Source organism: Dreissena polymorpha, chromosome 8 (genome assembly GCF_020536995.1).
Source record: "Dreissena polymorpha isolate Duluth1 chromosome 8, UMN_Dpol_1.0, whole genome shotgun sequence".
NCBI lineage: Eukaryota > Metazoa > Mollusca > Bivalvia > Myida > Dreissenidae > Dreissena > Dreissena polymorpha.
In genome coordinates this window covers 13,288,871-13,360,959 of record NC_068362.1, presented here as the reverse complement: position 1 = coordinate 13,360,959, position 72,089 = coordinate 13,288,871, and the positions used below count along the sequence as shown (strand labels likewise).

Genomic DNA, 72,089 nt, shown 5'->3' with positions numbered 1-72,089 from the left:
AGTTCAAACAAAACTTTTCGAGTGGAATATAAAGGCCGTTGGCCATTATGGCCGATTGACCGTTATTCTCAAGTGTAATTTAGAGTGATTTTCATTGGGGGGAATCCAGACTGACCGTTGTCTGCAGTTGACCATTATTCTCAAGTGGCCGTTAGGTCAGTTTCAACTGTATGTGTTAATCGCAAAAGTATCATGGATATGCCCCTTTAATAATGTGTTAAATCGGTGCAGTGATGTCATCTCACAATATTTTTTCTGCGCCCCCATCATCAATGATAAAATAGTGGACCAGGAAAAAGATGTAACAGTTAAACATTTTACAATGTTCAAAAACCTAAACCTAAAGAAACAAGAGCACTGCATATCGGGTGCCAGAACTCGGCTGTGGGTGCATTTTTGAAAAGATGAAAGCTTGTCACATAGGAACAAAATGAAATGACGTGCATAATGTCCATATTGCCGTCTATCCATGTTTCAAGTTTCATGAAAAAATATTCAAAACTTTTAAAAATATTGCAAGATCCAGAAAAAAACACCATTTTCAGCAGTATTTCTAGTCCTTTTGTTGCCATAGCAACCACAATTTTTGACGTAGGAACAAAATGAAATGACGTGCATAATGTCCATATTGCCATCTATCCATATTCCAAGTTTCATGAAAAAATATTAAGAACTTTTAGAGTTATCGCAGGATCCAGAAAAGAACACCATTTTCAGCACTATTTCTAGTCTATTTGTTGCCATAGCAACCACAATTTTTGATGTATGAACAAAATGAAATGACATGCATAATGTCCATATTGCCATCTATCCATGTTCCAAGTTTCATGAACAAATATTAAATACTTTTAGAGTTATCGCAGGATCCAGAAAAAAAAAAAATTCAGCAGTATTTCTAGTCTATTTGTTGCCATAGCAACCACAATTTTTGATAAGGAAAAAATGAAATGACGTGCATAATGTCCATATTGCCATCTATCCATATTCAAAGTTTCATGAAAAAATATTAAGAACTTTTAGAGTTATCGCAGGATCCAGAAAAGTGTGAAGGACTGACGGACGGACAGATACAAAACCATAAGTCCCCTCCGGTGAAACCGGTAGGGGACTAACAAGCGCAAACACAAACAATTTTAGAATGCCCAAATGCCATGGTAAAGGAAATGTTACCTTTTAATACAGTGCAATTAGTGATTGGAATGCTTTGCCAGATACAACAAGACTATTGCCAAGCAAGAAAAGTCCCCTATCAGCTCCACCATTGTCAGAAATTTCACCATTGTCAAAATATTTTTTTTATTTGTTGCCATAGCAACTACAATTTTTGACGTAGGAACAAAATGAAATGACGTGCATAATGTCCATATTGCCATCTATCCATGTTCCAAGTTTCATGAAAAAATATTAAGAACTTTTAAAGTTATCGCAGGATCCAGAAAAACACACCATTTTCAGCACTATTTTTAGTCTATTTGTTGCCAAAGCAACCACAATTTTTGACGTAGGAACAAAATGAAATGACGTGCAAAATGTCCATATTGCCATCTATCCATGTTCCAAGTTTCATGAAAAAATATTAAGGACTTTTAAAGTTATCGCAGGATCCAGAAAAAAACACCATTTCCAGTACTATTTCTAGTCTATTTGTTGCCATAGCAACCACAATTTTTGACGTAGGAACAAAATGAAATGACGTGCATAATGTCCATATTGCCATCTATCCATGTTCCAAGTTTCATGAAAAAATATTAAGAACTTTTAAAGTTATCGCAGGATCCAGAAAAAAACACCATTTTCAGCACTATTTGTAGTCTATTTGTTGTCATAGCAACCACAATTTTTGACGTAGGAACAAAATGAAATGACGTGCATAATGTCCACATTGCCATCTATCCATATTCCAAGTTTCATGAAAAAATATTAAGAACTTTTAAAGATATCGCAGGATGCAGAAAAGTGTGACGGACAGAGACAAAACCATAAGTCCCCTCCGGTGAAACCGGTAGGTGACTAATAAAGACAAGAAACCGTGGGAGACGGGTGATGCTCCCCAAAGTTTTTTTTTTGTCACAATATTGCACTATATATTCAAATAAAAGGAAACGTCTTGAGGGCACAGTAGTTGGGGGGACAAGAATTTTTTTATAGATTTTTTTTTTCAAAGGGCCATAACTCTGTGAAAAATCGTCCGACCAGAACCCTCTGATAATATGCACATCTCCTTTTGGTAGTGAAGCTTCCCATAAAGTTTCATTGAATTCAGGTCATTAGTTGCTGAGAAATAGCCCGGACAAAAAGTGCACGGACGGACACACGGACGGACAGACGAAGCGGCGACTATATGCTCCTTTCAAAATAAATTTTGGGGGAGCATAAAAAATGATAATAAACATAAGTACAAATTAGCTGTTAAGAACCATCTATTGTGCTTAGCTAAAATACTATAATTGTATTTTTTAGATTATTTATGCTCTATAGGTCATCATGGCAAATATATTATAGAAACATGATTGTAACAACTTACATGTGTACTCAAATTATCAGGGACTTCATTGTGTATAACTTTCACACAGTATTATATTATAGTAAGTATAACCTAAACTGGACCCCATTGGAAATAAGCTTTCGAGCTTTCATGGGCAATCCTAGGTTTTTAAACTATAATGTATAAGTTATTTCATTTTGCATACTAAGTGCCCCTAAAGCTGTGAATTTGTTTCTATAATATATCAAATTACTAGTCTGTGCTGAAAATCTGTGATAACAACATATGTGACATGTTTAACTGTGATAATCAAGCAATATTTTATATACCATAAGAGTATCATTAAATCATATTTTAAGTGTGAGGCAGTTGCTCATCTGTTCCCTTCAAATCTAATTTGAGGTGAAGACTTTTTTTATTTAATCGCACTTTTGCGTTCCTTTTCATTGAACAATCTTATTTCATTTTATTTTAGGACAGCTTTTATACCATAGGTTTAAATCAGCAGCAATCTCACAAATACTTTTAATTTTGCAAATACTTTTAGTTAAAATTGTTATGTAAATTTGAATGATAACTTGTATATTGTGTGTTTTAAACCTGAATAAAAAACAATCAATCAATCAACCCTTGTGTCAGAAAATATAGAGTCATGAAAAATAATTATTTTGGCTAAAAAAGGGGGTGTCGGAAAACTTTAAGTGTCCGTAAACTTAGAGTGATTACGGTAGTCGTTTGTTAATGTTCTTATACTTTTTATATGTAAATATCTAAAATCAGAAAGTAGAGATCAATATCCAACCCATTTATGGCTGACAAAAATACTACAACTAGAGCTTTGCCAAAGACGTGACAAATGCCCCCTCATGACGCATTGACACAGAATATTGTGCATGTTGTCTTCACAAAAAACAGTGGACACCATGCTCAATGTTTAAAACGCACTAAGTGACCCCTCGTCCTAGTTTTTGACCCAGCATGGCCCATGTTCGAACTTGACCTACACATCATCTAGATACAACTTCCAACAAACTCAGTGGTGAAGATCGGATGAAAACTACTTGAATTGGAGAGCAGACACCATGCTGAATGTGTAAAACATACAAAGTGACCCTGTGACCTAGTTTTTGATCTGGTATGGCCCATGTTCGAACTTGGTCTTAAGATCATCTAGATAAAACTTCTGACCAAGTTTGGTGAAGAAGATCATATGAAAACTACTTGAATTAGAGAGTTGACACCATGCTCAATGTTTAAAACGCACTAAGTGACCCCGTGACCTAGTTTTTGACCCGGTGTAGCGGTCAATTTTTTCCCCCGGCCAGTTTTTCCCCGGGGAAAGATTGGCTTAGGCTGTTTTTTCCCCCAGGGAAAAAATGGCCCAGGCCAATCTTTCCCCCGGGCCCCGTCTGTAGATCTGCCATAGTCATTAGCACTTTTCTATGGAATTCCATAGAAAATATTATGGAATTCTACGGAAATCGATGGAAATCCATGGAATTTGATGGAATTCCATCCACTTGCCAATTTTCCATCTGAAGGTGTTATGGAATTCCACGGAATCTCGACTAAAATTCCATGCATTTCCACGGAATGTATGGAAAACACCATGGAAAGTTGGACTTAGCCATTTTTTTCAACGGAAATCGTTATGGAAAATAACTTATACATTTTCTTGGGATGGAAATCAATGGAAAATAACTTAGAAAATTTTCGCTGGTTGTCTGAAATGTATTTGTAGTTTAATACATGTATGAATTTATTTGCATCATGTATTTTGTATTTAAAAGAAAATGCAATACAGATAATTATAAATTTGATCTAGAAATTGGAACAGTTCTGGAACTGTTCCATATTTGTGTTCTAAAATGTATGTTCTGGAATTGTTCCAAAACAGTTTTTTTAGAATAAATCCAGAACATTTGTGGAAAACCGCTTAGGACTGAAACTGTTCCAATAATTTCAAGAACCTTTTTAGAACATTTCATGGACAAAATATGGTCAAGAAATTTCTAAAAAGTTTTAAAATGTAGTTCTAGAACACATCTAGAACGCTTTAAGAACCAGTAAGTTCTACAAAAGTTCTAATGAGGAATAAGAACACATATAGAACACCTTACACTTACAAATAGCCAAATAGACTTCATAGTAGCGACAGCAGCAGCAGCAGTAGTAGTAGTAGTTGTAGATGTAGTAGCTGTATTAGTAGTAGTAGTTGTTGTTGTTGTAGTAGGTGTCGTTGTTGTAGCAATTGATTTAGTAGCAATAGTGTTTTTTTATATCAGTGGAGGTTGTGGTGGTAGTAGTAGTAGAAGTAGTAGCATTAACAGTTTCTGTAGCAATAGTAGTAGCAATAGAAGTAGCAGTAGTAGCAGTTGTTGCAGTAGTAGCAGTTGTTGCTGCTGTTGCTGCTGCTGTTGTTGCTGCTGTTGTTGTTGCTGCTGTTGCTGTTGTTGTTGCTGCTGTTATTGTTGCTGTTGTTGGTGATGGTGTTGTTGATGCTGTAGTAATTAAAGTAGTAGTTCTGCAGAAGTAGGAGTAGTTGTTACTTTCAAAGCAATTTCTACAAGTTTAAATTCCTTAACCCTGTCCAAGTGGTATACACACTGTTTTTTCTCAATATCAAACTCAGCCAGTCCAGGTTGTCAAATAACAATCTATCTGATAAGGTCAGCAAGTGTTGTGCATCAGATGTTGGGTATGTTTGCTGCAAATCTATTGGTTATAAGATATAACAGCCTTTTCTAATTGGCTGAATTCAAATACAGAAAGTTTACCTGTTAGATTGAAACATGAAACATGGTGGACAATGTACTGGTTTAACTTGTTAAAATAAAGTTAAAGAAATTTAACAAACAGAAGAGTTCATTAGTTTTTCCATTAAAAACACTTTCTTAAAATACTTATGTATTTATATCATTTGGAAAGTGACATGAAATATTGCTAAAGAGTGATGCATACAGTGTTTGAGCAGTCTGTCTAGGAATAGAACAACAACTGAAGGTTTGTGATTTTTATTATTTCCAAATATTCCTTTAAATTTAATCTTCTTATGACATTATTGTAGACCTTTTTATGTGATATTTGAGGTTTTAGTATGGCAAATATTAGTTTAAAAGCAGCTGTCACCCAAATTTTCACTTAGTGAAGTTTGCAGGTTGAAAAAAGAAATTAATAAGACCTATGTGGAGAAATTAATAACGTTGAATGTAGTATCGGAATTTTATCATGCAAGGTTATGGAACTGAGGCTAAGGAAGTTTTGTACTGTGCATGTTGCGCACTCAATGCTCATTAATGGTGTTTATGTTTATTATTTTCCCCCGTCATAGGCGGAGCGATGTTGTTTTGGCGTTGTCTGTCCGTCCTTCCATCCTTCCGTCTGTCCGTCTTTCCATCCGTCCGTAGCCATATCTTGGAAGTGCTTTGGCAGATTTCACTGAAACTTGGTATGAGTATGTATATGGATAAGAGGATGATGCATGCCAAATGGCATTGTACACCATTAGTTAATAACAGAGTTATGGCCCTTTGTATCTTGAAAAAATACTTTTTTATGTGTCCAAGGCCTTATTCTGGAAGTGCTTTGGCGGATTTCATTGAAACCTGGTTCAAGTATATATATGGATAAGAGGATGATGCACGCCAAATGGAATTGTACACCATCTGTTAAAAACGGGGTTATGGCCCTTTGTATCTTTAAAAAATGCTTGTTTGAGTGTCAAATATAATAGTTATGTGTCCAGAAGCATATTGGCGGGGGATATCAATTCAACGTATTTGCTTGTAAATAAAAAATTAAACCAATGGAATTGGTTTTTAGGTATCTGAGTGTGCATTTTCATACCAATAGAATTACACATCATTCTAATTATAGCAATAATAAATTTGTACTAGTCATAACCAACAAATTAGGTTATGCTTATTGCTTGGCGATGTATTCACTTCGTATTTAGTTCTCTTTCTAAAGACCATTTAACAACTTAAAATTTAAAACAATTCATGAATTACGTTCCCTATACATTTTCATTATGTGCTTTAATTACCATTGACCAGTTGATGGAAGATACTGCAGAGTTTGGCAGGGAAAGAATCCAACAGCAAAGCGGCTCTTTAAGCGCATTTACCTAGAGGACTTACAGGGCCACAAATTCATGGTAAATATTGTCATGCCCTGGGCTAGATAAGTTATTTAATGTTAACCACCTGAAAGTATTTTGTCTTTTTGGAATTCAATATATTGGTCTAAGTCAGTTACACTTTTCTGGATCCTGGGATAACTTTAAAAGTTCTAAGTATTTTTTCATGAAACTTGAAACATGAACAGATGACAATAAGGACATTTTGCACGTTATTTCATGTTGTTTATAATGCAAGAATTCTGGTTGCTATGGCAACAAATATATTTAACAAACTTAGAATAGTGAAGTTTAACAGGTAGGGGACCATATTGCTTTGCAATCTCTTGTTATAGTTAGAATGTAAATAACTCTTTGCTTAAGCTTAGACATTTTTATGATTTTTAACCAGGTTTTCCGAAAGAAAAAACTGGTTATTAGATTGGCGAATGTGGGCGGGCTGGCTGACGGGCTGGCGGGCGGGCGGAACAAGCTTGTCCGGGCCATAACTATGTCGTTTATTGTCAGATTTTAAAATCATTTGGCACATTTGTTCACCATCATTGGACGGTGTGTCGCGCGAAATAATTACGTTGATATCTCCAAGGTCAAGGTCACACTTTGAGTTCAAAGGTCAAAAATGGCCATAAATGAGCTTGTCCTGGCCATAACTATGTCATTCATTGTGAGATTTTAAAATAATTTGGCACATTTGTTCACCATCATGGGACGGTGTGTCGCATGAAAGAATCACGTCAATATCTCCAATGTCAAGGTCGCCACGACTAAAAATAGATTTTTTTTAAAAACAAACTTACAAAGGGGGTTAATTTTGTTTGTTCATTTCAAAAGTTCAGTTTGAGTTTTCTCCCTTTATCAGATTTTTTTTTCACAATGAAAACCTGGTTTTGTGACAATTTTGTCCCTTGTTTATTCTGTAGAGCACATGTGAGCAGTATACAATGTACCTCATACCAAAAAGGACCCGGAGGCAGTGACTGGTGTTCAATATTCTCAGAAGAAAAGGAAAATGGCAGTGGAAGACTTGGACAAACATTTTTAAAAACTAGCCTCTGTGTTAAGCCTGGCAGTCTGTGGCTGGTGACATGTTTTATTTTGGTTACTTCTTGTATAAAAAAGACCAGTTATTTATTTTGTGAATTGTATTTTGTGTTTGTTTTTTGTTTTAATTTATTTGTTTGTTTTTTTAATTTAGGAATTTGAAACTTGGATAATTGAATAAAGTATGTGTTCAACAGTACTGAGCATAGTATAATAAATAACAAATTTACAACAGTTGTTAATTTGTTATGTATTATTATTAACTATGCTCAGTACTTGAATACTGGCTGTCTGCATGGGAATTTGTTTTCTAGAAAGTTGGTTTCAGACTTAAATATTTGAAGTTAACCTTCGGAACTTTTCTAGAATTGTACTGGAACACATCAACTAGAACTGAACTTCTGTTATCATACTGAAAGTGTTCTAGAATTAAAAAGGAACAGTTGTTGAACGTTAAAATTTATGAGAAAAAACTCTAGAACAATTGTGCGTGATGTGTGACAGTGCATGTAATTGTGTGTGTTTATGAACATATGTGAGAAAGGAAGTATACTTGTCATAAGAGAAATGTAAAATTCTACTTCTATGTTTTATATTGTGCCTTTTATAAGTTTTTCTTTTCTCACCTGTATATGCGTGCATGTTTATGGATGTGTTTTTGAATGTGTGCATGCATGCCTGTGGTTAAGAGAGTTGGTACTTTATGAAAATGTAAAACCACTCATTTTTGAATATGTACTGTGACTGCATGTGTGTGGTTAATGATTGATGCCAGATCTTGTTCTTGTTTAACTTCTATGATGAAACCTTTAGTTACATTCACATTTGTTTTTCAAAATCAATGAAATGCCTTTGATCTTTAATCTGTTTTTTTTCTACTTTATTCCAGCTTTTTATTAAATTCCATAGCTTTTCACGGAATTCCATATAATTCTATGGAATTCCACGGCATTCTATGGAATTCCACGGCATTCTATGGAATTCCATGGCATTCTATGGAATTCCACGGCGTTCTATGGAATTCCACGGCATTCTATGGAATTCCACGACATTCTATGGAATTCCACGGCATTCTATGGAATTCCACGGCATTATATGGAATGCCACGAAATTCTATGGAATTCCACGGCATTTTATGGAATTCCATCCCATATCAAGTCCCTCCCTTGTTTTTTTTCACTTTTCCATTGATTGCATGGAATCGGATGGAAAGTTAGTGCCAATACTCCACGGAATTCCATCTAACGATTTCCATAGAATTCCATATGATTCCACGGCAGATCTACAGACGGGGCCCCTTGGCCAAATTTTCCACCTACTTAAAGAATTAATTGCAACATGACTCTTGGCACTTTTTTCGCCCCTCGGCCAATCTTTCCCCCCTCCCTTCCTAAGAATTAATAGCAACATGACTCTTAATTTTTTTTTCTTCCCTTCGCCAATTTCCCCCTCCCCCTACTTAAAGAATTAATAGCAACATGACTCTTGGCCATTTTTCTCCCCTCGGCCAATTCCCCCCTCGCCCCCCAAAGTAATTGTCAAAAGATAAAATTAAGTGTAAAAGTGGTCTTTGGAACGAAACCAAATGGTAGGGGGGAAAAACTGGCCAAGGGGGAAAAATGGCCTAAAAGTGAATGAACAAGAGGGTCCTGAAACTCCTTCTAGATTGCAAACAAACATTTTGTATGATTTGACTTAGTTGTAACCTAGCTTTTGCCTGCACATGACCAACTTCCAAACTCAGGTAATGATTTGATAGAGATGGACATTGTGACCCATTTTCATGAAGATCAGGAAGAAAATATGACATCTAGAGAGTTAACGAAAGTTTTCTATAATTTGACCTAATGACCTAGTTTTTAACTACCTATCACCTACTTTCAAACTCAACCTATATTTCATTGAGATGAAGGTTCTGACCAATTTTCATGAAGATTGGTATGAAAAGTGACCTCTGGAGTGTTAACTAACCGTTTCTGTGATTTGGTCTGGTGACCTAGTTTTGGAACACACATGACCCACTTTCCCTAACTTAACCTAGATTTCATTGAGATGAACATTCTTACCAATTTTCAGGGGGGGGGGGGGGAATTTGCAGAAAGGTGAAGAAAAAATGTAAAATAGAAGTAAAATAAAAGATAAGGGGGTTGAGGCAGTTTAAGCAACTCTCAATCAAATTCTGTTGTTAAAACTACTTTTACATGTTAAGGGGGAAAAACTTGCCATGGGGGGAAAAACTGTCCGAAAAGTGAAGAATAAATGTAAAAGATAAGTAAGATAAAAGATAAGGGGGTGGAGGCAGTTTTAGCAACTCTGGATCAAATTCTGTTGTTAAAACTACTTGTACATGGTAGGGGGGAAAAACTGGCCAGGGGAGAAAAACTGGAAGAAAAGTGAAATATAAATGTAAAAGATAAGTAAAATAAAAGATAAGGGTGTGGAGGCAGTTTTAGCAACTCTCAATCAACCTCTGATATTAAAACTACTTTTACATGTTAGGGGGGAAAAACTGGCCAGGGGGGAAAAACTGGACGAAAGGTGTAGACAGAAAGATATATTAAATGAAAAATCAGGGGGGGAAGAATTGGACTAGGGGGGGGAAGAATTGGCCTAGGCCACTTTTTCCCCGGGGAAAAAATGGACTAGTCCCTTTTTTCCCCGGGGAAAAAGTGGCCAGGGAAGGAAAAATGGCCTGTTACACCGGCATGACCCATATTCGAACTTGACCTAGACATCATCTAGATACAACATCTGACCAAGTTTGGTGAAGATCGGATAAAAACAACTTGAATTAGAAAGCGGACACTTAATACGGACCGACCTACCGACAGACAGACCGACAGACAGACATACAGACAGACAAGTTCACTCCTATATACCCCCCTAATTTTCGTTTGTGGGGGTATAACAAGTCAATACTGCATTTAAATACAGCCCAACATAATGCCACTATGACATAACAAAATATAATGAAAGAATTTGTGATTTATGATCCTAGACACAGTTTAAGGAGACACCAATCAATATCTTTTCTAAACCTTCAATTTGGACAATAGTCAATTTTATGGGGCTTTTGCTTAAGTTGTTTTGGCATTGTTTTCAGTCGAAAGAGTCAATGCTTCATTGATTTCATTTTTTACAAACAATGCATTCATGAACCTGACTTCAAGCTTTAGTGAGTTTTTAACAGCTTTCTTGTTAAATGTGAAATGTCAGAGTTTATTGGATCTAGTTTTAGTGTCTTCCATTACCAACCATTAAAATCAGTTTAAAATAATATTAAAAATAAGCATTATTTTTAAAAAGTACATATAAGAAAAACATACAAATATAATACACTATATCTTAGACCATCAATATAACATTCGGTTAAGTATTGATTATTTCTCATTAATAACTTTTTTTCCCAATAAAGAATAATAAAACTTATAATATTTTGTTAGATTTGTACTGTCTTATGTCAGCAGTGAACATAATGTTCCTTTTCATATTCTCCTTGCCTAAAATTGAATATGTAAGAGTTAAAACAAACAAGGTCAGCTACACCACTGAGGCAGTGATAATTATGGAAATTAATGTCAATTTATGTGGGCCAGACCAAATCTCCACATTGAAAATGCTCCATAACACCAGTCCTCTCAGCCATGTCTTATAACAGGTTGAAGTAGGTACAGGTCAAATGGCTGACCCTAGTCCAGTCCTCTCAACCATGTCTTATAACAGGTTGAAGTAGGTACAGGTCAAATGGCTTACCCTAGTCCAGTCCTCTCAACCATGTCTTATAACAGGTTGAAGTAGGTACAGGTCAAATGGCTTACCCTAGTCCAGTCCTCTCAACCATGTCTTATAACAGGTTGAAGTAGGTACAGGTCAAATGGCTTACCCTAGTCCAGTCCTCTCAACCATGTCTTATAACAGGTTGAAGTAGGTACAGGTCAAATGGCTTACCCTAGTCCAGTCCTCTCAACCATGTCTTATAACAGGTTGAAGTAGGTACAGGTCAAATGGCTTACCCTAGTCCAGTCCTCTCAACCATGTCTTATAACAGGTTGAAGTAGGTACAGGTCAAATGGCTTACCCTAGTCCAGTCCTCTCAACCATGTCTTATAACAGGTTGAAGTAGGTACAGGTCCAATGGCTGACCCTAGTCCAGTCCTCTCAACCATGTCTTATAATGGATTGAAATGTATTTATTCTATTTTAAGAACCAAGGATTTGAAAGGCCCAAAATTGTTATAGAAATTTCTCCATTCTAACAAGATTTAAGACTCTAAATCTAATTTGAGCAAACAATGACCTTGATCCAACTGGCCCATATGACGGGTTTTCAAGCAGGCTAGTCATATTAAAAGTTCCATCAAAATTGGTTGATGGAAACTTAAGTTATTCTTAGTAAACACAAACCTTCATATGAATTGTGCACGTACAAACGAGGAATTATTATATTAAATTACAAATAAGTGTTTTGGCGCTAGATCAGTGACCACATATAATGACAAACAAAAGAATATCTGTAGTAAATACAGAAATAAAGAGTTGTTGAAAACAAATGTTAAACCGAATTTTTACATATAAAATGGGGCATAATTCTGCAAAATTGCAGTTCATAATTTTGCGTGAGCTGTTCTTTATGGGCCTTGGCCAATGACCTAAGATGAATAAACTAAAGACAGGAGTGAAGTTTCAATTGAAAATTTGTCACAGAGATATGTACTTATTCTACACAAATTTGAACCTAAACTTCATCTTGCACACACAATTGTATACATACAAAAGGAGGAATTATTCCGCTGAAAATCTTGTTGCCGTTGTATGTATTTGTCTTTGAATGAACATAGAGACCCTGGACACTTACGAACGCTTTATTACAATACCTTAAGTAGTGATAGAGATATATAGTAATGACGGGCACAGGTTAAAGGGGCCTAAGATTTTGGCATGTTTTGAAGTTTGTCATTAAATGCTTTATATTGATAAATGTAAACATTGGATCTAAAAAGCTCCAGTAAAACATATAGAATAAAATTTAAAAAAGGAAAAGACAAGATGTGTTTATGAAACACAATGTCCCCCTATATGACGTTTGACCTTGAAGGATGGCATTGACCTTGACCCTTCACCACTCAAAATGTGCAGCTCCTTGAGATACACACGCATTTTAAATATAAAATTGATAGCTTCAATATTGCAGAAGTGACATTACATGAGCATTTTTGTCCCATATATTTGACCTTGAAGGATGACCTTGACCTTTCACCACTCAAAATGTGCAGCTCCATGAGATACACATGCCATCCAAATATCAAGTTGCTATCTTCAATATTGCAAAAGTATTCATAAAATAAGCGATTTGAGCCACATACATTTGACCTCTGACCTTGAAGGATGACCTTGACATTTCACCACTCAAAATGTGCAGCTCCATGAGATACACATGCATGCCAAATATCAATTCGCTATCTTCAATATTGCAAAAGTATTAATAAAATAAGCGATTTGGGCCACATATATTTGACCTCTGACCTTGAAGGATGACCTTGACCTTTCACCACTCAAAATGTGCATCTCCATGAGATACACATGCATGCCAAATATGAATTTGCTATCTTCAATCTAGCAAAAGTTATTGCAAAATGTTAAAGTTGGCGCAAACCAACCAACAGACCAACCAACCAACCAACAGACCAACCAACCAACAGACAGGGCAAAAACAATATGTCCCCCACTACTATAGTGGGGGACATAAAAAGTAGCCGCAGCAGGGCTCAAACCAGTGACCCCGGAGTCCTGAAGTAAAAACCAATTAGACCAATCGGCCATCCTGCCAAGTATGTATGAGAGACGTATTTTATAGCTTATATAAGCAATCTTGCAACGCTTTATAATTTTCAGGTTTTTAAATCGTCAAAAGATGCATATAATGTCTATATTCGACCATGGTAAATGTTCAGTATTACTGTTTCCTCACAAATATCATAACTAAAACGAAAACTTTCTAATCTAAAACAACTTTTTTTCAATTTTGTCAATTTACCAAAAGGTGAAAAGATCCCTTTAAGTCTGCTGAATTGCAGGTCAGTGTTATGGAACTTGCAAAGTAACCTTACAAATGATCTTGAACACATGTGTACAGTTTCAATTGAATACCGGTACCTGAAGCATAAACAGTGAAACAGAGTTGATGCACATTTAGTATTACCAGACATCGAGGTGAACATTTGGGTTGGAAGTTTAGCTTGGGCTATTTAGGAAAAGCGAGCGTACACTTAATTGAACATAAACCACAACAAAACCCTGTCTTCAATTATATTCATCAAGGAAGGAAGAATTTCTCCCTCTATCCTCTTGCCAGGGCACAACAAACTGGTGTATCAGACTTAAATGAACATGAAGAATTATACATACATCTGACCAACTTTCACATGCTTAATAGTTGTGACATGACATGCAATGTTGTAAAATATCTGAAAGATAAATAACAAGAGGGTCATTGGACCTGAGGCATTCACCTGCGACCCAAAGGAACTAGACTATTCTGAACAAGAGCTGTCACCATAGGATGCGTTATGCCCCCTATAAAGGCTTTGATAGAAGTTATAAGCATTTTTCAAAACCTAAACGCAGATTTCGAAACCTAAACGCGGACCCTTAGTTCAAGGTAAAGGTCACAGGGGTCAAAATTTGTGTGCGTGTAGAAAGGCCTTGTCCATATACACCTGCATACCAAATATGAAGGTTATTTCTCAAGGGACATAGAAGTTATTTGCATTTTTCGAAACATAAATACAGATTTTTAAACCTAAACGCGGACCCTAAGTTCAAGGTCAAGGTCACAGGGATCAAAATTTGTGTGCCTATGGAAAGGCCTTGTCCATATACACATGCATGCCAAATATGAAGGCTATATCTCAAGGGACATAGAAGTTATGAGCATTATTTGAAACCTAAACGCAGATTTGGAAACCTAAACGCGGACCCTAAGTTCAAGGTCAAGGTCTCAGGGGTCAAAAATTGTGTGCGTATGGAAAGGCCTTGTCCATATACACATGCATACCAAATATGAAGGTTATATCTCAAGGGACATAGAAGTTATGAGCATTTTTAGAAACCTAAACGCAGATTTGAAACCTAAAAGCGGACCCTTAGTTCAAGGTCAAGGTCACAGGGGTAAAATTTTTGAGCGTATGGAAAGGCCTTGTTTATATACACATGCATACCAAATATGAAGGTTATATCTCAAGGGACATAGAAGTTATGAGCATTTTTCGAAACCTAAACGCAGATTTCAAAACCTAAACGCGGACCCTAAGTTCAAGGTCAAGGTCACAGGGGTCGAAATTTGTGTGCGTATGGAAAGGCCTTGTCCATATACACTTGCATACCAAATATGAAGGATATATCTTAAGGCACATAGAAGTTATGAGCATTTTTCGAAACCTAAATGCAGATTTTGAAACCTAAACGCGGACCCTAAGTTCAAGGTCAAGGTCACAGGGGTAAAATTTTTTGTGGGTATGGAGAGGCCTTGTTTATATACACATGCATACGAAATATGAAGTTTATATCTCAAGGGACATAGAAGATATGAGCATTTTTCAAAACCTAAACACAAAGTGTGACGGAAAGACGGACGGACAAACGGACAGTCCGATCACTATATGCCCCCTTTTCTTCGAAAGGGGGCATAAAAAGTGCAAGTTTTTTTTCCCACTTTTTGGGAAGATAGCCCATGGCTTTGGAATTGGGAATTTTGTCGGCATTTTCATGAAATTCATTAGCCTTTTTATTCCAAATGAAAAGTCCACTGATTAGGGAAATACTAAATTTGCTATAACTCTTTATAATCATTCAAATTAAAAGAACAAAATCATGTAATACTTTGTTAGATGTAATTGAATTAAAATTGAGATAAAAAACGCATTAGACACTTTCTAAAAAAAAAAAAAAATTTTTTTTTTTTGGAAATTGGGAATTTTTTGCCACATTTTGGGAAAAAAGTATACTTTTTGGGATTGGGAACATAGCCGAATTTCGGCTTTAAAATCGGGCCAAAAAAAACCCTGAAGTGTAAGCTGATTCATGAGGATTGGACCAAAAGTGACTACAAGAGCATTAACATGCTTTTTTATTTCACCTAGTGACCTAATTTTTGAGCTCAGATGACCCAGTTTTAATCTCAGCCAAGATTTCATTGGGACAAATGTTCAGACAAAGTGTCATGAGGATTGGCCATTACATGTTGCTAATATAGCGTCTACAAGTTTTCACTTTCGCCATATAATAAAATGCCCTGGCCCCCCCCCCCCCCCCCCTCATTGAGCGGTAATGTTTTTCAACAAACCCACAGAATTTTAGAACTCGACTGAGAAGTCTTTTCTAACCAAGTTTCATTTAGATTGCACTAAACATGTGACTTCTAGTGTTAACAAGGTTTCACTATACCCATATAAGGAAAAATGCCGCCCCCCCCCCCCCCCCCCTTGGTGACCATGTTTTTCTACAAACCTGAACCATTTTCGAACTCAGCCAAGCTATCATAAGAAAAATGTTCTGACCAAGATTCACAAGATTCATAAAGATTGGGCCATACATGTGACTTTAAGGTAAATGTTGACAAGGCAGGAAGGACGATGCACTACTGACAAAAGTCGATCACAAAAACTCACCAAGAGGATGTTGTGCTCAGGTGAGCTAAAACGCCTAAACAAGCCAGGATATACAGACACATCATGCAGTACACTGAATGCCTTTGTGAAAACTGAATGACATTGTGAAAACTAGGTCAAGCTGACCCAGTGAGCGTGTTTGACACCAATAAAACCCAATATTAATATAATAAGCATGCAATAGTTTAGGTCCTAAATGCCTCATTAAGTAAAACTGACATTACAAGAAATGTAATGTGTCATATTTTCAAAAACATGACTTGGCCACTTTACAAGTCAACATACTTTCTTTACAATTTGATAGGCTTATCTGACAGTCAGCATATTTCAAAACAGTAATTGAAATGCTTCATGTAATTGATTAAACGTTTTTCTGTTACTTATACAGAGGATTTCCTGGTTTACTTCTTCTTTATCAAACTAATACACGTATCCCGGAAAAAGCTACTTTTTGGAAAAACCCACTAATCTGCTGGTACAAATAAACATGACACATTTATCACGGTGCCTATACCACGTGACTTTTTCTGTGTTGTGAGAATAAAGCGCGACCCAGTTAACATTTTTAAGGCTCTCTTTTTAAATATTTCACCATTTTTAATGAGATAAAGTGGAGAGCCTGCTCATTGGTAAGAGTTTTCTATAGGTATCATGATCTTTTTAAACAAATAAGTATTTTTTCAGTAAAGTGCAACCGCACGTTTGAATGGTTAGAAAAATGTCGGATCAGTGTGGGGACTTCATATTACAAGCCCCGGTTGCACTTTACTGAAAAAATACTTATTTGTTTAAAAAGATCATGATACCTATAGAAAACTCTCACGATTGAGCGGGCTGTCCACTTTATCCCATTAAAAATGGTGACTTATTTAAAAAGACATCATTAAAAATGTTAACTGGGTCGCGCTTTATTCTCCCAACTCAGATCTTAAAAAGTCATGTGGTATAGGCACCATCCCGTCTGTAGATCTGCCATAGTCATTAGCACTTTTCTACGGAATTCTATAGAAAATATTATGGAATTCTACGGAAATCGATGGAAATCCATGGAATTTGATGGAATTCCATCCACTTGCCAATTTTCCATCTGAAGCTGTTATGGAATTCCACGGAATCTCGACTAAAATTCCATGCATTTCCACGGAATGTATGGAAAACACATGGAAAGTTGGACTTAGCCATTTTAATCAACGGAAATCGTTATGGAAAATAACTTATACATTTTTTTGGATGGAAATCAATGGAAAATAACTTAGAAAATTTTTCGCTGGTTGTCTGAAATGTATTTGTAGTTTAATACATGTATGAATTTATTTGCATCATGTATTTTGTATTTAAAAGAAAATGCAATAAAGATAATTATAAATTTGTTCTAGAAATTGGAACAGTTCTGGAACTGTTCCATATTTGTGTTCTAAAACGTATGTTCTGGAATTGTTCCAAAACAGTTTTTTAGAATAAATCCAGAACATTTGTGGAAAATGACTTAGGACTTAAACTGTACCAATAATTTCAAGAACCTTTTTAGAACATTTCAAGGACAAAATATGGTCAAGAAATTTCTAAAAATGTTTTAAAATTTAGTTCTAGAACACATCTAGAATGCTTTAAGAACCAGTAAGTTCTACAAAAGTTCTAATGGGGAATAAGAACACATATAGAACACCTTACACTTACAAATAGCCAAATAGACTTCATAGTAGCGATAGCAGCAGCAGCAGTAGTAGTAGTAGTTGTAGATGTAGTAGCTATATTAGTAGTAGTAGTTGTTGTTGTTGTAGTAGGTGTTGTTGTTGTAGTAATTGATATAGTAGCAGTAAGTAGTAGTAGTAGAAGTAGTAGCATTAACAGTTTCTGTAGCAATAGTAGTAGCAATAGAAGTAGCAGTAGTAGCAGTTGTTGCAGTAGTAGCAGTTGTTGCTGCTGCTGTTGTTGTTGCTGCTGTTGTTGTTGTTTCTGCTGTTGTTGTTGCTGCTGTTATTGTTGCTGTTGTTGTTGGTGGTGTTGTTGTTGATGCTGTAGTAATTAAAGTAGTAGTTCTGCAGAAGTAGGAGTAGTTGTTACTTTCAAAGCAATTTCTACAAGTTTAAATTCCTTAACCCTGTCCATGTGGTATACACACTGTTTTTTCTCAATATCAAACTCAGCCAGTCCAGGTTGTCAAATAACAATCTATCTGATAAGCCCAGCTTGTGCAGTGAGTCAGATGTTGGGTATGTTTGCTGCAAATCTATTGGTTATAAGATATAACAGCCTTTTCTAATTGGCTGAATTCAAATACAGAAAGTTTACCTGTTAGATTGAAACATGAAACATGGTGGAAAATGTACTGGTTTAACTTGTTAAAATAAAGTTAAAGAAATTTAACAAACAGAAGAGTTCATTAGTTTTTCCATTAAAAACACTTTTTTAAAATACTTATGTATTTATATCATTTGGAAAGTGACATGAAATATTGTTAAAGAGTGATGCATACAGTGTTTGAGCAGTCTGTCTAGGAATAGAACAACAACTGAAGGTTTGTGATTTTTATTATTTATAAATATTCCTTTAAATTTAATCTTCTTATGACATTATTGTAGACCTTTTTATGTGATATTTGAGGTTTTAGTATGGCAAATATTAGTTAAGCAGCTGTCACCCAAATTTTCATTTAGTGGAGTTTGCAGGTTGAAAAAGGAAGTAATAAGACCTATGTGGAGAAATTAATAACGTTGAATGTAGTATCGGAATTTTATCATGCAAGGTTATAGAACTGAGGCTAAGGAAGTTTTGTACTGTGCATGTTGAGCACTCTATGCTCATTAATGGTGTTAATGTTTATTATTATCCCCCGTCCATAGCCATATCTTGGAAGTGCTTTGGCAGATTTCACTGAAACTTGGTGTGAGTATGTATATGGATAAGAGGATGATGCATGCCAAATGACATTGTACACCATTAGTTAATAACAGAGTTATGGCCCTTTGTATCTTGAAAAAATGCTTTTTTGTGTGTCCAAGGCCATATCCTGGAAGTGCTTTGGCGGATTTCATTGAAACCTGGTTCGAGTATATATATGGATAAGAGGATAATGCACGCCAAATGACATTGTACACCATCTGTTAAAAACGGGGTTATGGCCCTTTGTATCTTTAAAAAATGCTTGTTTGAGTGTCAAATATAATTCTTATGTGTCCAGAAGCATATTGGCGGGGGATATCAATTCAACGAATTTGCTTGTAAATAAAAAATTAAACCAATGGAATTGGTTTTTAGGTATCTGAGTGTGCATTTTCATACCAATAGAATTACACATCATTCTAATTATAGCAATAATAAATTTGTACTAATCATACCAACAAATTAAGTTATGCTTAGTGCTTTGCGATGTATTCACTTCGTTTTTAGTTCTCTTTCTATAGACCATTTAACAACTTAATATTTAAAACAATTCATGAATTACGTTCCATATACATTTTCATTATGTGCTTTAATTACCATTGACCAGTTGATGGAAGATACTGCAGAGTTTGGCAGGGAAATAATCCAACAGCAAAGCCGCTCTTTAAGCGCATTCACCTAGAGGACTTACAGGGCCACACATTCATGGTAAATATTGTCATGCCCTGGGCTAGATAAGTTATTTAATGTTAACCACCTGAAAGTATTTTGTCTTACACTTTTCTGGATCCTGTGATAACTTTAAAAGTTCTAAGTATTTTTTCATGAAACTTGGAACATGAACAGATGACAATAAGGACATTTTGCACGTCATTTCATGTTGTTTATAATACAAGAATTCTGGTTGCTATGGCAACAAATATATTTAACAAACTTAAAATAGTGAAGTTTAACAGGTAGGGGACCATATTGCTTTGCAATCTCTTGTTATAGTTTGAATGTAAATAACTCTTTGCTTTAGACATTTTTATGATTTTTTATTCTGTAGAGCACATGTGAGCAGTATACAATGTACCTCATACCAAAAAGAACCCGGAGGCAGTGACTGGTGTTCAATATTCTCAGAAGAAAAGGAAAATGGCAGTGGAAGACTTGGACAAACATTTTTTAAAACTAGCCTCTGTGTTAAGCCTGGCAGTCTGTGGCTGGTGACATGTTTTATTTGGGTTACTTCTTGTATAAAAAAGACCAGTTATTTATTTTGTGAATTATATTTTGTGTTTGTTTTTTGTCTTAATTTATTATATTTTTTTTAATTTAGGAATTTGAAACTTGGATAATTGAATAAAGTCCGTGTTCAACAGTACTGAGCATAGTATAATAAATAACAAATTTACAACAGTTGTTAATTTGTTATGTATTATTATTAACTATGCTCAGTACTTGAATACTGGCTGTCTGCATGGGAATTTGTTTTCTAGAAAGTTGGTTTCAGACTTAAATATTTGAAGTTAACCTTCGGAACTTTTCTAGAATTGTACTGGAACACATCAACTAAAACTGAACTTCTGTTATCATACTAAAAGTGTTCTAGAATTAATAAGGAACAGTTGTTGAACGTTAAAATTTATGAGAAAAAACTCTAGAACAATTCTGCGTGATGTGTGTGTGTGCATGTAATTGTGTGTGTTTATGAACATATGTGAGAAAGGATGTATACTTGTCACAAGATAAATGTAAAATTCTACTTCTATGTTTTATATTGTGCCTTTTATAAGTTTTTCTTTTCTCACCTGTATATGCGTGCATGTTTATGGATGTGTTTTTGAATGTGTGTGTGCATGCCTGTGGTTAAGAGAGTAGGTACTTTATGAAAATGTAAAACCACTCATTTTTGAATATGTACTGTGACTGCACGTGTGTGGTTAATGATTGATGCTATATCTTGTTCTTGTTTAACTTCTATGATGAAACCTTTAGTTACATTCACATTTGTTTTTCAAAATCAACGAAATGCCTTTAATCTATAATCTGTTTTTTTCTATTTTATTCCAGCTTTTTATTAAATTCCATAGCTTTTCACGGAATTCCACGGCATTCTATGGAATTCCACGGCATTCTATGGAATTCCACGGCGTTCTATGGAATTCCACGGCGTTCTATGGAATTCCATGGCATTCTATGGAATTCCACGGCATTCTATGGAATTCCACGGCATTCTATGGAATTCCACGGCATTCTATGGAATGCCACGGAATTCTATGGAATTCCACGGCATTTTATGGAATTCCATCCCATATCAAGTCCCTCTTCTGTTTTTTTTTCACTTTTCCATTGATTGCATGGAATCGGATGGAAAGTTAGTGCCAATACTCCACGGAATTCCATCTAACGATTTCCATAGAATTCCATATGATTCCGCGGCAGATCTACAGACGGGATGTTTATAATCCTTTCAAAATCACACATCGTATCAACCGTTATAATTTAAAGTAAGCTATCATTGGTTGATTTAATGGACGAGCGTTGTTTGTACCGGGGTGATTAGTGGGTTTTTCTAAACTCGTGCTTTTCCGGGATAGATTTATTCAAGGATTTCAATTGAGTTGAAAACAATTTTTAAATGTATTATCTAGGGATGGCAACGAATACCGATTTTGGTATTCGAATATTCGGTCATCCTTCCGAACGAATATTCGGATATTCGGTCAACATCTGTTGGAAAAAAAGTCAACTTTGTTTACCGTACCATTACTCCATGAATTTTACTTTTGTTTTTACTGGAAGTGCACCGGAAGTGACTAAATATTGACACAGAGTTGCCGTCGATAATTTGAAGCTGATTTTGTTGATTACTTTTTATTGTTAAAATTGAATGACAAAAACTGTTTTTAAACTATTAACATTGTACATCAATAATAGAACGAGAAACATAATATTGCATGACGACAAAATAATTACATGACAAATCAGAACTTAAACGAATTATGTACATAGCCACAACACACTTTGAACCTGTTTAACAGACTAAACAGTCAGTCTTTTAAAGTTGCCACATTAATTAGTCACTTGGATCGGCGACTTCTTATCGGATGATGTCTTGAAATACTTCCAAGCAGCGGAAGGCGTAGGTGGCATTTTGCTTGGACAGAGATTTACTTTATGCGTGTAGCAATTATAATATTTTCAATTAAATGAGGGCGAACTACCAAAAACATTTCTTTACGTATAATACCTGATTGAATATTGAGTAATTAATTAAAGTTTGGACCATACGATACGCAAATACTCATTAGAGGTTGAGTAAATTTTTTCTAAAAGCTTTTTTGATTGGAAAACGTGATTATAACCGTACGATCTTTTTTGTTTTTCACACAAAGCTGGCTCTTCCTTAACTCATTTAATCTTTGATCATTTTAAATGTAATTCGAGTTATTAGATCAAGACGAGTCGGTGGTTAAATGTCCATACGGTCTTATTTGTTTTTTACACCAAGTTGGCTTTTCCTTTACTCATTTAATCTGTGATAATTTTAAATGTAATTCGAGTCATTGGATCAAGTGCAGGTTGGTGTTTTGATTGCCGACGCGATTTGCACCTATCATAATTTTAACGAAAAGAGTCTGTCTTTGTTGGGAGGCGGAAAACTACAACGGGCGAGGCATGGTCAGGGGTGATAACCCAAAAAAAGGGTTAGGGTAAGGGTTAGGATTAGGGGTCGGGTTAGGGTTAGGGTTGGGTTTAGGCTAACCCAAACCCTAACCCGACCCCTAACACTAACCCAAACCCTAACCCTAACCCTCTAACCCCCCATTGCGCAATACCATACCATGCCTCGCCCGTTGTAGTTTTCCGCCTCCCGTCTTTGTTAGGCAATTAGCGGGATTTATGACCGGTATACTGTCATCACCATAGCGACGCATTATCGCGCTTAGCAGGAATAAACATTATGACACGAGGAACAACTTATTTTACAATGTTTGAAGCAAATTTCACGTATACAAAGTCTTTGAAATTACTCGATTTTTTATATTTTTTGTCTTCCGAATATTCGGTTCGGAAAACTGTATCCGAATATTCGGTCCGGGACCGAATATTCGGATATTCGGATATTCGTTGACATCCCTAGTATTATCAAATCAAGAAATATGGCAAATCCACACAACTAGGTTTTCAATGTTTTATGTATTAAATTTATACTTGCAACCCCACGCAAGGTTTTCATGTAAAACACCTCACACAAATTTTTAGAGCAATAGCTCTTCCCAACCCATATTATTAAGCTGAAACTGTTTTTAGTAATAGAGACCTTAACCTTGACCAGCCAGACCCCAAATGCAATCCCAAGTTATGCTTGCATATAAGCATTGGAGTAAAAAAATTATATGTACATTGTTTTACATAATTTCTATATTTATTTATATTAAAACTTTGACATTTTCAAAAAATATTAATGAAATATTGATTTAAGAACATGCATGCTTTAAGTATTAAGTTATTAGAGATTTCCCAAAGAAATTATGACTTTAAATTCAAGGCATTTTGAAGAAAGGCTTAACATTCAAACCAATAATGTCCATGTTTTGTATTTATTTAAGTCAATATAAACCATGTGACCCCAGGCCTTTCAGGGGTTCAGGGGGGGGGAGGGGAGTCAATTAAACAAAATCTTTATAGAGCCACTATGGGATGCTACACACCAAGAAAGAAACCTCTTGAACTTGTAATGTAATAAATCCTTTTTCAAGTCATTTTGCTTTTTTACAGTCATTTCATATGTAAGTCTATTATAATGTACACCAATTATTGTGCAAGATCAGTTTAGATGTGTATTCGTGTAATTATGGAATCTTTGTTGAGAATCACAACAGGATATAACAAAACAAATATGAGCTTTCGGGTCCTTAAAGTTACACTTTGAATGAAATAGTAATCGTAAGGTTGAAAGACTTTAATAGGCGATCAGGAAGTATTTTGAGTACAATAAATCAAAATTTTGCAAATAAAGAAATAAAATTACAATTGTCTTTGGTAAGTTTTAGTACTTTCAACTTTATGTGAGTCAAGATAGTTTTGCAGGGACAGACGCGGAATATTTCTATGCAAAAGGATGTGCTTAAGATTTAATAACAAGCAATATAGACCCCAATAGATAATTAAAACTTAAAACGTTCAGTAAATGATATTTCAGGAATTTACTAGAATGAATTACAAATCTGGACCACTGGAACAAAGACATTCACCTTTGAGGGGATTTCACTTGTCAAGCTATGGTATAGTGTTACTGGCTTGTTTTCAAAATTCATTATTGTCAAGTGGACCACAGAATGAGTTTAAAGGATATCATTACCACTTAATTTGTTTACATTGTTTTAAGACTATAAGGGTCAAAGTTAACCTGGTTTCTTTATGAAAAGTACATGTATATGTAAGATTATATGTTAAAGCGGCTTTAAAGCTAATTTAAACAAGAGCACCGCATAGCGAGAGCCAACGCTCGGCAGCGGGTGCAGTTTTGAATAAATAAAAGCTTGTCATAAGTTTTATATTAGAGGTCACAGTGACCTTGACCTTTGACTTAGTGACCCAAACATGGGTGTGGCGTGTAGAACTCATCAAGTTGCAGCTACATATGAAGTTTCAAAGTTGTAGGTGGAAGCACTTTGATTTTAGAGCAAATGTTAAGGTTTTAGTAGTAGTAGTAGTAGTAGTAGTAGTAGTAGTAGTAGTTGTAATAGTAGTAGTAGTAGAAGTAGTAGTAGTAGTAGTAGTAGTAGTAGTAGTAGTAGAAGTAGTAGTAGTAGTAGTAGTAGTAGTAGTAGTAGTAGTAGTAGTAGTAGTAGTAGAAGTAGTAGTAGTAGTAGTAGAAAGAGTAGTAGTAGTAGCAGTAGTAGTAGTAAAAATAGTAGTAGTAGTGGCAGTAGTAGAAGAAGTAGTAATAGTAGACATGGTGGTGGTGGTGGTGGTGGTGGTGGTGGTGGTGGTGGTGGTGGTAGTGGTGGTGGTGGTGGTGGTGGTGGTGGTGGTGGTGGTGGTGGTGGTGGTGGTGGTGGTGGTGGTGGTGGTGGTGGTGGAGGAGTAGTAGTAGTAGTAGTAGTAGTAGTAGTAGTAGTAGTAGTAGTAGTAGTAGTAGTAGTAGTTGTTGTAGTAGTAGTAGTAGTAGTAGTAGTAGAAGTAGTAGTAGTAGTAGAAGTAGTAGTTGAAGTAGTAGTAGTAGTAGTAGTAGTAGTAGTAGTAGTAGTAGTAGTAGTAGTAGTAGTAGTAGTAGTAGTAGTAGTAGTAGTAGTAGTAGCAGTAGCAGCAGCAGTAGCAGCATTACAATACCAATACTTAAGAATGATCAAATGGGAAAAGGTAACCTAGCACTGGCAGTAAATATGGGGCTCATTTACAGGTCAGATTTGGAATCTCTGCTGTAAAATGAGATTTTGAATGAATTAAAGGGAGGTAAATCTGTAATAAAAAGAACATGCATAAACCGTAGTTGTTTCCCTTGTTTAAACCATGCTAAATACTTATACATTTATAATGCCTATTTCCAGTAACTGTGACCTTCACCTGTGACCTTGACCTTTGACCTAGTAACCTCAAAATTAATAGGGATCATCTGCGAGTCATGATCAATGTACCTATATAGTTTTATGATTCTAGCCCCAAGCATTCTTGACTTATCATCCGAAAACCACATGGTGCACGGACCGACCGACCGACCGACCAACATGAGCAAAGCAATATACCCCCTCTTCTTCGAAGGGGGGCATAATTATCAGATGTGCCTAAGAAGTTAAATTCAAAAGTGTGGCAGTATTTTGGGTTTCAGGATGGTAGCCCTCCCAATAAAGCTACGTGTAAACTGTGCTTCACAGATGCTGCGTACCCTAAGTCCGACTCAACCACTAATCTAATTCAACATGTCAAACGCAAACATCAGATTGATTTAGCAGGAGGTAGCACCAGTGCAACTACTCAAGTCCCCAGCTAAGTTTATCAGAGAATGTGATTTGTCCTACAGGTATTTAAACAGGTGATGCTGTCATGGCACAATGGTAGACATGTTTGTAAGGGTTTTAGATTTAAGTCTTATAGTGATAGTACTATCACTCCACTGATTCCAGATGTTCTTATTGTTATTGATTTATTTTTTATATTATTGTGTAGTCAACACAATCTTATCTAGTCAGAAGTTTATTGATACTAAAATTGAGTATTTGCTAGTTTGTTCTGTGTTTTATTGAAATATTGTCAAAAATGACATAGTTTATCAGAAAATTGGCAGTTTCTTCCTAAATATTTCTTACAAATGTTAATTTAACCCACTTTCAACAGTTTTTAAAACATGGTTGAACCAACCAAACTATATCAAACAAACTCACAAAAGCCCATGATATCTAGGTTTGTAACACATTTGAACAGAAATGTTTGTTTTGAGGCAGAAGAGTGAATATATGGTAAAACTAGGTTGAAAGATAAAACAAATCGAAACAATCGGTATCGGACTGTCTGAATTCGAAATCGATTAGAATCGAGCTGTTGGTGAATCTTTGCAGCTCTAGTGTCATATGAATATATATTGTTGCAGGAATTTAAAATTAACCGTTTAACTAAATTGAGATTCACATCGTACATGCATGATTTACATGCTGGCGAATTCGACTGTACAGACATTTAAATATCTAGCTTATTTTGCATTTTTCAACACATGTTCTTCTTAACATGTTCTTCACAACCCGCATCTGTAAAGCACAAGCAGCCTTCCATCAGCTGAAGAACATCTGATGATCCAGCACAATCAGCATCACAACCAAGAGGCCAATACTCCTCTATGGAGCAGAGACCTGGTGAATCACGGTCACCACCATAAAGAAAATACAGTTCTTCATCAACACGTGCCACAGGAAGGTCCTCAAGATCCGCTGCCCAGACAATATTTCCAAGGAAGAGTTCTGGGGGAGAACAAAGCAGCAGCCCGTTGATCTGTTAAGATCTTGGCGATGGAAAGGCCACACCTTTTGCAAGGCTGCATCCAATACGACAAGGTAATCGCACACATGGACCCCCAAGGGAAAAGCAAGAAAGGGTGGCCTAGAAACACCTGGCTCCATGACGTGATTGCAGATGCTAAGCAGATGGGTCAAACATGGGGGCATCTGGAGAGACTCGCTCAGAATCGAGACGTCTGGAGGAACCATAGGTTCTTTGGGACGACAGGCGAAGATGATGAGATAAATGAAAGCATTTTGTATAATACATGTACATTGTATGGGCATGTTTTTTTGCATTTCATTATTAACTTAACACTTAAAGTGCTGTATTGATTTCAACTGCATTATTTGCCAGTGCAGAGTTGCTTTATGATGAACAGAAGTAATACTACAAGTTAACTGTAACTGATGTAAAATGTATTAATAAATGCATTATCCACATGAAAATTGAACTATATCATGTGTATATGACCACCTATAAATGCACTGAAAAAACGTCAATTTTTAAAAATATGTTTGACCTTTAATTATCTCATGTTTATAGTATAAACAAGAAACACCAAACATGATCACTATACCACAGAAAACCTATACCACAAGTAGCCACATTTTACTTACAGAATACATATATATAATTGTTTATAATTCAAGTTCCCCTGAGGTTCAATGTTTAGTTTGCCTGGCTCTGACTTTGTTAATGAAACTAACCATTAAATGGAAGTTCTTCTCAGGATCAGATACTGTCCAGACGAATACTTAATAACAACATGGTGTCATAAACCACAGGTGGCAGATGTATAACAGAATAGTGTCATAAACCACAGGTGGCAGATGTATCACAACATGGTGTCATAAACCACAGGTGGCAGATGTATAACATGGTGTCATAAACCACAGGTGGCAGATGTATCAAAACATGGTGTCATAAACCACAGGTGGCAGATGTATAACAGCATAGTGTCAAAAACCACAGGTTGCAGATGTATCACAACATGGTGTCTCAAACCACAGGTGGCAGATGTATAACAACATGGTGTCATAAACCACAGGTGGCAGATGTATGAAAACATAGTGTCATAAACCACAGGTGGCAGATGTATGAAAACATGGTGTTATAAACCACAGGTGGCAGATGTATAACAACATGGTGTCATAAACCACAGGTGGCATATGTATTAAAAGATTGTGTCATAAACCACAGGTGGCAGATGTATAACAACATGGTGTCATAAACCACAGGTGGCAGATGTATAACAGCATGGTGTCATAAGCCACATGTGGCAGATGTATAACAACATGGTGTCATAAACCACAGGTGGCAGATGTATAACAACATGGTGTCATAAACCACAGGTGGCAGATGTCTAACAACATGGTGTCATAAACCACAGGTGGCAGATGTCTAACAACATGGTGTCATAAACCACAGGTGGCAGATGTCTAACAACATGGTGTCATAAACCACGGGTGGCAGATGTATAACAACATGGTGTCATAAACCACAGGTGGCAGATGTATAACAACATGGTGTCATAAACCACAGGTGGCAGATGTATAACAACATGGTGTCATAAACCACTGGTGGCAGATTATAACAACATGGTGTCATAAACCACAGGTGGCAGATGTCTGGTCATTGAACACAATTAATGATATCTCCAAGTTTTCTCAAGGTGGAAGTACTGAGTAATTATTTCAAGGAGTAATTTAACTCCAAAATAGAAACTGTTGCTTTAATTAGATATAAAACATTGTACAAAATAAAAGTCATTTTTCCAAATGGATTGTCAGAAACTATATACTGTATAGATATCAGCCAATTAAATTATAATAATAAAGTGCTAAATACCTTTTTATCCTATAACCAGATGAAAATCAATAGTATAACAATGATCGTATAAACTTGAGCTTTATTCTTTCACTATTTTTAGATCAGATTTGGAGTTTTCCAAAAATTGGAGAATATGTTCTTTTTCACAGAACGAATTCCACTCTTTTCTGATATATTTTGCCTAAATAGGCTTTTTCAAAGTTTGTTTTAACAAATTAACTACATTTTCTTTCTATTTCTCAACAAAAACAATTATATAATGACGTAAAAAAAACAAATAAACAGGAAATGACGTCATGACGTTAAAAAGGCAGTGACGCTTATTAGCGCCAGAAACACATGCATGTAAAATTCACTGTAACAGTAATAATGATAATGCAAATAAAAATATTCCTATAATGAGATAATTAATCATAAACTAGTTATGAAAAACTAGATAATAATAATAATAATAATAAAAATAATAATAATGACCAACAATAATAATAATACAAATAATAAATATAAATAATAATAATGAGATCAATAATTGCATTTAAAATGTCATTAATATAGCATATAGCATAATGAAAAGTATCATTATTATAAAAAACACATGTATTTTACTTCTTGCAAAAAATACAAGAAATGATTAAAGTAATTAAATTAATAAAAACTGAATTTATTTTAATAATAAATAAATTATCAAAATGATTACTATACTACTGCTTACAATGATAATACATGTCTATGTAATAATACTAATACTAATAACTATTTTATTAAGCACAGTTCTGCTGTGACTTCACTAATTGCTAAGCTGACCGATACATAGGTCACGTGGTTTAACCACAGACAAAGGATTCACTCATGTGGATTCACTCATGTTAATTGGCACTACCCCTGGTAATTGTCATAATGCTTATTCTATCCGGCGAAACCATTGATTCAAACCGGTTTACAAGGTTATTTACACAATAACGCAAATGTAATCTAATGGTCCGTTGCCCTCAAGCATGCACCTGTCATGTTTTATGATGTTAATCTAGTTGTAAAACCCCATGATCGAAGTGTCATTAGATATCGAAAACAGGACCGACATTTGGTAAAATAGCGCTGTAAAATATACTGTCCGAAAACTTAGAGACATTAATTATGGACGAAAACTCGTATGACCGAAAATTAACAGTCACGAAAAGCAATTATTTTTGCTAAAAAACGTGGTGTCCGAAAACTTAGAGTGTCCGAAAACATAGAGTAATTACGGTATGCTATATTTATGACATTTTTTATGCAATTATTGATCTCATTATTATTATTTATATTTATTATTGTTGGTCATTATTATTATTTTTATTATTATTATTATCTACTTTTTCATAACTAGTTTATGATTAATTATCTCATTATAGGAATATTTATATTTTCATTATCATTATTACTGTAACAGTGAATTTTACATTCATGTGTTTCTGGCGCTAATAAGCGTCACTGCCGTTTTAACATCATGACGTCATTTCCTGTTTATTTGTTTTTTGACGTCATTATATAATTGTTTTTGTTGAGAAATAGAAAGAAAATGTAGTTAATTTGTTAAAACAAACTTTGAAAAAGCCTATTTAGGCGAAATATATCAGAAAAGAGTGGAATTTGTTCTGTGTAAATTTATATTTATCCCTACTGGATACAAAACTGAGGAATATGTTCTTGTCAACTACGGAAAACCTAAATCATCAAAATATGGGATATTTGATAATTATAATTGTTAAATAGGGAGGAGATAATAATGGTTCTAAGCCACGCATGATAAACATGATCTTTATCCAAAACTCACATAATATTATCTATTTATTTGGCAACCACATGGTTATAAATTGTTTACCAAACATACAAACAACATAGATTTTTGATATAAAATGGCAGATAGTTATCACTCATAAACACTAATACAAGAGATTTCAACATACATGCATAGACAGTTGAATTTGCATCATGTGCATTTCTTTTTTCAATTGCATATTAAAAATCTTCAATAGTGTCTTTCAATGCAAAACAAAAAGTATTCTATGTAAAGAAAATAAACATAACATTTAAACTGTGTCATGTACTTCACTTTTTACAGTGCTTTGTCTTATGGTTGATTCATGCACCTCGTAAACATTTGTTTGTTAATAAAAAATAACATAAACTAGCAAACACATACCTTTTATAATTATAACTATATATTACTTTGTATTAGTGTGTTTCTTTTTAAATTTAGTTTCTTTTAAGTCCTTATACTGCAAATGTGAAGTGTCTATTCTAGAAACCAAAAGTAAGGGGGTGGGGGGGAATTTCCCCCTCACTTTAAAAAATAAGGGAGATTTTTCAGAAACAGGGGCAATTATCAAATACCATATTTATACATTTTAGTTTTAATGTTTAATTGTTTTACCTTAACATTTATTACATACTGTAAAGTCAGTGAAATACTGTTAAATAAAACAGCACTATCCATAGTAATGGACTGAATTGACTGAAGAACAGACACATGTTTCCACATGATATTTCTGTGTCCTTTTAAATAATAAAAATAAACATTTACTGATTTGCATGACTTTCATTATATCCAGGCTCTGCTCAGCATTACAAAGCTTTGATGCAACATTCGATACACCCACGCTTTCCATGCGGATGACGTTATACATGTAGCATGATTTTCATGCGTTTTTTATTAAGACAAAGGATAAACGCATACATGTTAACACAATATTACTCATGAATATACAAAATTTCCATGAGGATTACACCTGGCAGGGTTCGCCAAAACCGTCGGTCCGCCGGTCCTGACCGGCAAATTTTTTTCAGGACCGACAAGTGATTTAAGATAATCAGTCCGACTGACCGACACAATCGGATGAAAAATGGTTTCAAAAAGATCACTCAAATTGTATAATGTGCTATTGGATTAATAGAAGGTAAATGCTTTTTGTTCAACTTCTGTCAAAATCCTTTTTTTCTTACCTTTATTTTGATGTTTAAAGTTGGATTAGAATTGACTATCACATCCGAATTCAAAATCAATGGTCTTTGTTAAAAAATGCAACCGAGTGCGTCCGCCATTTTATTTGTTCCATTTAATTTCTCCACAACAAAAAACGCACGAACACTTGTTTCAACAGGCATTTGTGAGCATTTCTGTTAAATAGTTTCATTATTATATTTATATATATATTAATTTACATACCAACAATTTCTGAAATCAAAATTAGATTTTTCACCCGATGTACTATATTTCGGATATTTTAAAATTCGGACATAGGGATATTTATGTGTTGATTTGTTGTTGATAGTTTGTAGCAATATGTTTTGTGTTATTTCAGACAACAAGAATGAATGGTGGTAATTATCTTGGCCCTTTCTATCAAGAAATAGGTGTGAAATGCATTCATTTAATTGAACCTGGAAATCAACCACCTCAGCTAAGAGAAAATATTTTAACAATAGGTGTTGTTTTAGACCTTGTGAATTGGCTAATAAACAGAAATTGAAGTCATCCAAAGTAGTGTGAATGGGGGTGTGCATTTAAGTCTAACTTGATTGGATGTCACCCTAACATTTCAAGAACACGGATTTGTAGAGCTGTGGAGGCTAAAAAACAGTTTGACAAAAAGAAGTCTAAAAAGTATGCCTTTGGTTTATATGTTGTTTATTATTAATATAATAATTGTTTAATTATATAGACATTGGACATGGTTTTATTGTATTATAATGTGATCAAAACCAATAAACATCTTAAAGGTACTTCTTTTGTTGTGATTTGCTGTTATAGTTTAGTCAGACAGTGGGACTGACAGAAACTGTTTCGGACTGACAAAAATTTCAAGTCTGTCAGTCCGAATGACTGACAGATTTTTCAAGTTTTGGCGAACCCTGACCTGGTTGCAATCATCACTTTTCTACGTAACTGGCCACGATTTCATCATAAAGGTGTACAAAGTAAGGTACAATTAGTGTGGTAGGTATAAGCAAGCCCACAAACTGGAACAAACCCACGCAATTACAGCAATTACGTCACCCGTCATCTGCATTTACTGCAGGCATTGACTGCATACAAGTGCTGTTGCTCATTCAAAGCATGCCCTCTCATTGGAAAATATCGATTTTCCAACACAACACCGCTCCGCCTTTAGGTGCGCTTTAGTTTGGTTAAAGCGAAACATGTAATTGACAATCGTTAATCGGCTCTAAAAAATTTCGCCAAAATCAATATTGCTTTTATCTTAACAAGAGATGTGTTTGTCAGAAACACAATGCACCCTACTGCGCCGCTTTGAATTAACAAAATTTATATTTATTATATTCCTTTAAAAAATATAACTTGCCTTGTGAAAATGATGTGTACCTGCCAAATGATATAAAATAGAAATTATCTCCCTTTAAAGCTTGTTACCTCCCTTGGATTTTGTTTTTTGACCTTTGACCTGGAAGGATGACCTTGACCTTTCACCACTAAAACTGTGCAGCTCCATGATAAACACATGCATGCCAAATATTAAGTTGCTATCTTCAATATTGCAAAAGTTATGGCCAATGTTAAAGTTTTCGGACGGACACATGGACTGACAGACAGACAGACAGACAGACAGATGGACTGACAGATCAACTGCTATATGCCACCCAACCGGGGCATAAAAAGTGTGCCTAAATATTGAGCGCACAAATATTCTCGCACACATGCTGAAAATGTGCGTGATCTTCAGAAAAATAGCGTGAATCGCGCAATCAGGCGGTCCAGAAGTAGAATGGACACTGTGTATATATTAGTTTTGTAAAATTGTAGGTGTATAGTCTTCAGACAACATTTACTCTGATGTTAATGACTAACTTGTATTATTTTAATGATGAAATAAATTTATAAATTATGCATTATTGATACAAAATAGGATGTCTTGAAATAATTGTTAAGGTGTAATAATGTTTATTTCAGAATTTCATATAAATTTATTGACTAAGCACATGCCTGTATGCATATGGTTCACGTTACTGTTATCAGTCAATTTGTCAGCCAGTTGTGGCAAATGCGCGGACAATCCTGAATGTAAACAATGTCAACTGGTGTATAAGGTCAACTCCAACTTAGAAAATCTACTTGCCCTGAACGTGAAGTCACTTGCCCAAACATGAAATATCACATTAACTGTAAACCTTATATTTTTTAATAAAGATCCAAATGATACATTACAAAACCTTTTTTTGCACATTTAACAAAATGATTACAGCAATTAAAGTCTAATTTAAGTCTAAATTTAACGCTCTTTGTTCTTTTTTGCACTTGCCTATGCGGACAACTAGATCATAAAATAACTTGCCCGGACCCAACTTTAACTTGCCAGGGGCAATAGGACAACTGTTAATGTTGAGCCCTGGACCCTGCTTTAATCCACTATGGAAGCTCACCTTATAAACATGCTTGTCAACAAAAATATAATTCTCTTTTTGACATTTAAGTCCACTGAAGGGTGTCGCCACCTTTGCAACGATGGTGAAAAAACATTGGTGTCTATCAGTGAGGTGTTTTCTGCACACATCTTTAGTCAGTAATATGATACAAAAAGTTTCTCTAGATAGAGGAAGATAGAGGAATTGAACTAAAACTGATTACAAAAACCATCAGTTGTATTTGAAATTCTGAGCTAGGGATCAATAAACTATAAAACCTGTTAACAGTAGTTGTGTTGCTTTGGCTATAGATGCAAACAGAATCGAACCAGTCATGGGACGAATCGTCAAATTATCAAGCTGTGGTAAAAGTTAATGAATTATACGGGCAAAAGCCCGCGAAGCGGGCGTTGGCCGTTCATACATATGGGAATTTAGACATAAAATTACATAGGAATACCACATATGGATACGTCTCAAAAAAATTTGCCACGCGACATATATTTTCGCGATGCTATTTATGAACTTTAACAAATCAAAAACACTTTGACATATGCTAAATCACATGTAAATACATACCTCAGGAAAAGTTATATCAATGACATCATAATTGTGTAGCGAATCGCACTAAATATTCTCGCATTATTTGTTTTTCTTCGCAACCGTTCCAGAATTAAGTCATTACTAAATTATCTCCCCTGAATGCTCTTCTTCAGTGGGTATAAGCCGAAGACTGGTTCACTACATATAGTGACAGTCTTTACCAAACACAACTTACGTGAACATAACCCGTCTTTCATATATTGCCGAATCTCAGATTTCTGTCGAATTTATTTGCTTTGATCTTTTCGATATCTTATTGTTATTATTATCCTGACAAATCACAAACGCTTGTTAAAAAATTATTTGTTTTAAACATTATAGTTGGCATCTCTATTCTTCCAGTATTCTCGCGGTATTTCAATAACGACACCCTACTGCACTCTATACATAGATGGTGACGTCACTTCGTTATTGTCAGTAAGACCGGTGTGTACACAATGTCTTAGAAAGAAGTTTTACGTGTGATCATGAGCAATATTCTGGCAAGTTGTCGTTGTTATCCACCAGAAACACATTTATTCACAAAATTTAAAGATATTCCGATCTAACTTTTTAGTCTTTTAGCTTTAATTTTAAACGTATTAACACCTCGTCTGCTCGCACTTTACCGAAATCCCCGAATGGTTACATATCACTATAATAAGTTCATGCCTAAAACCACAAAATCCGATACCGTTGGATGTTCGTACCACAATCTTACGTAAAAAATCTCCCAGATTCGAAATCAACAAAAAACAAGACATTTATAAATTGTCTGCATTATTGATTAAATTTTAAGATATTTGTTGGTTTTCCGTTTTTAGAAGCTGTTCTGCGAAGGCAAGAGCTGGGCATCATACAAGGCATTCTATCCAGCAAAACTGACAGTTGTGGTTTACAGAAATCAACAAAGGAGGGATTCCTGAACTATCAAATTTCCAAGCTATACACACAGTTATTATCTGTGGTGATCTTTATTGGTTCTGTTTGTTTACTTGGATGGAACATGTGTGAACTTTTATAGAACTTTGAAAGTCTATATATGTCTATCTATAAACAAAAATCAGCTATTGTATAATAAGATCAGATGTGCAAACAATGTCAAAGGGTTGTTAAATTAACAAATTGAAGGCAATTATGCTGAAAAAATATGAGAGTTCCCATGCAAATTTTGTCTGTATATCAACATGTGTCTGCCGATAATTGTCAAACTAGTAATACAAAACTTACCACAAGTATGTAAAAGCACTAAGTACCTGTGATCATTTTTAGTAAGATAGTGTAATTCTAAACAGTAGCAAATAGCTTGTTTAGTAAATGCATAAGGCCATTAATATGATTTCCGTTCGATTGTGTAATTAATAAATTGGTTGTTACTTGTTAATCCATGATAAATGTTTTATGGCTAGTACAAAACCAGCAATGTTAATTTAGTAAAAGGTAATACAATAACACCACTTTGTAATTTCATATACGTAAATATTCTTGAAATGTAGGTTGATGACAGTGTTTTAGTTTTACTTATTTGTAACTATTATTTTATGTGCAAATAAATGATGTGAAGTGTTTTGTATCTCCACACAATACCACATACCTTTTTTATATATGCAGTCTTCGAATTAGCCTTTAAGCCCGAAGCCCGAGTCGATTCTTGGGCCGGTCGGTCGATCCTAAATGATTATAAAATAGCCCGACCGGTCGATTAAATATTTGATCATCATATCAATAAAGTTACAATAAACAGCATCATTATCTGGTGCATTGTGCATACAATGCATTTCAAAATGAAACAGAATACCCTTACTGTATTACTTATTACTGTAATCACATGCATCTGTTTTTACTAATGAAAGTAGATTTTCTGATTGTTAATAACTATTTTGGTGTTCTTGGCCAAAACAGTCATAACAGTTATATTGACCTCTTCGGGCTATTGAACATGTGTTCGGGCTATTTAAAATTCCATCTGATTAGCCCGAAGGGCTATTTTGCTAAAATATTTAGCGTGAAGACTGTATATGTACTGTGTTATGTGTTATTTGAATGTTTAAATAAAAAAATATGGATGATATAACATGATGCATTTTAATATTTGCATTCAAATTGTAACTACCGGTATAGAGCTAAGTGTATGCAGTTTAGACTGTGATTTTAGAATTGCTACAAAATGGCTATTTTTTTAGCGGCGACAAAATTTAAACTATTCAACAATAGTTTGCGAAAGAAAATTAGAAACCTGCAAGATATCTGTATTTATTAAATATTTTAATTGCGAATCAAGTATGTTGTTATGCTGTTACACATTATTATACATTGATAATAAATAAGAAGACAACTAGTGGTGTTAACGTTTCCCAACAGTAGAAATCATTCTTCTGATGAAGTCAGTGATATACAGACGAAAGCTCCAGGTATGGCTTTTAATACGTAGTGTGTGTTATTTGACAGTCTAAAACTTATTGGATTAAAAAAAAATCCTGTCAAATTTGTCAATCAAAATTGATTTGACACATCACATGATTTTGATTATGTTAAATCAGTGTACTGTATGCTAAATGCAACTGCTTTAGCAAGCTGTCAAGTTGAATTGAGACATTTGATGAAACAAACTGTTTCCTGAGTAGGACCAGTACTTAGTGTCTATATGACTTACCATGACGTCGAAAGAGTACAAGACCTACTAAGTAGAACGAGAAATGTACTTCGACGTACAATTTTCACCGACCCTTGAGTGTTAGCCAATCAGAGGACACCTTACGTCTGTTGCCTTTAGAGATTTTTGACATTGAACATTATTGTTATTATTTATACCGAATTATGCGACTATCGACCGCTTACTCATAGATATTGTGCGTATTTATTAAACATTATTATTATTATAATTTATGCCAAATTATGCGACCTTGACCGCTAACTAATAGATATTGTGCGTATTTATTGACCTGGCGTGGCGGAATTAACCTCTGACTTATGCTAGTTATGGTTATCACAAAATACGACCAACGGGGAGTTTATAATAAATTATTTATCCCATTAATACTTGGTAACTGGTTACCGTTGGGAATATCCTACACAGTAATGCGCTGGACGGTCGTGATACTCCGCCCCGCATGATCATTTCATACACACAATATGCTAAATAATTTTAATAAGGTAACAATTGAATCTTCCTCAAATTTGTATATAATCTATTTCAATGCATTAAATACTTGAAACTTCTATGTGTTGTTTTTTTCCATTCTGATATTTTTATTCATTTTGTCCTCAACTAAAAAAGAGATTTTAAACATTTATTATGAATAAATCTGAAGGAAAAGCGGCTCAAGAGACTAGTGTTTTGATTGGCTGTTCAGAAAATGTGTACGTAGAAGTACAAACATGTATGTCGAAGTACAAATTGTACTTTGACGTACAAATATATACTTCGAAGTGTATTTTATATTCATGTCGACGTACAATTATTGTACTTCGACGTACATTTCTCTTTTTAACGTGTAGGTCTTCTTGACTTTCAACCCAAATGGTACGCCATATATGTCTTTAGGGTTATTTAAAGAATGCTCCCACTTAAAGGATCAATACAGAGACCTCCCAGTGACTAAGCCAGTTAGCAGACACCCCATCCACTATACCACAGACACCGAACCAGCTATAAATTCCTGTGGCTAGAAAAATAAAATAAAAAATAAGATGCTAGATCTTTAAGCTTGGAACATGTAACTCGTTTAAAGATTGATTTTTTTGGATGCATTACTCAATTATTGCAACAATTATCATATTTTGAACACAATCATGTCCATATATTTATTACAAATACATGGTTATCAAAAAAACTTAAAAAGCTTTTGCCCGTAAATTAGGTAGCACCTATAATCATATTATTTACATATATGGTAAACGAACATTAGAGGCTTATTATTCAAAATGTGCCTACCTCACTTGCCATCGTGTTTGTTGCAAAATGGAGCTGTATGTGTCCGTTTCTCGAAAATAAATTAACAAAATATCCCCGCGATGTTTAGTGCGTCAATATTTTACGTAGTCGTGAAAATAGCCTCTTTTAATCAATTCGTTCCTCCGCATTTCGTACCAAGCATGTTTTCAAAACTCAATAACAGAGACGTTTCTATGCCGAGTTGCAATAAAAAAAAATAATTTAAAAAATCCTTGAACATAATTATGCACAATAATATCAGTTGCCGGATAATTACAGAAATTTACACAGTAAGAAGCACTTTTACTCCTTTCATAATATCGCGAGGGATATGTTGTGCAAGTGACATCCGGTGCCACGCCCCCTGCAGAGAGGTACCCGGCTTGTGAGACGTTAGGATGACGGGACCATACTGCCAGGGATGGAGCTCGCGACCAATGAGATGGAAGCTGATGCCTGCTGGGACCGCCACTCCCTGACCACGCTCTCTTTCCTATGCAGACAGCGCAGTGACCAGACGTACAACCAGAGAATTCATTTGTGCACGAGGTAGTATAAGTGTATTGCTTTGTATTTGCCCCCAGGCCCAATTTATTGCTATTTACCCATTGCTATATGATTATTGGCCATACGTTAAGAACCCACAAGAGCTAACCGTTCGAATCACTTCAATGGTGTCAGAAGTGGGATAAGTGAAAATTGTGTTCGACGGTTAGGCAGTTCTTTATGCGAAAGTCGGAAGTTGAACGATGTCACGGTCAAGGACGTGTTTCCGTTACCCCTGATTGATGACTGTCTTGATACTCTAGCTGGCAGTGTCTGGTTCTCCAAGCTGGATGCGAACTCAGGCAAGTGAACATCGCGGAGCAGGACCGGAAGAAGACGGCGTTTGTCATCAAGTACGGTCTTTTCGAACATGTCAAGATGGGATTCGGACTCTGCAATGCCCCCGCGACCTATTCCCGGGTTATGAACCTGGTACTTCGAGGTCTCAATTGGGAGACCATGCTGGCTTTTCTCGATGATGTCGTCGTCCTAGGTAGCTCCTTTGCCAACAATCTGGCCAATATAAGGGAAGCCCTGGAAAGGTTCCGGCGGCACGGGTTGAGGCTAAAGGCCAAGAAGTGCGTCCTTTTCCAGCAGCAGGTGGAGTTCTTGGGCCGCCTGGTGAGCAGCAACGAGATCGCCATGACTGATACCGATATCAAAGTAGTTGTAGACTGGCCTGTGCACAGGAGCTCCAAAGATGTTGAGCGGTTTACTGGTCTGGCAAATTATCATAGAGTGTTCATTAAGAACTACTCGGACATAGCGGCACCATTGTATCGAGTCACGGGCAAGAACAACTTCAGATGGGAAGGTGAACAGCAGGAGGCGTTTGACGCATTAAAGGCGGCGTTAACGTCTCCCCCGGTGCTGGGCCTTCCAAACCAGATTGATGACTTTATCCTAGATACAGACGCGTCGGACGTCGCAATAGGCGCAGAGTTGATACAGCTTCAGCACGGTGAAGAACGGGTGACAGCCTACGGTAGCTTCGCCCTTACCAAAGAGCAGAGGCGGTATTGTACCACCAGAAAAGAGCTTCTGGCAGTAGTACGGTTCACGCGTCAATTCCGACATTACTTGTTAGGCAGACCTTTCGTTATCAGGACTGACCACTCAAGTTTAACATGGCTGTTGCGTTTTAAGGAGCCTCAGGGGCAGCTGGCGAGATGGATGGAAGAACTGTCTCAGTTTAACATGGTGCTGCAACACAGGGCAGGCCGGAAGCATGCGAATGCGGATGCTCTCTCTCGTATACCGGAAGGGGAGTGGTTCGATGCGGGATCATGCGAGATCCGGTCCGGAGATTTGCCATGTGGGGGATGCAAGCACTGCCAGCGAGCAGATCAGTGGAGCGCGTTCACTGAAGACGTCGATGATGCGGTTCCGTTGGCGCTACCTACAGTTCGCGACTTTGTCCGTCACATGAGGGTGTGTACCGACATGAGCACTGTAAGGGGCAACGGTGAGACTGGCCGCGTCGGCGATGATGAAGACGTGTTAACCGAAGGCGTCCAATACGCGGTTCCGTTAGCGCTACCTACAGTTCGCGAAGATGTCCGTCACATTGGGGTGTGCACCGACATGAGTACTGTAAGGGGCAACGGTGAGACTGGCGGCTTCGATAATGCGGTTCCGTTGGCGCTACCTACAGAAGATGTCCGTCACATTGGGGTGTGCACCGACATAAGCACTGTAAAGGGCAACGGTGAGACTGGCGGGGTCGGTTATGCAGTTCCGTTGGCACCGCCAACAGTGCGCGAAGTCGTCCGTGACATTGGGGTGTGCACCGACGTAAGCACTGGAGGGGGCAATGGTGAGACTGAGGATGTCAGTGACGAAGCAGCAGCATCCAAGGGAGACAACAGTGGCAAGCCGGATCCTGAGTCACAGAGGTATTGTCCGACTTTAGAAAACTTGTTTCTTAATTCGTGTCGGGTTGATGTGTTAACGGTTGATGGTGTTTTCCGGATATGTGCATGTGGTCCAGAACCGGAAGTGGAGGAGCCGGCTGGGTCAAATGAGTTTGAACCCAGCAGTTGGGGTTTCACGTGTGCCGACTTAATAGAGGCACAACTGCAGGATCCAGATCTTGGTTTCATTCTGCAGTGGTTCAACAAGGGGGTGGAACCCGGGGAAGCAGAACTGTTTGCGGCAAGCCCTGGAGCCAAGTTTTATTGGTTAAACAAGGGGCAATTAGCAGTGATAGACGGGGTGTTGTATCAAAATACCCTCGCATCAGAGGGAAAGCTGTTGGTAGTGCCAAGGTCGCTGAGAGAGGAGACCATCCGGTTGCATCATGACATACCTTCACCGGGTCACCAGGGTGTCAAGAGAACGAAGGAGAAGGTGAAGGATAAATTTGCCTGGTATGGTTTGAGCAAGGATGTTGCTGGGTATGTGGCTACCTGTGAGACCTGCAACCGGAACAAGAAGTCGGAGCGGAAGGGGAAAGGTCCTATGACTGAGTACCAGGCTGGAGCCCCAATGGAGAGGGTCCATTTAGATTTTTTAGGTCCATTGCCAAAGACGCGCCGAGGCAATGAGTATATACTCATGATGGTGGACCAGTTCACCAAGTGGGTCGAGTGTGTCCCGTTACCAACGCAGACGGCGGAGGAGACGGCTTATGCCGCGGTTGACCATTTCTTCTCGAGATTCGGTTTCCCCCTTCAGGTCTTTTCTGATCAGGGGCGTAATTTTGAGTCCAAGTTGTTTACAGAGTTATGCAGGGTTCTTGAAGTTCATAAGGCCCGTACCACACCGTATCGTCCGTCCGCCAACGGTCAGGTAGAGCGTTACAATCGAACGCTGATGGACGCTGTCCGGTGTTATATAGGTAAACACCAGAACCAGTGGGACCAGAACCTGCAGCAGATAGCGGGTGCATTGCGCGCATCCGTCAACCGTAGTACGGGTTTCACGGCCAACAGGCTGATGTTGGGCAGAGAGGTCAACACCCCTGCAAGTCTGATGTTTCCCCAAAAGGGGGAGCATTTCGAAGAGGACAATTATGCGCATCAGTTGGCACAAGACCTACAATCGGCCCATGAGTGTGCTAGGGGCAAACTCAAGGCCGCTACAAAACGCATGAAGCGAAATTATGATCTCCGATTGCTGGAGCGCACCTACGAGGTGGGCGATGCCGTGTATGTATTGGATACCGCCACCTTAAAAGGTAAATGTAAGAAGCTGTGCCCCCGGGAAGGGCCCAGGACTAGTGGTAAAAAAACTATCTAGTCTCATCTTCCAGGTAAAGCTCCGAAACGCGGTATTTGTGACGAACCACGATCGTTTGAAACCATGTCGCGACCGATTGCTACCCGCGTGGCTGCTAAAGGAAAGGGATTCGCCGGAGGCGGATTCTGGCGAGGAAGCCCCCGATGGGCAATTGTATTGCCTGTGCCAGAAACCCTGGCAAGGACGGTTCATGATCCAATGTGATCACTGTGACGAGTGGTACCATGGATCATGCGTAAATGTGACTGCAACAGAGGCTTTGGACATTCAAAAATACCGCTGTCCGAGGTGCTAATTTTTCAATAATAAACTGTTTTTATTTGTTTATTTTTATTTAATAATACTTTTTTAATAAATGAAGGCGACAAATGTGTCTGCTCCACTTACAGTGAATGTATATACCAGCTTGTAAGAGGATATTGGCCAGTCTAGTGTTTATCATTGAGATCTGTTTATATTGGCACTTCGAATGGAAAGTATATATTAAGTAATTAACGGCTATTTCTGACAAAGTCAGCTTGTGTTGGCAATATAACAAGTCGCCGAATGATTAAAAGCAGAAGGACATTGCGATGCACTATTAGAAATCTCTACACATTAAGCCTCATTCTGGAACTCTGCGAGTCATTTGACTACGCACTATTGGCTTATTGTGAAAAAGGGTCTTTTCACTTATAAATACTTTAAAGAAGTAGATATTCCATCACTCTGCAGCAGCTGTGCTTTCTTAACGAAAGTGTGGGAGTAAAATAGATGTACTCCAAGTTTTTGTCACCAAAAACTTCCAACATACAACACTTTCAAGTGGAGAATTAGCCGCATTTAGTGAATAATTTAGAAACATGATTAATTTAAATCACATGTAATAGCTTTGAAGTCGAAGTTGAGACCTGAAATCTGTCTGCATAGAGTGGACAACCACAGTAAACAACTTCCGTGCTTTCAGCATTTGGATTGCAGCTTTCTTGGAAAACGGGGTTTAATGCATGGCAAATAGGATTAGCCGGTGTGCACTGATTAGCCTGTGTTATGCGCGGCTGATCAGTGGACAACCACAGTAAACAACTTCCGTGCCTTCAGCATTTGGATTGCAACTTTCCGGGAAAACGGGGTTTAATGCATGGCATTTTTGTGTGCACTGATTAGCCTGTGGTATGCGCGGCTGATCAGTGGACGACAACAGTAAACAACTTCAGGGCCTTCAGCTGTGAACAGTTACACTAGAATTTCATTTAAAATCTTATCTGAATAATAATTACCACCACGTTGGGTGACATGCAATTTGGATTGTCTATTATTTCTAGGTCATTTTATTTTCTTCTTTTTTTTTATATATATAAGAACTTAAAACATGCGCGTGGCGTCTCATTTTATTCCTACGTCAAAAATTCGAGCCGCTATGGCCACACAAAAGACTAGGAATTGTTCAATTTTTTTTTATTGCTTGACTTCGTCATCGGTGTTGCAGAGTATTCACTTTCCAATGGACCGTCATATGCCCATTTCCTTTCAGCATGGACACTAGCTTTGAGATGGATGAGATTCTGCTTTTAAATGATGTGGATGGGTTGGGCCCTCGATCTAACCCAAGTTGGGCGGCACAGATGGACGACGAAGACAGGGCGGAACAGGAGGTTGTCGAGATGGACACTAGCGAGATCGTCCCGATCGCAGCCCTAGATGAGTCGTCTAGCTACGGGGACTCTGTCGGCATAGTCCTTACAGAGTTGCCCAAGAGACCTGCCGGCATAGTCCCGCAGGAGGTGTCCAGTGTGGGTGACGCAGCCCTAGAAGAGTCGTTTAGCTACGGGAACTCTGTCGGCATAGTCCTTACAGAGTTGCCCAAGAGACCTGCCGGCATAGTCCCGCAGGAGTTGTCCAGTTTTCAGAGTACGTCAGAAGAATCGTCTAGCTACGGGAACTCTGTCGGCATAGCCCTTACAGAGTTGCCGAAGAGACCTGCCGACATAGTCCCGCAGGAGTTGTCCAGTTTTCGGAATACGTCAGAAGAATCGTCTAGCTACGGGAACTCTGTCGGCATAGTCCTTACAGAGTTGCCCAAGAGACCTGACGGCATAGTCCCGCAGGAGTTGTCCAGTTTTCAGAGAACGTCAGAGGAATCGTCTAGCTACGGGAACTCTGTCGGCATAGCCCTTACATAGTTGCCCAAGAGACCTGCCGGCATAGTCCCGCAGGAGTTGTCCAGTTTTCGGAATACGTCAGAAGAATCGTCTAGCTACGGGAACTCTGTCGGCATAGTCCTTACAGAGTTGCCCAAGAGACCTGCCGGCATAGTCCTGCAGGAGTTGTCCAGTTTTCAGAGAACGTCAGAGGAATCGTCTAGCTACGGGAACTCTGTCGGCATAGTCCTTACAGAGTTGCCCAAGAGACCTGCCGGCATAGTCCCGCAGGAGTTGTCCAGTTTTCAGAGAACGTCAGAGGAATCGTCTAGCTACGGGAACCCTGTCGGCACAGTCCTTACAGGGTTTTCCAAGAGACCTGTCGGCATAGACCCACAGGGACCTTCCAGATTCGTAGAGTCGTTTAGCCATGGGAATCCTGTTGGCATAGCCCAACATGGATTGCCCAACTTTTCCACTTCCATAGCCCATCAGGGATCTTCCAGGTTTGTATCGTCTAGTCATGGGAATCCTGTTGGCATAGCCCAACATGGATTGCCCAACTTTTCACTGGTATAGTCCATCAGGGGTCTTCCAGGTTTGTATCGTCCGGCTATGGAAATCCTGCTGGCATTGCACCGAGGCCGAGCAGGGATTGCCCAGTTATGGGAGTAAATCGCAGCGAGTCGTCCGGTTACCGGTATCACATCGGTAACCACCAGGAGTCGTCCAGTTACCGGTTTCCAACCGCGGGTAACACCCAGAGGGACCAGCGTAGTAATAGCAACTCCTCGGTAAATCGCCCTAGCGGTGCGTACGGTTATAACGTCGCCCACAACTCCCGGGAAAAACGACAGCTAAGACATAATTCTAGTCATGAAAATCTAGGGAGGGATGGGGGATCTGGTAAACATTTAAGTGCTAGAAAACGTCATTCTCCAAAGGATGGGTCTGGGGATGAGGATGTAAGGTCCACCAAGATGACCAAGTCTGATTCGTGTCCAATACGTGGGTGCAGAGGGGATTTCTCGCTACGCCATACTTTAAGGTCACACCTTCCAGAAGTAATGAACCTTCGGGTACCAGTACATGATAATCTCACCCGTAGGAGGTTAGGTTTCCTTTTGGCTATGGGGGCCCGGGTTATTCGGGAGTGAACTACCTTGGTGGATTTAATGAGGATTTGTTCGACCATGGGTTACACTCTTCATGGGGCATCCGGAAACCCGTCCCAGATTGAGGCCGCTGGAGCTCTCGCACGGGCCTCTGGGGAAGAGGCAGTGGCCTTCCTTGATTTGCTACACTGGAGCATTCTGACCAAATTGTGGGCCCTTCTTCCAGTTAATGAGCAGGAATGTTTTAGATCCACATATGCACTTTCTCTTGAGGAAAGGGAGTCTAGGTGGCCGGAGGCTGTAGACAGCCATTGTCACCTAGACAGGTGGTCACGGAGAGTGAACGTCAACCTGGATATTAACATCTGGAATAGTATGGCCCGTATGTCCCCTTTGTTGGATATTGAGACCAATTTGAGAGCCGTTGTCACTAATTTCTGTGACCCTTCCACTTATCCTAATAACTCTCTACTTGAGACCCTATATGGCGTCCGTTGTTTTTCAACGATTAGCTTGCACCCTAAGGGAGCCTCGAAGTATACGGACGCCGACATTCAGAAATTCTGTATGTTACTGGAAAGGCCAGAGGTAGTTGGTTTCGGGGAAGTCGGGCTCGACCACTCAGTGCCTTATGCAGAGTGGCTGGGGCAAGCAATCTTACTTAAAAGAGTCTTTAGTTTTCTTAAAGAACGCCATGTTCTGGTCCTACACTGTAGGGGGGCAGATGGGGAAATACATGGAAAAGAGGTACACATGTGCCTCTTGTCCATCATGCTCGGAGTAGTGAGTCCAGAGCAGCGTATTCACTAACATTGTTTCCAAGGAGACATGGAGGTTCTACGTACCTTCTTGAATTCTTTTCCCAACACTTACGTGGGATATACACACAATGTGGACGATTTGTCTGAAGATGCGGCAATGGCACTTCGATTAGTCCCGTCCGACCGTCTGCTTATTGAGACAGATGCCCCGTATTTTGGTGGCCCCACCATTGGGAATACGTCATCCCCAATGGTGGTTGGGTGGGCAGCCAAACATGTAGGTCGGTTTAGAGGCGAGAGCACCAAAAGTGTGCTAAGGGCCACAGTGGCTAACACTCGGGCACTCTATCGTTTGAATTGGTAAGGGGGCGTTAGTTTCTTTTATTTGTTTTTAACAGATTGTTGTTGCATTCCATTTATTTTCTGTCTGTGGACAGTACCATTAGTGTAATGTAGGTAGGGGGTGATAGTTTCTTTTGTTTTCTTGTACGGATTGTTGTTGCATTCCATTTCTTTTAAATTCCTTGGTGTACGGGTCTATGCCATTTTTCTGTATAAAATTGAAAGTTAAATTTTCCGCATGTTGCATTTTTCAGTAGTGAGAGGATTGTTCATTCCAGTCCGCATTCCAATTTTCTTCCATTATGTTTTTTTTTGTTTATTTTTCCGGGAATTTTCCGCATGTTGCATTAGTCCGACACCACGAACCTGTTTTCCTATAAATGCTTTTGGTTTTTTCAAAGTACATAACATTGATCTAGCAAGGTGGCAACTTGTGGGTGATCTCTCAATGCCAAATAACCCACTTGTAGTGTGTGATGATGGGGCGCTAGTGATGATGACAGTCTTTGAAGTTTAGCTGGTAAATGTGATGATGATTTTTTAATGATTTTGGCGGTGGTGGATGTAGTAGGTTGTGATGATGGTGGTGCTAGTGATGAGACTGGCCTGCGAAGTTTGCGCAGGCTGATTGGTGTTCAAGTGTCCACATTCATAACTTCTTGTTTTTGCAGGTTTATTTGCTTTGTTTACCCGGTGCAAGTTCACTGTAGTTGACTTATTTTTAAGACACTGTCACAGGATATAAGCCTGGGCTGTGAGTGTGGGAGTGTTGTTTTATTTTAGGGCTTAGGCCATTTATCCCATTAGCCCTTTATTGGCCTCGCCCACCAGTCCATTATTCTTTTGTCTTTTGGTTCTTTTTATTTTTTCTTGTTTAATATACCTTCTCTATTTTTTTTTAATAATTCAGATATTTTCTGTAATGCAAAATTTGACTGGTAGGATGTAGGTGCACGTTGGCCACTGTAAGGCGGTGGTTGTGGAACTGACACTCATACCTCGGCTTCCCCTCTTTGTGTACATCATTTGTGTACTTTTATCATTTTTTTTGTCTGATTGTTTAGTATATCTATTTATTCATGTTTCCCTGATTGGGAGTGGATATGCTGAAGTTGGTATTGCCACCCGGAAATAAATAGAGAATAAGTAAAGATCATTATAATTTTGTTATTAGATATTAAAAAAATACATTATTTATATATTAACATTTATATTATTTCTCTTTTCGTGCCTGGACCGAGGGTGTGTTTTCACCCAAGTGTAACACGCTTAAGGTCGTAAATAGGTACGCGTAGCCTCGCTAAATACTGGCGGGTAGTTGGCGGCAGGGCGAGAGATTCAGGCAGTAATAAGTTGCATCTAGTGTAGTCTAACGGTGAGCTCTTTCAGCCCACTATTACTGGTAGATCTCTGAAAATCCGGACTTGTGGGCATGTCACTTTTGTCGGAAACTGTTGCATACTACTCCCTTTGGTGTTATTATTATTAAAATATTAATAATATTTATGTTGTTATTTACAGCCACCGCTATGGCGATTGACATAACTGGGCGTAACCCTGCACCCTCCAGTCTCCAGTACATTATGTCAGTGTTTCTTTTCTGTAGCGTGTTTTGCTGTCTATCCAGGCCTCTGTAATGGCCAATTTCAATGCTGTAGCTGTTTGCAGCCGAAGGCTGTTAATTGCTCCACTTTGTAGATTAACTGGCAGGGCGAGCCCATTTATTCCAGAGTCCCTTTTTCCTTGTTTTTGTAATATTCCTGATTTCGTCTATGCACGAGTCGCCCACTACAGTACACTATAAATCAAAATAACACTGTTTGCATAAGTATTATAGATATTCTTGTCCGGGAACATAATAATAACAATAATTTATATAGATGTTAAAATGTCTATAACAAAAAAACAATAATCTGTATGCATAAGTATTATAAATATTCTTGTCCGGGAACAATTTAATGTTTGCATCTGTCATACTAAGGGTTTGATGTGTTAGCATGTTTAAAGATGACTAGGTATTGTCGTCGGAATCCTACTGGAATAGTCCAGCAGGGTTTGTCCAGTTTTTGTGGACAGAAGTTTTCTTTTTTTTTGTACTTGTTGTTCATTATTTATTAAGTTCCCATTTTCTTGTGTTAAGGCCGCCTTGCAAGTGTGTTTGATTAGTCTTTAGTGTTGCGTTGGGCGCAGTCTAGTTACCTCCTTCACTAAAGTTCAGGATGTATAATGTTGCACAGGTAAATACCTCATCAATAGTGCAGATAGAAATAATGATACATTACAGTGTAAATTACTACTAATAATACGAATAGAGTAGATGAATAACGCATACAAGTAGAGTAGAATAAAAGATAGATAAAGAATAACACATACAGGTAGAATAGGATAAGAGATAAATAAACAAGTAAATAAGTACATATACCAATATACTCAGACCGGTGTTGGACATGGCCGACTGTTGTTTTAAAGGGTTGATCCGTGACCACCTGTCTAGGGTTGGGGCCCCAAATCTGCATGTTGCGGCGTGCCCGTAGTATTGATACACTTAGGTTGTTCCGACTTTGGGGAGTCTGGGCACTGTCGTAGTTCCGCTAAGTCGCTGCGTCTAGGCGTACATCGCTTGGCAAAGGCGCCCTCCTTGCTTACGAAAGGGGCATTGGAGTCCGAGAGATAGTCAATATACTTCCTTGGAGTGCATGGGACGGCTTGGGCGCAGTGGCTTTAGAGTACGTTGCATGGCAAAGGTGCCCTCCTTGCTTACAAAAGGGGCATTGGGGTCCGAGAGATAGTCAATATACTTCCTCGGGTGCGACGGGACGTCTGTGTCGGACTGACTATGACATTCGGTGGGACGATTCCTTGGTGAGTAGGGGTCGTCCCAAAAAGAGAAAAGTGAGGGGAGTGTTGTGCCAGTGACATCCGGTTCCACGCCCCCCTGCAGAGAGGTACCCGGCTTGTGAGACGTTAGGATGACGGGACCATGCTGCCAGGGATGGAGTTCGCGACCAATCAGATGGAAGCTGATGCCTGCTGGGACCGCCACTCCCTGACCACGCTCTCTTTCCTATGCAGACAGCGCAGTGACCAGACGTACAACCAGAGAATTCATTTGTGCACTAGGTAGTATAAGTGTATTGCTTTGTATTTGCCCCCAGGCCCAATTTATTGCTATTTACCCATTGCTATATGATTATTGGCCATACGTTAAGAACCCACAAGAGCTAACCGTTCGAATCACTTCAGATATGACTGAAGATCGCAGAGGTCCCATATCCGCGGAAAGGGCTTTTAATGAATGGGAAAGGTCGTATCAGTTTTATAATAACACTCCGAACATGGAAACATTGTTCACCAACGTCATGAAGTAGTTATCAATTTGCTGAGCTTGTATCTGGTCCAACGATAGAAATATACGGAACCGAACAGAACGGAAATTGCCATTCGCTTATTTTCGTAAAAAAACAACAACGTATAATGCCACCTCCGCGGTGTCAAATATCATTATGGGCATATGTCATATTGTAAACACGCATTATGTTACCAAAGACGATAATAGGTATAATTATATAGTATAAATAAATAAAATAAAAAAATAAATAAATAAATGTATGGTTAATATACGTACAGATGTTGGTCCATAGTAGCCTAAATGTGTATCATATTTAATCAAGTAATAATGATTTCGTAATTTTTGTTACATGTTCCAACGCTTTTCAGACGAAAAAGCAAACCGAAAGACTTGATGGTAATCTCGCGAAACATATTAAAAGATAGTTCAACATAATAATGGATTGTTAATACAATACTTGTATGTAGCCAACGGAACATAGGTAGATGCATATTAAAATCTGTATTAATATGTATAATATGTCCAAGTAGAGCTGCGAGCCGACATACATGCAAAACTAGCTACTATTATAATATTACAATATATAACCGATGAAATATAAATATGTACCGCCTGAGATTCATAGAACGCGTAGTAGTTAATACTCGCACAAGTTTCATCAAGTGTTTTAATGATTATATGGGCAAGGCAAAACACAGCACTGCTACCTCCATCGGACCTAATAAGAGTGGAACAATACATTAATGTCCTTTAAAACTTCGAAACAAAATGTCACTACAAGAAGAATCTCATCAAAGTGAACACATAGTTTCTTAACATGTATGCTATATACGCACGTGTATGTGTTTGTTCTTGATTTATAGCATGTAGAAATTCACGAGGCGTATATAAATGTATGTTCCCTAACCCCGACTGACTCTGCTCTAAACTGTATTTCTTATTCCAGTTTAAATGTATGTTTCCTAACCCCGACTGACCCTGCTCTAAACTTTATTTCTTTTTCCAGTTTAAATGTGTGATCATGTTCCCTAACCAATACTGACTCTGCTCTAAAATTTATTTCTTATTCCAGTTTAAATGTGCGATCATGTCTGCTACTTTTGATCATATTCGCTAAAGTAATGTTTACCAATACAGAAAGAAATGTCAAATATTGGGAAGAGTTCTGTAATCATATTCGCTAAAGTAATGTTTATCAATACGGAAATAAATACTAAATATTTGGAAGAGTTCTGTAATCATAATATACACTTTCAACGAAAAAATGGAAACACTAGTGGAATCTTACACTTAACTTAAACTGGTCAACAAGAATGACCGAAATCGTTTCATAAATGCTATTGCCATTGAGCGGAGGAATGAGATATGTTCTGGTGGTTTAAACCTTAGGCTACCGTACACAAAAACGCTGCCACCGCATTGGCCATAAGCTCGCCATAGGCGCAACCGTTTATAACGAGAAACCAATCAACGGAATGCAATTGTGTTGCCGTAGAGTCTCCAGTGATCCAAGATCCATTTCTGTGCGGTTGCGCGGAAATCAAGCGTGTTTGCTTCCGTCGGTACGTGTATCGTTGCGTTATAACGCGTTGCTGTTGAAAAGACGTCATTAAGACGAACCTGGAGTTTTACTTCGAAGTACGTCCCTTAACGTTGGGCGCTCATGGTGCTCGACAAAGACTGCTGTCCGGTTAGTCCAGTGGTCCATACAAATCCCCGCTCACGGTCAATGCAAGTTTGGTTTGTAGTCATCATTAAGTGCATTTCGGCAAAAATAAAACTTGAGTAGCTGAAAAGTGCAGCTGTAATTAAAACTAAGTTCCAAATGTCACTAATCGGGACCTTACAAAATGCAGCGTCCGGCGCGGAAGGCCCTAATAAATCTCGAAAGGCGCAAACATACATTCTTGGTTTTCCCGTTGCGTCTTAATGCTTTCTAGCCATGATCCAACGGTGTAATATATACAATCACAATCGAATTATCAATAGCGTAAGATGAACACCAAGGGAAGACACTTTGTTTTTCAGTTGCAGGCGTTAAAAGCCCAAGTTGTATAAGAAGTTTTATCTGACACCAAATTGATGTGAACTATACTTATAAATTAAGGTTTCTAAAAGTATATCAGTATCCTTAACGTGAACAAGCGGGTATCATAACTATCACCAAATACAACAACTGACAAAATTTATGTCAGTTACATTCTTTTAGCAAAAGAAGTTCGGTTATGATCGAACAATTGTTAAATGTGTCAATATTCGTACAGTCCATCGGTTTGGACGTACTTTTTGTGCATATGCAGAGGGATAAAAATAAACTGTAAACCGGTGTTTCAAGCAGTTAATGCCAACATCCAATCAGCGAAATCATATTGTCTTTAAACAAACTTATTTTAAAAGTCTTTTTTAAAGATTGTTTACGAACATTTGAATTGAATGTTTCACTATGTTCCTAAATGCATGTATATAATGAATATCAGAGGTCGGGCCACAAAAATGCAACATGATGCTATTATTAACAGTACCCGAGTTACTTAATATTTTTAAGTAGTACCTGAGCAGATAACGACCAATTGAGCTTTATTATAGGGTAAGTAAATTGATATACATTTGCCATCATGCACCACATCATGCGGGGCCAGTAACGAATTCATCGTACCGAGTACCATTCATTTTCAAGCAAAACCTAATAGCCGTACAGATTATAATGTATATAAAGACGTCATTTTGACTTTTTGATTACTTCCACAAGGTCATGTTACTGAATGCATATGAAAAGCGACTGGCCTAATATAGAAACAAAACATGTACATGTGACCTGCCTTTGCCAATGAAAACAACCAGTATAATTTAAATCATCAGATACTTTTGATATCCAGTCAGAAACGTTTAATGACGTTACGGAGAATAACACGATCACGTAATAAAAAAGGGTATAGGTAACGTTTGTCATGTCGTTACGTTGATGCTTGAGAAAAAAATGGATATCGGTAAAATTAATTTATCACACGGCTTCTTTCTGACCTCGCACGGCGTGGTTTCTCATTAAAAGCCGTGTAACTAATACTCGATTATTCTATAAATGACCGGGGGTATCTTGCATTAACAATAACAGTATATATGTGCACAATTAGAAAGGTATGGAAGAAGAGAAAGCCCCCGCAATAATGTGGCACCACTGACTGGTTAAACCGTCAAATAATTCAAGAATGTATTTGTTAATTTGCTCTATCCTGTTTCAAAGCAATTAATTGTCAACAGTTTTAAATGTTCTTTAGTGCAACTGTTCAAATGTGGCATTAAACGAGCGTGCATCCATTGGGTTTCAACTACAGCTGACTGTTGCCTGAAATTAAATATCCTACACCCTTTTATATAAAACCCCCGCTCTATCCCGTAACATGGAACTATGTCACCGCGCCTGGTGTCCTACTCGACCCCTACAACCCTGTACTGGGTGACTCAAGCCTCTCCGCGCTCTCGTCGCGCTGGTCAGACGTACAACTCAAAGCATGTTTCAAATGGAATCTCCCAGTTTTCAACGTCGAACCGTTGCAGCCCGGCGCAGGCGGCTCGCATTGCGACAGCGATGTATGCTGAGTGTGAGTCCGGGAGGCATCGCCGTCTGTTGCGCGTCCAGGCGTGAGGACCGTTCCGAGAACTTCTGAAGGGACGACAGAACCATCGTGCTCGTCCGGCAGCCCCTAACGCGCCGCCGGAACTAGATGAGCCGCACTTCTGTGTGCACCTGTCATACACAAATCACCTTCTTAATTTAATGTACTTGACTGACAACGCATGGACTAACAGTTATAAAAGAACTCAATCTTAGATGTAAGACTTGGTCTCATCTCAATGTGACCTGTTCACAGATAGATGAGACGGCAAATAAAACGATGTTAGTTAAATTAAATTAATTAATTAAATTCAGATTCGCAAATTTTCGTTTTTGTTATGATATGTGTGAGAAAACAGTAACACTGAACACATTTACCATGCTCTAAAATATCCATTTTATACATCTTTTAACGATTTAAAACCTGAAAATTATAAAGCGTTGCAACGCGAAACGATTGAATTACCAGTATTTGGAGAGTTCTGTTGTTGTCGTTATATTTTGTGATACTACGAGGATTGCTTATATAAAGTATAAAATTCATCACTTATTGTATGAGCACGGATGACCGAGTGGTCTAATCGAAAGACTTTTACTTGAGCTTTATAGATCCAACGTTTACATTTATCAATATAAAGCATATAATGACACACTTCAATTCATGCCAAAATCTGTGAAAAGGTCCTTTTAAACAAACGAAATAACGCTAGTGACAAATAACCAAATAGCGCTTCGTTTTTGGATTATCATCAATTAATTTAGATAAACCATTAAAGCGTGTGTAACGCGTTTTGTTAATAAATTGGTAAACTTATTTATTACTAACATATGTTATAAAGTACACTAAAAAGTTTAAAGCTTGAATTGCACAGTGGTATCAATTTAGATGTGTGCAACCAAACGACGCGGGTCCGAAATCCGGATTAATTATAAAAAGAAATATAAATATCATAGTTTGTTTTCTAATTAAGTGACATGTTTATTCAACAATAAATTGTAATTATATAACGGCATTTAAAATAGTATAGTTTTGTTTTTAAATAGAATGAAATGTTGTTATTTGTATCATTAAACAACGAACACATGTGAGCAAACCCATTAAACACTCAAATGGGTACAGAGCTACGGGAATTATATTCGAATTATATTCTTTTTACCTTTCAAACTAATTTCCGATCAGTTATTTTTTTAGAAAAAGGTTACGAACAGCATTTAGAGAATATTTTTAGGAGTGAAGCAGATATGAGCCTCGCGCTGGGAAAACGGGGCTTAAGATACTTGTGCACCTGTATTTCTAGGAAATAAACGTTAAGTATGTAGGAGTGGAGCAGATATGAGCCTCTCTCCAGGAAAACGGGGCTTATACATGTGCGCACCTGCACGTCTAGGAAATAAACGTAAAGTATGTAGGAGTGGAGCAGATATGAGCCTCTCTCCAGGAAAATGGGGTTTATACATGTGCGCACCTGCACGTCTAGGATATAAACGTTAAGTATGTAGGGGCAGAGCAGATATGAACCTCGCTCCAGAAAAACGGGGTTTAATACAAGTGCGCACCTGCACGTCTAGGAAATAAACGTTAAGTATGCAGGAGTGGAGCAGATATGAGCCTCGTTTTGGGAAAACGGGGCTTGATACATGTGTGCACCTGCACGTCTATGAAATAAACGTTGAATATGCAGGAGTGGAGCAGATATGAGCCTCGCTCCGGGAAAACGGGGCTTAATACATGTGCGCACCTTCACGTGCTAATCTGGGAAAACGTTACGTAATGCTTAAATAAAAATCGCTGAAGTTTTACGATTCTAGTAGTTGTAATTCGGAAATCAGTAAAAACTGTTTTTTTCCGGGTATTGCATGTGGTAAAGGTAAAATAACATGCATCCTCGTGATTATTTATTGTGATTTAAACTTAAGAGACCTCAGAGCGTGTGTCGATGTGTGGATATTGATTTGGCACGAATGCATACCATAGTAAAACGCTGTTTGCATCGTGGCACTAGTTCTACTTAAGATCTTTGAAAGTTTTCAATATCTTTGTGCGACACAAGTACTGAATTTAGAAAGATATAATATCTACAATAATATTCATCAAACACGATGTTATTTTTAAAGTTGTTAAAGGGTGAAACTGATCACCTCTTGAAGAAATATGAAAATTAAATGTCGGCGCTTATGACAGTATTGGTAATAATCTGTGTCTGAAATGCATGGCCTGTATTCATCAACACATTCTAAGGCTTCAGAATCAATACTCGACTTTAAACCAGGACAAATATGCCCAGCGTTTGAATATATACATGCTACCAATGTTTGTTAATGTTCTTTACCGAATGTTATTCGTGAAGAGTGAAGCAGATACAGGCAAATATGAGCAATTATTAGATGTTCCAAGTAAAATAATATTCTTTATTCTTAGGCTTAATTCAAAGAATTGCTCAGTGACTACGGGCTTAGGAGAGACGGTATTGGGTACTTGACTCCTCGTTCAGGAAGCAGAAAAGTATATTTATAAACTGTATGTACACGTTATTTAATATACCACTGCGTTTGTTTTATTGCAAATTGACTACATTTATAAACATGGTACTATTTATCAACGTTTCCAGAAGCTGATGTCCAATCTATGTGTTACAATTTCAATATAATCAAATACACTTGATAACAGGAATGTCGTAAAGCGACGAAGTATTGTGGATATAACTTTAGTTTCATTTGCTTAGCCAAAACACGTGTGTGAAGTTAGCCTATTTAGCCTATTTAGCCTATTTAGCCTATTTAGTACATAGGTTGAAACAAACATCCTATTTAGCCTATTTAGCCAATTTATAAGCCTCTTCAGCCTTTTTAGCCTATTTTAGCCTGTTTAGCCTATTTAGTAAATAGGTTGAAACATACATCCAATTTAGCCTACTTAGCCTATTTAACAGCTTTTTCAGCCTATTTAGCCGATTTTAGCCTAGTAAGCCTATTTAACAGCCTTTTCAGCCTATTTAGCCTATTTAGTACATTAGTTGACACAAATATCCTATTTAGCCTATTTAGCCAATTTAACAGCCTATTCAGCATTTTTAGCCTATTTTAGCCTATTTAGCCTATTTAGTAAATAGGTTGAAACATACATCCTATGTAGCCTATTTAGCCTATTTATCAGCATTTTCAGCCTATATAGCCTATTTAGCCTATTTTAGCCTTTTTAGCCTATGTAATAGCCTTTTCAGCCTATCTAGCCTATTTAGCCTATTCAGTACATAGGTTGAAACAAACATCCTATTTAGCCTATTTAGCCAATTTAACAGCCTCTTCAGCCTTTTTAGCCTATTTTAGCCTATTTAGCCTATTTAGTAAATAGGTTGAAACATACATCCAATTTAGCCTATTTAGCCTATTTAACAGCTTTTTCAGCCTATTTAGCCGATTTTAGCCTATTAAGTCTATTTAACAGCCTTTTCAGCCTATTTAGCCTATTTAGTACATTAGTTGACACAAACATCCTATTTAGCCTATTTAGCCAATTTAACAGCCTATTCAGCATTTTTAGCCTATTTAAGCCTATTTAGCCTATTTAGTAAATAGGTTGAAACATACATCCTATTTAGCCTATTTAACAGCTTTTTCAGCCTATTTAGCCGATTTTAGCCTATAAAGCCTATTTAACAGCCTTTTCAGCCTATTTAGCCTATTTAGTACATTAGTTGACACAAACATCCTATTTAGCCTATTTAGCCAATTTAACAGCCTATTCAGCATTTTTAGCCTATTTTAGCCTATTTAGCCTATTTAGTAAATAGGTTGAAAAATACATCCTATGTAGCCTATTTAGCCTATTTATCAGCATTTTCAGCCTATATAGCCTATTTAGCCTATTTTAGCCTATTTAGCCTATGTAATAGCCTTTTCAGCCTATTTAGCCTATTTAGCCTATTTAGTACATAGGTTGAAACATACATCCTATTTAGCAAATTTAGCCTATTTAACAGCATTTTCAGCCTATTTAGCCTATTAAGTACATAGTTAACAGCATTTCCACTCTATTTACCCTATTTAGCCTATTTAGTACATAGGTTGAAACATGCATCCTATTAAGCCGATTTAGCCTATTTAACAGCCCATTTAACCTATTTAGTATATAGGTTGAAACATACATACTTTTAGCCTATTTAACAGCATTTTCAGCCTATTTAGCCTTTTAGCCTATTTAGTACATAGGTTGAAGCATACATCCTATTTAGCCTATTTAGCCTATTTAACACCAATTTCAGCCTATTTAGCCTATAACGTACATAGTTAACAGCATTTTCAGCCTATTTAGCATATTTAGCTTATTTAGGTTGAAACATGCATCCTATTTAGCCGATTTAGCCTATTTAACAGCCTATTTAGCCTATTTAGTATAAATGTTGAAACATACATGCTATTTAGCCTATTTAGCATATTTAACAGCCTTTTCAGCCTATTTGAAAAGTTTAGAACATAGGTTGAAACAAACATCGTATTAAGCCTGTTTAGCCTATTGAACAGCCTTTTCAGCCTATTTAGCCATAGCTTGAAACATACATCTTATTTAGCCTATTTATCCTATTTAACATCCTTTTCAGCCTATTTAGAAAGTGTAGTACAAATGTTGAAACATACGGTACATCCTAATTAGCCTATTTAGCCTATTTAATAGCATTTTCAGCCTATTTAGCCTATTTAATACATAGGTTGAAACATACAACGAACAAGAGTTATCCCCCGGAAGAGACCTAGTGCACGCTGACCAGCCGTCGACTGCCCATCGGGCTGAACTAGTTTCGGCCGGGAATTTTAATTAGGATCGGCCCCGTGCATGCAGCCTATTTAGCCTTCATCTCGTATGCGTCATTTCCCAGTGAGCGGGTATGCCCCTTTAAGGGCCCCTTTCGGACGAACAAGAGTTATCCCCCGGAAGAGACCTAGTGCACGCTGACCAGCCGTCGACTGCCTGTCGGGCTGACCTAGTTTCGGCCGGGACATTTTAATTAGGATCGGAGGCAGGTGCAACCTATTTAGCGTATTACGCGACATTTTTGCCTGTGAGCGGGTATGCCCCTTTAAGGGCCCCTTTCGGACGAACAAGAGTTATCCCCCGGAAGAGCCCTAGTGCACGCTGACCAGCCGTCGACTGCCCATCGGGCTGAACTAGTTTCGGCCGGGACTTTTAATTAGGATCGGCCCCGTGAATGCAGCCTATTTAGCCTTCATCTCGTATGCGTCATTTCCCAGTGAGCGGGTATGCCCCTTTAAGGGCCCCTTTCGGACGAACAAGAGTTATCCCCCGGAAGAGACCTAGTGCACGCTGACCAGCCGTCGACTGCCTGTCGGGCTGACCTAGTTTCGGCCGGGACTTTTAATTAGGATCGGAGCCAGGTGCAACCTATTTAGCGTATTACGCGACATTTTTGCCTGTGAGCGGGTATGCCTCTTTAAGGGCCCCTTTCGGACGAACAAGAGTTATCCCCCGGAAGAGACCTAGTGCACGCTGACCAGCTGTCGACTGCCCATCGGGCTGAACTAGTTTCGGCCGGGACTTTTAATTAGGATCGGCCCCGTGCATGCAGCCTATTTAGCCTTCATCTCGTATGCGTCATTTCCCAGTGAGCGGGTATGCCCCTTTAAGGGCCCCTTTCGGACGAACAAGAGTTATCCCCCGGAAGAGACCTAGTGCACGCTGACCAGCCGTCGACTGCCTGTCGGGCTGACCTAGTTTCGGCCGGGACTTTTAATTAGGATCGGAGCCAGGTGCAACCTATTTAGCGTATTACGCGACATTTTTGCCTGTGAGCGGGTATGCCCCTTTAAGGGCCCCTTTCGGACGAACAAGAGTTATCCCCCGGAAGAGGCCTAGTGCACGCTGACCAGCCGTCGACTGCCCATCGGGCTGAACTAGTTTCGGCCGGGACTTTTAATTAGGATCGGCCCCGTGCATGCAGCCTATTTAGCCTTCATCTCGTATGCGTCATTTCCCAGTGAGCGGGTATGCCCCTTTAATGGCTTCTTTCGGACGAACAAGAGTTATCCCCCGGAAGAGACCTAGTGCACGCTGACCAGCCGTCGACTGCCTGTCGGGCTGACCTAGTTTCGGCCGGGACTTTTAATTAGGATCGGAGCCAGGTGCAACCTATTTAGCGTATAACGCGACATTTTTGACTGTGAGCGGGTATGCCCCTTTAAGGGCCCCTTTCGGACGAACAAGAGTTATCCCCCGGAAGAGACCTAGTGCACGCTGACCAGCCGTCGACTGCCTGTCGGGCTGACCTAGTTTCGGCCGGAACTTTTAATTAGGATCGGAGCCAGGTGCAACCTATTTAGCGTATTACGCGACATTTTTGCCTGTGAGCGGGTATGCCCCTTAAAGGGCCCCTTTCGGACGAACAAGAGTTATCCCCCGGAAGAGACCTAGTGCACGCTCACCAGCCGTCGACTGCCTGTCGGGCTGACCTAGTTTCGACCGGGACTTTTAATTAGGATCGGAGCCAGGTGCAACCTATTTAGCGTATTACGCGACATTTTTGCCTGTGAGCGGGTGTGCCCCTTTAAGGGCCCCTTTCGGACGAACAAGAGTTATCCCCCGGAAGAGACCTAGTGCACGCTGACCAGCCGTCGACTGCCCATCGGGCTGAACTAGTTTCGGCCGGGACTTTTAATTAGGATCGGCCCCGTGCATGCAGCCTATTTAGCCTTCATCTCGTATGCGTCATTTCCCAGTGAGCGGGTATGCCCCTTTAAGGGCCCCTTTCGGACGAACAAGAGTTATCCCCCGGAAGAGACCTAGTGCACGCTGACCAGCCGTCGACTGCCTGTCGGGCTGACCTAGTTTCGGCCGGGACTTTTAATTAGGATCGGAGCCAGGTGCAACCTATTTAGCGTATTACGCGACATTTTTGCCTGTGAGCGGGTATGCCCCTTTAAGGGCCCCTTTCGGACGAACAAGAGTTATCCCCCGGAAGAGACCTAGTGCACGCTGACCAGCCGTCGAATGCCTGTCGGGCTGACCTAGTTTCGGCCGGGACTTTTAATTAGGATCGGAGCCAGGTGCAACCTATTTAGCGTATTACGCGACATTTTTGCCTGTGAGCGGGTATGCCCCTTTAAGGGCCCCTTTCGGATGAACAAGAGTTATCCCCCGGAAGAGACCTAGTGCACGCTGACCAGCCGTCGACTGCCCATTGGGCTGAACTAGTTTTGGCCGGGACTTTTAATTAGGATCGGCCCCGTGCATGCAGCCTATTTAGCCTTCATCTCGTATGCGTCATTTCCCAGTGAGCGGGTATGCCCCTTTAAGGGCCTCTTTCGGACGAACAAGAGTTATCCCCCGGAAGAGACCTAGTGCACGCTGACTAGCCGTCGACTGCCTGTCGGGCTGACCTAGTTTCGGCAAGACTTTTAATTAGGATCGGAGGCAGGTGCAACCTATTTAGCGTATTACGCGACATTTTTGCCAGTGAGCGGGTATGCCCCTTTAAGGGCCCCTTTCGGACGAACAAGAGTTATCCCCCGGAAGAGACCTAGTGCACGCTGACCAGCCGTCGACTGCCCATCGGGCTGAACTAGTTTCGGCCGGGACCTTTAATTAGGATCGGCCCCGTGCATGCAGCCTATTTAGCCTTCATCTCGTATGCGTCATTTCCCAGTGAGCGGGTATGCCCCTTTAAGGGCCTCTTTCGGACGAACAAGAGTTATCCCCCGGAAGAGACCTAGTGCACGCTGACCAGCCGTCGACTGCCTGTCGGGCTGACCTAGTTTCGGCCGGGACTTTTAATTAGGATCGGAGCCAGGTGCAACCTATTTAGCGTATAACGCGACATTTTTGCCTGTGAGCGGGTATGCCCCTTTAAGGGCCCCTTTCGGACGAACAAGAGTTATCCCCCGGAAGAGACCTAGTGCACGCTGACCAGCCGTCGACTGCCTGTCGGGCTGACCTAGTTTCGGCAGGGACTTTTAATTAGGATCGGAGCCAGGTGCAACCTATTTAGCGTATTACGCGACATTTTTGCCTGTGAGCGGGTATGCCCCTTTAAGGGCCCCTTTCGGACGAACAAGAGTTATCCCCCGGAAGAGACCTAGTGCACGCTGACCAGCCGTCGACTGCCCATCGGGCTGAACTAGTTTCGGCCGGGACTTTTAATTAGGATCGGCCCCGTGCATGCAGCCTATTTAGCCTTCATCTCGTATGCGTCATTTCCCAGTGAGCGGGTATGCCCCTTTAAGGGCCTCTTTCGGACGAACAAGAGTTATCCCCCGGAAGAGACCTAGTGCACGCTGACCAGCCGTCGACTGCCTGTCGGGCTGACCTAGTTTCGGCCGGGACTTTTAATTAGGATCGGAGCCAGGTGCAACCTATTTAGCGTATATCGCGACATTTTTGTCTGTGAGCGGGTATGCCCCTTTAAGAGCCCCTTTCGGACGAACAAGAGTTATCCCCCGGAAGAGACCTAGTGCACGCTGACCAGCCGTCGACTGCCTGTCGGGCTGACCTAGTTTCGGCCGGGACTTTTAATTAGGATCGGAGCCAGGTGCAACCTATTTAGCGTATTACGCGACATTTTTGCCTGTGAGCGGGTATGCCCCTTTAAGGGCCCCTTTCGGACGAACAAGAGTTATCCCCCGGAAGAGACCTAGTGCACGCTGACCAGCCATCGACTGCCCATCGGGCTGAACTAGTTTCGGCCGGGACTTTTAATTAGGATCGGCCCCGTGCATGCAGCCTATTTAGCCTTCATCTCGTATGCGTCATTTCCCAGTGAGCGGGTATGCCCCTTTAAAGGCCCCTTTCGGACGAACAAGAGTTATCCGCCGGAAGAGACCTAGTGCACGCTGACCAGCCGTCGACTGCCTGTCGGGCTGACCTAGTTTCGGCCGGGACTTTTAATTAGGATCGGAGCCAGGTGCAACCTATTTAGCGTATTACGCGACATTTTTGCCTGTGAGCGGGTATGCCCCTTTAAGGGCCCCTTTCGGACGAACAAGAGTTATCCCCCGGAAGAGACCTAGTGCACGCTGACCAGCCGTCGACTGCCTGTCGGGCTGACCTAGTTTCGGCCGGGACTTTTAATTAGGATCGGAGCCAGGTGCAACCTATTTAGCGTATTACGCGACATTTTTGCCTGTGAGCGGGTATGCCCCTTTAAGGGCCCTTTTCGGACGAACAAGAGTTATCCCCCGGAAGAGACCTAGTGCACGCTGACCAGCCGTCAACTGCCTGTCGGGCTGACCTAGTTTCGGCCGGGACTTTTAATTAGGATCGGAGCCAGGTGCAGCCTATTTAGCGTATTACGCGACATTTTTGCCTGTGAGCGGGTATGCCCCTTTAAGGGCCCCTTTCGGACGAACAAGAGTTATCCCCCGGAACAGACCTAGTGCACGCTGACCAGCCGTCGACTGCCTGTCGGGCTGACCTAGTTTCGGCCGGGACTTTTAATTAGGATCGGAGCCAGGTGCAACCTATTTAGCGTATTACGCGACATTTTTGCCTGTGAGCGGGTATGCCCCTTTAAGGGCCCCTTTCGGACGAACAAGAGTTATCCCCCGGAACAGACCTAGTGCACGCTGACCAGCCGTCGACTGCCTGTTGGGCTGACCTAGTTTCGGCCGGGACTTTTAATTAGGATCGGAGCCAGATGCAACCTATTTAGCGTATTACGCGACATTTTTGCCTGTGAGCGGGTATGCCCCTTTAAGGGCCCCTTTCGGACGAACAAGAGTTATCCCCCGGAAGAGACCTAGTGCACGCTGACCAGCCGTCGACTGCCCATCGGGCTGAACTAGTTTCGGCCGGGACTTTTAATTAGGATCGGCCCCGTGCATGCAGCCTATTTAGCCTTCATCTCGTATGCGTCATTTCCCAGTGAGCGGGTATGCCCCTTTAAGGGCCCCTTTCGGACGAACAAGAGTTATCCCCCGGAAGAGACCTAGTGCACGCTGACTAGCCGTCGACTGCCTGTCGGGCTGACCTAGTTTCGGCAAGACTTTTAATTAGGATCGGAGGCAGGTGCAACCTATTTAGCGTATTACGCGACATTTTTGCCAGTGAGCGGGTATGCCCCTTTAAGGGCCCCTTTCGGACGAACAAGAGTTATCCCCCGGAAGAGACCTAGTGCACGCTGACCATCCGTCGACTGCCCATCGGGCTGAACTAGTTTCGGCCGGGACTTTTAATTAGGATCGGCCCCGTGCATGCAGCCTATTTAGCCTTCATCTCGTATGCGTCATTTCCCAGTGAGCGGGTATGCCCCTTTAAGGGCCTCTTTCGGACGAACAAGAGTTATCCCCCGGAAGAGACCTAGTGCACGCTGACCAGCCGTCGACTGCCTGTCGGGCTGACCTAGTTTCGGCCGGGACTTTTAATTAGGATCGGAGCCAGGTGCAACCTATTTAGCGTATAACGCGACATTTTTGCCTGTGAGCGGGTATGCCCCTTTAAGGGCCCCTTTCGGACGAACAAGAGTTATCCCCCGGAAGAGACCTAGTGCACGCTGACCAGCCGTCGATTGCCTGTCGGGCTGACCTAGTTTCGGCAGGGACTTTTAATTAGGATCGGAGCCAGGTGCAACCTATTTAGCGTATTACGCGACATTTTTGCCTGTGAGCGGGTATGCCCCTTTAAGGGCCCCTTTCGGACGAACAAGAGTTATCCCCCGGAAGAGACCTAGTGCACGCTGACCAGCCGTCGACTGCCCATCGGGCTGAACTAGTTTCGGCCGGGACTTTTAATTAGGATCGGCCCCGTGCATGCAGCCTATTTAGCCTTCATCTCGTATGCGTCATTTCCCAGTGAGCGGGTATGCCCCTTTAAGGGCCTCTTTCGGACGAACAAGAGTTATCCCCCGGAAGAGACCTAGTGCACGCTGACCAGCCGTCGACTGCCTGTCGGGCTGACCTAGTTTCGGCCGGGACTTTTAATTAGGATCGGAGCCAGGTGCAACCTATTTAGCGTATATCGCGACATTTTTGTCTGTGAGCGGGTATGCCCCTTTAAGAGCCCCTTTCGGACGAACAAGAGTTATCCCCCGGAAGAGACCTAGTGCACGCTGACCAGCCGTCGACTGCCTGTCGGGCTGACCTAGTTTCGGCCGGGACTTTTAATTAGGATCGGAGCCAGGTGCAACCTATTTAGCGTATTACGCGACATTTTTGCCTGTGAGCGGGTATGCCCCTTTAAGGGCCCCTTTCGGACGAACAAGAGTTATCCCCCGGAAGAGACCTAGTGCACGCTGACCAGCCATCGACTGCCCATCGGGCTGAACTAGTTTCGGCCGGGACTTTTAATTAGGATCGGCCCCGTGCATGCAGCCTATTTAGCCTTCATCTCGTATGCGTCATTTCCCAGTGAGCGGGTATGCCCCTTTAAAGGCCCCTTTCGGACGAACAAGAGTTATCCCCCGGAAGAGACCTAGTGCACGCTGACCAGCCGTCGACTGCCTGTCGGGCTGACCTAGTTTCGGCCGGGACTTTTAATTAGGATCGGAGCCAGGTGCAACCTATTTAGCGTATTACGCGACATTTTTGCCTGTGAGCGGGTATGCCCCTTTAAGGGCCCCTTTCGGACGAACAAGAGTTATCCCCCGGAAGAGACCTAGTGCACGCTGACCAGCCGTCGACTGCCTGTCGGGCTGACCTAGTTTCGGCCGGGACTTTTAATTAGGATCGGAGCCAGGTGCAACCTATTTAGCGTATTACGCGACATTTTTGCCTGTGAGCGGGTATGCCCCTTTAAGGGCCCTTTTCGGACGAACAAGAGTTATCCCCCGGAAAAGACCTAGTGCACGCTGACCAGCCGTCGACTGCCTGTCGGGCTGACCTAGTTTCGGCCGGGACTTTTAATTAGGATCGGAGCCAGGTGCAGCCTATTTAGCGTATTACGCGACATTTTTGCCTGTGAGCGGGTATGCCCCTTTAAGGGCCCCTTTCGGACGAACAAGAGTTATCCCCCGGAACAGACCTAGTGCACGCTGACCAGCCGTCGACTGCCTGTCGGGCTGACCTAGTTTCGGCCGGGACTTTTAATTAGGATCGGAGCCAGGTGCAACCTATTTAGCGTATTACGCGACATTTTTGCCTGTGAGCGGGTATGCCCCTTTAAGGGCCCCTTTCGGACGAACAAGAGTTATCCCCCGGAAGAGACCTAGTGCACGCTGACCAGCCGTCGACTGCCTGTTGGGCTGACCTAGTTTCGGCCGGGACTTTTAATTAGGATCGGAGCCAGGTGCAACCTATTTAGCGTATTACGCGACATTTTTGCCTGTGAGCGGGTATGCCCCTTTAAGGGCCCCTTTCGGACGAACAAGAGTTATCCCCCGGAAGAGACCTAGTGCACGCTGACCAGCCGTCGACTGCCCATCGGGCTGAACTAGTTTCGGCCGGGACTTTTAATTAGGATCGGCCCCGTGCATGCAGCCTATTTAGCCTTCATCTCGTATGCGTCATTTCCCAGTGAGCGGGTATGCCCCTTTAAGGGCCCCTTTCGGACGAACAAGAGTTATCCCCCGGAAGAGACCTAGTGCACGCTGACTAGCCGTCGACTGCCTGTCGGGCTGACCTAGTTTCGGCCGGGACTTTTAATTAGGATCGGAGCCAGGTGCAACCTATTTAGCGTATTACGCGACATTTTTGCCTGTGAGCGGGTATGCCCCTTTAAGGGCCCCTTTCGGACGAACAAGAGTTATCCCCCGGAAGAGACCTAGTGCACGCTGACCAGCCGTCGACTGCCCATCGGGCTGAACTAGTTTCGGCCGGGACTTTTAATTAGGATCGGCCCCGTGCATGCAGCCTATTTAGCCTTCATCTCGTATGCGTCATTTCCCAGTGAGCGGGTATGCCCCTTTAAGGGCCCCTTTCGGACGAACAAGAGTTATCCCCCGGAAGAGACCTAGTGCACGCTGACCAGCCATCGACTGCCTGTCAGGTTGACCTAGTTTCGGCCGGGACTTTTAATTAGGATCGGAGCCAGGTGCAACCTATTTAGCGTATTACGCGACATTTTTGCCTGTGAGCGGGTATGCCCCTTTAAGGGCCCCTTTCGGACGAACAAGAGTTATCCCCCGGAAGAGACCTAGTGCACGCTGACCAGCCGTCGACTTCCTGTCGGGCTGACCTAGTTTCGGCCGGGACTTTTAATTAGGATCGGAGCCAGGTGCAACCTATTAAGCGTATTACGCGACATTTTTGCCTGTGAGCGGGTATGCCCCTTTAAGGGCCCCTTTCGGACGAACAAGAGTTATCCCCCGGAAGAGACCTAGTGCACGCTGACCAGCCGTCGACTGCCCATCGGGCTGAACTAGTTTCGGCCGGGACTTTTAATTAGGATCGGCCCCGTGCATGCAGCCTATTTAGCCTTCATCTCGTATGCGTCATTTCCCAGTGAGCGGGTATGCCCCTTTAAGGGCCCCTTTTGGACGAACAAGAGTTATCCCCCGGAAGAGACCTAGTGCACGCTGACCAGTCGTCGACTGCCTGTCGGGCTGACCTAGTTTCGGCCGAGACTTTTAATTAGGATCGGAGCCAGGTGCAACCTATTTAGCGTATTACGCGACATTTTTGCCTGTGAGCGGGTATGCCCCTTTAAGGGCCCCTTTCGGACGAACAAGAGTTATCCCCCGGAAGAGACCTAGTGCACGCTGACCAGCCGTCGACTGCCTGTCGGGCTGACCTAGTTTCGGCCGGGACTTTTAATTAGGATCGGAGCCAGGTGCAACCTATTTAGCGTATTACGGGACATTTTTGCCTGTGAGCGGGTATGCCCCTTTAAGGGCCCTTTTCGGACGAACAAGAGTTATCCCCCGGAAGAGACCTAGTGCACGCTGACCAGCCGTCAACTGCCTGTCGGGCTGACCTAGTTTCGGCCGGGACTTTTAATTAGGATCGGAGCCAGGTGCAGCCTATTTAGCGTATTACGCGACATTTTTGCCTGTGAGCGGGTATGCCCCTTTAAGGGCCCCTTTCGGACGAACAAGAGTTATCCCCCGGAACAGACCTAGTGCACGCTGACCAGCCGTCGACTGCCTGTCGGGCTGACCTAGTTTCGGCCGGGACTTTTAATTAGGATCGGAGCCAGGTGCAACCTATTTAGCGTATTACGCGACATTTTTGCCTGTGAGCGGGTATGCCCCTTTAAGGGCCCCTTTCGGACGAACAAGAGTTATCCCCCGGAACAGACCTAGTGCACGCTGACCAGCCGTCGACTGCCTGTTGGGCTGACCTAGTTTCGGCCGGGACTTTTAATTAGGATCGGAGCCAGATGCAACCTATTTAGCGTATTACGCGACATTTTTGCCTGTGAGCGGGTATGCCCCTTTAAGGGCCCCTTTCGGACGAACAAGAGTTATCCCCCGGAAGAGACCTAGTGCACGCTGACCAGCCGTCGACTGCCCATCGGGCTGAACTAGTTTCGGCCGGGACTTTTAATTAGGATCGGCCCCGTGCATGCAGCCTATTTAGCCTTCATCTCGTATGCGTCATTTCCCAGTGAGCGGGTATGCCCCTTTAAGGGCCCCTTTCGGACGAACAAGAGTTATCCCCCGGAAGAGACCTAGTGCACGCTGACTAGCCGTCGACTGCCTGTCGGGCTGACCTAGTTTCGGCAAGACTTTTAATTAGGATCGGAGGCAGGTGCAACCTATTTAGCGTATTACGCGACATTTTGCCAGTGAGCGGGTATGCCCCTTTAAGGGCCCCTTTCGGACGAACAAGAGTTATCCCCCGGAAGAGACCTAGTGCACGCTGACCATCCGTCGACTGCCCATCGGGCTGAACTAGTTTCGGCCGGGACTTTTAATTAGGATCGGCCCCGTGCATGCAGCCTATTTAGCCTTCATCTCGTATGCGTCATTTCCCAGTGAGCGGGTATGCCCCTTTAAGGGCCTCTTTCGGACGAACAAGAGTTATCCCCCGGAAGAGACCTAGTGCACGCTGACCAGCCGTCGACTGCCTGTCGGGCTGACCTAGTTTCGGCCGGGACTTTTAATTAGGATCGGAGCCAGGTGCAACCTATTTAGCGTATAACGCGACATTTTTGCCTGTGAGCGGGTATGCCCCTTTAAGGGCCCCTTTCGGACGAACAAGAGTTATCCCCCGGAAGAGACCTAGTGCACGCTGACCAGCCGTCGATTGCCTGTCGGGCTGACCTAGTTTCGGCAGGGACTTTTAATTAGGATCGGAGCCAGGTGCAACCTATTTAGCGTATTACGCGACATTTTTGCCTGTGAGCGGGTATGCCCCTTTAAGGGCCCCTTTCGGACGAACAAGAGTTATCCCCCGGAAGAGACCTAGTGCACGCTGACCAGCCGTCGACTGCCCATCGGGCTGAACTAGTTTCGGCCGGGACTTTTAATTAGGATCGGCCCCGTGCATGCAGCCTATTTAGCCTTCATCTCGTATGCGTCATTTCCCAGTGAGCGGGTATGCCCCTTTAAGGGCCTCTTTCGGACGAACAAGAGTTATCCCCCGGAAGAGACCTAGTGCACGCTGACCAGCCGTCGACTGCCTGTCGGGCTGACCTAGTTTCGGCCGGGACTTTTAATTAGGATCGGAGCCAGGTGCAACCTATTTAGCGTATATCGCGACATTTTTGTCTGTGAGCGGGTATGCCCCTTTAAGAGCCCCTTTCGGACGAACAAGAGTTATCCCCCGGAAGAGACCTAGTGCACGCTGACCAGCCGTCGACTGCCTGTCGGGCTGACCTAGTTTCGGCCGGGACTTTTAATTAGGATCGCAGCCAGGTGCAACCTATTTAGCGTATTACGCGACATTTTTGCCTGTGAGCGGGTATGCCCCTTTAAGGGCCCCTTTCGGACGAACAAGAGTTATCCCCCGGAAGAGACCTAGTGCACGCTGACCAGCCATCGACTGCCCATCGGGCTGAACTAGTTTCGGCCGGGACTTTTAATTAGGATCGGCCCCGTGCATGCAGCCTATTTAGCCTTCATCTCGTATGCGTCATTTCCCAGTGAGCGGGTATGCCCCTTTAAAGGCCCCTTTCGGACGAACAAGAGTTATCCCCCGGAAGAGACCTAGTGCACGCTGACCAGCCGTCGACTGCCTGTCGGGCTGACCTAGTTTCGGCCGGGACTTTTAATTAGGATCGGAGCCAGGTGCAACCTATTTAGCGTATTACGCGACATTTTTGCCTGTGAGCGGGTATGCCCCTTTAAGGGCCCCTTTCGGACGAACAAGAGTTATCCCCCGGAAGAGACCTAGTGCACGCTGACCAGCCGTCGACTGCCTGTCGGGCTGACCTAGTTTCGGCCGGGACTTTTAATTAGGATCGGAGCCAGGTGCAACCTATTTAGCGTATTACGCGACATTTTTGCCTGTGAGCGGGTATGCCCCTTTAAGGGCCCTTTTCGGACGAACAAGAGTTATCCCCCGGAAAAGACCTAGTGCACGCTGACCAGCCGTCGACTGCCTGTCGGGCTGACCTAGTTTCGGCCGGGACTTTTAATTAGGATCGGAGCCAGGTGCAGCCTATTTAGCGTATTACGCGACATTTTTGCCTGTGAGCGGGTATGCCCCTTTAAGGGCCCCTTTCGGACGAACAAGAGTTATCCCCCGGAACAGACCTAGTGCACGCTGACCAGCCGTCGACTGCCTGTCGGGCTGACCTAGTTTCGGCCGGGACTTTTAATTAGGATCGGAGCCAGGTGCAACCTATTTAGCGTATTACGCGACATTTTTGCCTGTGAGCGGGTATGCCCCTTTAAGGGCCCCTTTCGGACGAACAAGAGTTATCCCCCGGAAGAGACCTAGTGCACGCTGACCAGCCGTCGACTGCCTGTTGGGCTGACCTAGTTTCGGCCGGGACTTTTAATTAGGATCGGAGCCAGGTGCAACCTATTTAGCGTATTACGCGACATTTTTGCCTGTGAGCGGGTATGCCCCTTTAAGGGCCCCTTTCGGACGAACAAGAGTTATCCCCCGGAAGAGACCTAGTGCACGCTGACCAGCCGTCGACTGCCCATCGGGCTGAACTAGTTTCGGCCGGGACTTTTAATTAGGATCGGCCCCGTGCATGCAGCCTATTTAGCCTTCATCTCGTATGCGTCATTTCCCAGTGAGCGGGTATGCCCCTTAAGGGCCCCTTTCGGACGAACAAGAGTTATCCCCCGGAAGAGACCTAGTGCACGCTGACTAGCCGTCGACTGCCTGTCGGGCTGACCTAGTTTCGGCCGGGACTTTTAATTAGGATCGGAGCCAGGTGCAACCTATTTAGCGTATTACGCGACATTTTTGCCTGTGAGCGGGTATGCCCCTTTAAGGGCCCCTTTCGGACGAACAAGAGTTATCCCCCGGAAGAGACCTAGTGCACGCTGACCAGCCGTCGACTGCCCATCGGGCTGAACTAGTTTCGGCCGGGACTTTTAATTAGGATCGGCCCCGTGCATGCAGCCTATTTAGCCTTCATCTCGTATGCGTCATTTCCCAGTGAGCGGGTATGCCCCTTTAAGGGCCCCTTTCGGACGAACAAGAGTTATCCCCCGGAAGAGACCTAGTGCACGCTGACCAGCCATCGACTGCCTGTCAGGTTGACCTAGTTTCGGCGGGACTTTTAATTAGGATCGGAGCCAGGTGCAACCTATTTAGCGTATTACGCGACATTTTTGCCTGTGAGCGGGTATGCCCCTTTAAGGGCCCCTTTCGGACGAACAAGAGTTATCCCCCGGAAGAGACCTAGTGCACGCTGACCAGCCGTCGACTTCCTGTCGGGCTGACCTAGTTTCGGCCGGGACTTTTAATTAGGATCGGAGCCAGGTGCAACCTATTAAGCGTATTACGCGACATTTTTGCCTGTGAGCGGGTATGCCCCTTTAAGGGCCCCTTTCGGACGAACAAGAGTTATCCCCCGGAAGAGACCTAGTGCACGCTGACCAGCCGTCGACTGCCCATCGGGCTGAACTAGTTTCGGCCGGGACTTTTAATTAGGATCGGCCCCGTGCATGCAGCCTATTTAGCCTTCATCTCGTATGCGTCATTTCCCAGTGAGCGGGTATGCCCCTTTAAGGGCCCCTTTTGGACGAACAAGAGTTATCCCCCGGAAGAGACCTAG

The 72,089-nt window shown here is 40.6% G+C and overlaps 1 protein-coding gene and 2 long non-coding RNA genes across 3 annotated transcripts; all 3 read left to right on the top strand.

Moving 5' to 3' along the window:
* The first annotated feature begins 4,798 nt into the window (after window positions 1-4,798).
* Window positions 4,799-7,768, top strand: LOC127840897 (uncharacterized). The gene is made up of 3 exons (XR_008030625.1): window positions 4,799-5,488; window positions 6,541-6,641; window positions 7,544-7,768. It is a non-coding gene; the product is annotated as an uncharacterized LOC127840897 (long non-coding RNA).
* A 10,552-nt stretch (window positions 7,769-18,320) lies between these two features.
* LOC127840895 (uncharacterized) lies at window positions 18,321-20,823 on the top strand. Its single transcript, XR_008030623.1, has 3 exons — window positions 18,321-18,848; window positions 19,821-19,921; window positions 20,262-20,823. It is a non-coding gene; the product is annotated as an uncharacterized LOC127840895 (long non-coding RNA).
* Window positions 20,824-39,363: 18,540 nt separating this feature from the next.
* On the top strand, window positions 39,364-44,890 carry LOC127840330 (uncharacterized). Its single transcript, XM_052368735.1, has 5 exons — window positions 39,364-39,491; window positions 39,752-40,953; window positions 41,143-42,637; window positions 44,242-44,434; window positions 44,816-44,890. Exons 1-5 carry the CDS (start codon window positions 39,364-39,366, stop codon window positions 44,888-44,890), a joined length of 3,093 nt encoding a protein of 1,030 aa, XP_052224695.1.
* Window positions 44,891-72,089: the final 27,199 nt, after the last annotated feature.

Bases quoted from the DNA above. Each gene is read 5' to 3' on its own strand.
- LOC127840330 (XM_052368735.1), top strand. From the start codon at position 39,364: ATGGAGCTCGCGACCAATGAGATGGAAGCTGATGCCTGCTGGGACCGC. The intron at 40,954-41,142 runs GTGAGACTGGCC...CGCTACCTACAG, and splicing joins GAGCACTGTAAGGGGCAACG to AAGATGTCCGTCACATTGGG. The intron at 44,435-44,815 runs GTCGGCATAGTC...ATAGTCCCGCAG, and splicing joins CGTCTAGCTACGGGGACTCT to GAGTTGTCCAGTTTTCAGAG.